At 37.9% G+C, this 71052-nt stretch overlaps 1 protein-coding gene and 1 long non-coding RNA gene across 2 annotated transcripts; both read right to left on the reverse strand.

Annotated features, from left to right (window-relative positions):
* Window positions 1–16548: 16548 nt before the first annotated feature.
* On the reverse strand, window positions 16549–17058 carry LOC148878414 (uncharacterized). The gene is made up of 2 exons (XR_016102136.1): window positions 16907–17058; window positions 16549–16821 (listed from the first exon to the last, which is right to left on the reverse strand). It is a non-coding gene; the product is annotated as an uncharacterized LOC148878414 (long non-coding RNA).
* Window positions 17059–17458: 400 nt separating this feature from the next.
* LOC148878415 (E3 ubiquitin-protein ligase UPL5-like) lies at window positions 17459–31408 on the reverse strand. The gene is made up of 3 exons (XM_088954358.1): window positions 29229–31408; window positions 25656–26245; window positions 17459–18142 (listed from the first exon to the last, which is right to left on the reverse strand). Exons 1-3 carry the CDS (start codon window positions 31066–31068, stop codon window positions 17879–17881), a joined length of 2694 nt encoding a protein of 897 aa, XP_088810484.1. The 5' UTR covers window positions 31069–31408; the 3' UTR covers window positions 17459–17878.
* Window positions 31409–71052: the final 39644 nt, after the last annotated feature.

Consider the following 71052-nt stretch of genomic DNA (forward strand, 5'->3'; position numbering starts at 1 on the left):
AGATTTAAACTTTAAATGAAATTTAAACTTAACAAATTATAGTGGTATTAATAAAATATAAATTAAATAAATAAATTTACAACATAAAATGTTTTAGACCAAGAAATATAGGAATTTTTTCACTTTTTTGTATTAAAAATTATATTTAAAATGTAAAATATTAATATATATCTATGGTCGGGTTGGTTCGGTTTTGGTTGGTTTACAAATGGTGAAACCAAAACTAACCCGACCTAGTCGAGTTGGAGAATTGTTGAATCGAAGTTGACTAAAAATACTAGAAAACCTACCAAGTTAGGTTGAGTTACTTGGTTTGGCCGGTTTCATTGGTTTGATGAACAACCCTAATTGAAATTAATTATTTTTATTTTGTATTATAAAAATTATTTATAATATAAAAATATAAATAATTATTAATTAGGGAAAATTCCTGATTAGTACTTTATACTTTGGGCCTAGTGCCATTTTGGTCCCCGAACTAAATGCGACAATTTTGTACCTGAATTTTCAAAATGTGCCAATCTAGTACATGTCACAAACTAGCCATTAAGTGGCATTTGAAAAGACACAAATGCCCTTTGAGTGTCTTCTAATTTTCTTTATTAACCATCCAAATAATGGCAAAAAATGAACAACCCCAAATCCTTATCTTCTATTCAAGAAAGTTGGTGTCATGTCTTAGTGGGCATTCTAGTGACTCTAACTTTCTTGAATAAAAGAGGCAAAGATTTGGGACTATTCATTTTTTGTCAACATTTGGATGGTTGATAAAGAAAATTAGATGACACTTGAAGGGCATTTGTGTCTTTTCAAATGTCGCTTAACGATTGATTAACAATTGGTTAATGATATGTACTAAGTTAGCACGTTTTGAAAGTTTGGGTGCTGAATTGTCGCGTTTTAAAGTTTAGGGGACCAAAGTGGCACTTGGCCCAAAGTATAGGGTACTAAACGGGAATTTTTCCTATTAATTATTTAAAAAATATATATAAAATAATTGTCTTCTCTTATGTGTTTCTATTTGTTTACCTTTCGCTTAACAAAGTTTGTGATCCAGACTTGGGTTTTTTTTTTTTTAGTTTTTTTTGATAATAAGAAAAGGAGAAACAAAGAGTAGAAGTCTTGTAAAATAAAAACTATATGAAAAAGTGGAAGGAAAGAAGAAGTTTTGTGATAATAATAATAATTAGCGAGACAGCTCCAAGGAGATTTACTTGGTCTTACTAGACCTTTTTCCAATAATTCTTGAATTTTCTTTTTATAAATTTCTAATACTCTATTATTCATTTGAATTGGTCTGGCTTTTGTAGGTATTTTTTATTCACTAAATCCTTCTTCATACGGTAATTCTACTATATGTTTTTTCCTATGCCAAAATGCGCTAGGGGTTTCAGCGCAGATTTCTTTTATTAATTTTGCTTGGAAATTTTCGATTTCTAATTGGTTCTTAGGATCTTCTAACAACTTAATAAGTTGTTTTTCTTTTATTTTTGTTTGTAGTTCAGAAATAAACTTGACTTTGCCTTTTAAACTTTCTTTTAGAGTGTTAATACTGGAGGTTTTTGTCTTTTGGCAAAATTTATAGGTAACTGATATTTCTCCTATAGTTGTAGTTATTCTTGAAGAGTCTGTGTGGCAAGGAACGATGAATAGAAAGAATGGGGTGCCCAGAATTACATCTTGCCTTAAGTCTTTAACCATGAGAAATGTAGACTTTAGGCAGGTTCCTTGGTTACAAATATGGGCAACAGTGATTTTATATTATATCCCTAATTTCCTACCATTTGCAGCATTAACTTGTTGAGAAGTTTTCTCGAAGTACATTGAAAGTGCCACACCTTCTCTGATACAATTTATGTTAATTCCTAAATCTATTAGGGCGACCGTTGAGAAGTTAAAATCCTTAATTCTAATGGTGACCTTTGAGTACCACTTCTGGTACTTGACTTCCTCAATAGAGTATATAAATTCTTCGTCATCTCCAATAAATTTGATGGGTTCTAATTCTGAGGATTTTTTAGATTGTTCTATTAAGAAATTTTCAACTTCTAACTAATCAACCCTGGCATTTAGGGTTTTAATTTCTTTTTTGAGCTCATTAACCTCTTGTCTGAGGTTATTCAGAGAAGGGGGCTTAGAGGTTCCTCCTTGAGCTCTTCTCATAATCTCACTATATGAGATTATATTTTTTACTTCGAATGGCCTTTTAGGTTTTCCTTTACTTTCCTTTTCTTTGTTTTGGAAGGCCATAAGTAGGTGCTTTTTCTTTGATTCTTCATCAGGAATTTCATCCAGAATCTCTAAGAGGTGTTCTTCATCCAAGGTTAATACATCGATTTTCCCTGATCCTTCTTCATCTATACTTGCCTCATTTTTACAAGTACATATTCCATTGCTGCAGCATTCTTCTGAAGAGGTTGACGATTCTCTTTCAGATATATATTCTTCTTCAGATTCTCCTAATTCATTATTTTTTTTGTATTTTTAAGACACTTATTAGCGTATTGTCCCTTTTTGCCACACTTGAAACAAGTGGGGTTTTTGTTTTCTCTTCTTTTAGAGAAATTTGGTTTCTTGTTTTTCTTCTCTTATTTCCTTTTATAAACTTTTAATTTTTTCCTTTTGTATACTAGTTTAGGATGTGATGGCTCAGGGGCCATTCCAAACTGGTAACAAAAGTCTCCTAACTCTCTTTTAGAGTCAGTTCTCTCTTTCTTAATTTTCCTTTTTAAGCGTAAATCATTACACAAGTCTAGTCCAATTTGCTTAACTACTTGGACTAGATATTCATAGGTATAATGAGGATATAGCATTCTACCGCCTCCTATGTTCCGAAGGTGATTTCTAACCTTTTCAGCAAATACCAGAGGAAGGCCAGAGATAAATTGTTCCTTCTAATAATTTTGTCTAGAGTCGGTAAGTCTATGAACTTTGGACAAGAAAAAACATCTTTATTCCATTTAAAATCAGATAGTGTTTTACACTTAAGGTTTATTAATTATTACTTAATCTTTATGCCATATTATCTGGCTCTCCTATAAAATGACTAAGGATATTCAAAATTGGAGTCATAACTGCATCCTGAATGGGTTGGTCTTGACTTAAGACCACTTCTCCATTTTCGTCTCTCTTGACTACATTCAAAATAAAATCATTTTCTACTTCAGTCAAGTAGTGAGTCCACCATCCCTTTAATTGTCTTGTAAAGGATTCGGTAATAATTATGGAAATTACATTTTCATCATTCCTAGCCAATTTGTTGGCACTAGCATACATCGTCATATGATGTATCATTTCATGAATCTGGTATTTAGATTTTTCATCCAAATTCCACTCATAAAAAGTATTCCACTTATAGCCAACTTGGGGCTTAGCTGGTTCTTCAAATAATAGGTCTATAAGGGTGCGCCTAGGATAATAAGGCTTTTTACTTTGATAAGAGAGCTTATTTATCTCCAATGAGTTTTCTAATTCTTTTATTGATTCTTTTTCTTTGTCAGATCCTTCACTCATTTGATTTATTAAGTATGGGCTTTTCTCTTTTAATTATTGTTCTAGGTTTAAAAACTTCTAAGGAACTTAAGAGGGTTTTTATTCTATTGGTTTGTTTGCCTAATATGTTAAGACATATATTTATATAATTATTTTGCTCTATAATTTGAGAACAATGTTCTAGAAAAATATTTTTGGAATTTTTTATTAGACTGCCTATTAGCTCATCCTTTCCTATTTTTGTTGCTTCTAATGATGGGTGAATTGATTTCACAATTTTCCCCGTTGCTGCTGTCTTCTAAGCTTTAGATAGCTTTTCTGTAACATAGAGTTCTAATTCTTCTGTAGGAGGTTTTATATTTTTGAATTGTTTATATTTTGAAAACCAATCCCAAAATGGGATGTTTTCCTTTAATTCTACCATCTCCCCGTACCATAATTCCCTAGTACGATCTCTCTCGGTTTTAGAGAAGGTTTTAAAAAACTATTTTTTCTTTATTGGTTGTGCATTAAAGTCTAACCTGATAAGGTCTTTATCAATTTGGAATTCTTCTTCTAATTCCATCATGTTGATTTCAAAATCTGCCATTGTGGGCTCATAAGATTTTATTGATCAACTTTCATTCCGGGCTGTATGATAGTTTGAAATTGGAGTCTCGTAGGTGGCATCAAGATGCCTGGTATAAAGTTTTCTTGCTGTAAAACTCCGTTTTTAGACATTCATGATTTATCAGATTCTTTGAAGACTTTCAAGGGCCTTATCCCGATTGGGCCTATGTTTGGTGGACCTCGTGGGGAGCCTCAGATGATATTTTCCCTTGTCAAGAATTAGTTGACAAGTATACAAATTTTGGAAAAGGGAGAAGTTATTTGGAATTCAACCACGTTAAGCAGTTAGAAGTCTTTAAGATCTTTCGTCTCCCATGGATTTTATAATGGAGTTATCAGCTAGACGTTTCCTGGATTCCTCCAGTCATTGATCGGGTGATAGAGATAAAGTGGTGGGATAAATTCGATCTCACAGAAACCCTAAAGCCTCCCTCTGATGAAGACGATATCTTTCAATCTATCTTTGAATCATATATGGATAAGCTTCGAACTAAATTCCCTGACCTGGACCCACTCGAGCTTGAGGATATGTCTCTCCAAATGGCCAAGAAGATGAAAGAGAAAAGTAAGGGAATCTCGAAGGACCTCGAGATTGAAAGTGTTCACTTGCTTAGTCCGCACTAAAGTCAAAAGAACTATTGAAAGATGCTTCAACAGTAAAAAGCAAATCAGTAATGTGCCAACTAGTCCTAATAGGACATCAGGAGATAAGAAAGCATCTCAATCATTTAGATGCTCGTAAGAAAAATCCAAAAGGAATCTTAATCACAGAATCCTAGTAGATAAGTTTGAATAAAGTGGTTCCTTTCCAAAAGCTGTGACAACCTCTATATAAGGAGATTCAACCTCAGTTGAAAAGTGAGCATAAGTTTTTGAAGTATAGAAATCTCCAAGTTCTCAGTGCTTTGTAATGGTTTGAGTGTTTTTCTTTCCGACTGATCTTAGAAGTGTGCTATTTGTGAGCTTTGTAATTTTCTAATAGATTGTGTGATGTTATATCATCACTAAGAATTTATTCATCTGATCTATTTCTCTGTAAGTATCAATATTAAGAAATATTTCAATCATTGTTTTCATTATATTAAGAAATATTTTTTATCGTTGTTCTCATTATGTTTTTTGCATAACATACTCATCTCCATGTTGTTATCTCCATCGGCTCCATATCCATCCTAACCCTCTTACCCTTTCATCATACTATTCATACTGTTCATATTGTTTATCTAACTTTGGTATCAGAGCCATTGATCCCAAACCCGCCATCATTGTTTGATAGACCGAATTTGTTAAAATCTTGAACCTATTTCTACCCCATTTAGACCTTTGTCTACTAATAAGCATCCTAGAACCTTTGCCTAGAACCTAAAGACTGTAACTATATCATTGGGCTAGAACCCCAATTGGACAAACTAAACATCTGTTAGTTTTACCAAGGCTAGAACCCTTGAGCTAAGGTCAAAGTCGCATTGTAGGCCAAAGTGTTGAAGGCCGTCTTAGTTGACTGACCATATTTGGTGAAATTAAAGGATAAGATGCAGAAGTTATTTAGGACTCCCTCTAGCTCAGGCAACGATTCTAAAGAAGGTAGTGGTAGTTTATCCTTGACCAAATCCCTGTCAATAAAAGGCATAGAAGAAGTAAATTATGATAATATAGAAAAATATCTGCACAATTGGACTATTCAAAAAATTGCACCATCTGATATCTATAAGAAAGTAATATTTAGTTTAAGAATAGACCTAAATGTTAGGATTGTGGAAAGAACTATAGCACTAGGGAATGAATCAAAAACCTTTTCTCTCATAGAAAAGAAAGCAATAGAAGTCTACAAGAAGAGATATGACTGCAATTTTATACATTTTGGCTTAATACAAGTAGTCATAAAACCATTAACTAGATTGGGATTACAAACAACTACTTTAACCTATTTGACAAATTCCAAACATAATAAATTCAATGACTCCTTATTAGGAGTCATAGAAGGAAGTCTCCACCAATGACCTATCTACTTCAATGCTTTCTCAAACTTTTCCATATCACTAACAGATTCAGTGATACATGAAGCCTTAACCCTTAGGCTTCAGACCCAAGGTTTGGACATGAAACCAGGATTAAAGAATATAGCGCTAGTCTACAGAGTCTACTTTAAGACCATGAATATAGTGTTAGTCACACTACTACTACTACTACTACTACTACTATTACTATTGTAAACACCCCATTTTGCACTCTTTAGTATTTCTGCAATATTTTTAGCTTCAAGCATACTTCGACTAACCTCTTAGCCAACCAGGGGTATTTTTAAAGTTTTATAAAAGTTAGGGACTCAAGAATCCAAGACCATAGGTACGTAGATCCTAAAAATCCAAATCCGATAACACTAAGATCACCCAAATCTGACGCCATTTACCCCTTCATCTTAAGACCCGAAGCCATAATCGATTTCATTCATCTGATTGGGATCATTTTCATCATGAACCTTATCTCGTGTCAAATAAAAAATCCAACACCATTGGTAAGCAGAACACCAAAATCTAAATCCGACAACACCAAGATCACCCAAATCTGACACAATTTATCCCTTCATCTTAAGACCCAAAGCCATAACTAATTCTAATCATCCGATCGGAGTCATTTTGATCATGAACCTCTTTTCATGTCAAATAAAAAATAATAAATAAAAAATCATAGGTATGTAGAGCCCAAAAATCCAACTCCAATGGCACTAAGATCATCCAAATCCAATCCCATTTATCCCTTCATCTCAAGACCTGAAGCCAAAACTAATTTCAATCGTCCGATTGGGATCATTTTTTATTTGGTATCTTATCCCACATGAAATATGAAATCCAACCTTATATATGAATAGAACTCAAAATTTCGAGTCAAACAGTACTATGATCGTTCGATTCTAACATCGTTAAACTTGAATTTGAAAAAAAAAAGTGTTGCAAGAAGCTCACAACCATCCAGCGAGCTTTTCCTAGCAACATGGGCTACATAAACAATTTTTGGGTTTCAAAACAATTAATAATCCTCAACTAAGGACAAAGGAATCAATTGGAAAGTTGTTGAACATAACCAGAAGATGGTCTCTGCACGTTTATGGTGTATTCACAAAAAAAAAGTATTTTCCACTACCTTTTCATTTCAATCAGAATTAAAGTTTGTAGAATTGATTCATTTAAACTGTGTTTGGTTTGAAGGAAAATGTTGGAGAAGGAAGTGGAAGGTAGGGAAACCTATACAAGGTTTGTAAAGGTTTCCCTACGTTTCCCTTCCTTTCCCTACCTTTTCCTTCAAAACAAACATAGCATTGCTTCTTTTTTAAATTGTTTTAGATAGATGTAGTTTGTTATTCGACCTTTTAGTAGTCTAGTATGATTGGACTTTCGAAGATGAATGTTACATTGTTATCATCTCTTCATAGTTTTTTACTGTATGCTATCATGAAATCTCAATCATTAGTTTGTTTAATGCTGATTTAATTGTCATTTTTATTAGTTTGTTAATCATCTAGGATCGTTTATTATCTCCTTTTATTAGAATGGTCCTATTTCATAAGCTTTGAAACTTGACTCCTTGTGTTACAAACCTATTAGAGAACCTACATGTTTGGATTAATCAACTGCGGTCCCATTGGGTTATTAAATATAATTCCTCATCAGAAATCGTCCCTTAGGTAGTTTGCGTTATGAAATTTCTCTTTACCGTTCCTACATTGATATAATAGGCATCCAGTCTCTCCGATTGATCATAACCCACACCTTTTTTAAATTTCAATGCAGCTTCATTTTCTTTTCTTGTTTAATATGACATTTTCAGAATAGTATCATGCATTTGTACCATGAAACTTTATTGCTTTCACATCTCATGTTCCCTTCAAAACTCCACCATTTATTTGCTTTTATTAACAACCCATTTCATTTTCACATTCCTTATTGTCTTAGGAGGTATAATCTTTTTACCTTAACATCTTTAGGTCATTGTCTGTGGCATTGCATCTTAGGATGCACGCATGTAATTTGGAGCTCCTTTAATTTTTGTTTATTTCTTTGAGTTAGTTCTTAGCCTGTTTCTTTAATCTTTTACTCGTCAATTTTAATAGCCATACTTTACATTTCCTAGTTAATTGGTTAATTTTTATCCATTTGTTTAGTGTTCTATTCTTTTATTGATTGTTAGATTATAGATAGACTTTTTTGTTAATTGATTAATATGATATTTATTACTTTTCCAATACCAAAATTATTAAAATCTCCCTTGGAACTTTGGTGAAGTAGAGGCCGATTTAATTGGGCACGTGTGGCGTGCTTAACTCCTTCCCACACTGTACATTGGTCCTCGGACCCCAAGAATCTCTAATCTCCATTGGGCAACAAGTCACCGAGAAAAAAAAAATATTTTTCTTTAAAAATCCCAAGTTTTCCTAAATTCCCATTTCCCAAAAATTTATGTGGCGGTTTTTTTAACATTCCAACCTCCCTCCCAATCGAGTAGCCACAAAGAAGAAGAAGAAGCAATCTAATCTAGATGCCCTCTTCCATTAGTATTTATACTTAAAATAAAAATAGTGTACAATGATTGGCATGCTCTTATAGGGTGATTGATGCAAAAAGAAAAAAAGAAAAATACTCTACTCTAAAAGCTTTCAAATAATGTATTGTGGTCCCTACTCACTAACTAAACAATTAACAAATAAAATCAAGTAAGAAAAACTACAAAATCCTTAAGACTCCCTCTCAAGTTGGAAGTAAATGTCACACATTCCCAACTTGCGTATATCATGTTTAAGCTTACTCCTTACAACCCCTTTGGTGAAGACATTAGCCAATTATAATTTAGAACAAACATAAGCAAGGGAAACTTTTTCAGTTGTCACCCTCCCTCTTATGAAGTTTCTATCAACTTCAATATGTTTCATCTTATCATGCTGAATTGGGTTATAAGCAATGTTGATTGTAGGTTGGTTGTCACAATATAACATCACTGACACTTCTTCTAAAATGTTTTTTAAGTATGCAAGTATCCTATCAATGGCTCCCTAATGCTGAACTCAAAGAGCATTCATTCACAACACTTACAACATAAGTAATGTCTGGGCATGCCATACAAAATATAGCAGCCAGCCTATCATTCTCTTATATCTCCTTACATCCTTAACTAATTCACCATCTAAAACATTAATCTTGTGGTTCTGATCAATAGGAGTATTAGCTAGTTTAACTCCTACTTTTCCAATTTCCTATAGTAGATCTAACACATACTTCCTCTAAGAGATAAAATATCCCATGCTTAAATCTTGTAACCTTAATCTCCAGGAATATTTTATCTCACCTAGGTCCTTAATTTCAAATTCCTGTTGTAGTGACTTCTTGAGTGCTTCAATTTCATTCAAATCATTCTCTATAATAATTAGGGAAATTTCCTTAAACTAACCCTACTATTTAGCTAATTGACTAATTCCACCCTTACGATTTATCTATTGTCTTAAAGTACCATTATGTTTTCTATCAATTATCTAAAACCTCCCTTGCCATTAATTTTCCGTCACACTTTGTTCACATGTGACATCATGTGAGTGGTAATTATTTTAAAATCCCTAAAATGCCCTTATTGTTCAATAACCTTTCAGAAGTCAATTCAATAGAAGCCTCGTCACTTCCTTTAGAAGTCGGTTCAATGACCTCTGGGTGTGGTCGGGAACGAACTTTGGGTCGTGAGCGGTTATGGCACAAAGGAAGAACCAAGGGGTTTTTGAGGTAAGCACTAAATGTTACGAAGTGGAAACAAGTCAATGGTTGACGAGTGGAGGGAATATGGGCAGTAGGTCGGTGCTCAACAACGTGTGTTGGGGTGGGCAAAGATCTCTCTGATCAAAGGGGCACTGCACATCATCCCCTTCCTCTAGAGCATTGTTCACCAATGCTCTCCCATCTCTCTCTCTACTATTCTTTTTTTTTTTTTTGTTCAGATTAAAGGTGATCGGTCAAATGGCTGAAGATAAAATGGGGTGATCCAAGTGCATACCTAAAATGTTTTGATAGTCGCAAAGGTGTCGATTCGAGGCGCGATAGTAGTTTCACGGAGCCAAGGTGTTTCTTCAATGTTCGGTAACCTCCTAAGACCCATTAACAGATTTTAGTGCTTGACAAAAGAAAGTTATCATGATACAAACAAAAACCATAGTTATAAAATGGCGGAAATGACTAAACTCAGGCGGTCTTACCCTACTATAGTGCTACTAACTTGAATGGTTGTGAAAAAAATATTCAAGGAAAATTCTTATAAAGTAATCTAGTTTTGACATGTTGCCTTTGTGTTGGTGCTGAATTCAGTAACAATATAAAGATGTTACAAATGGCAATCATCAAAACAGAGCATCTCCCTACCGATGAAAAAGATTTATTTGGATGGGTCGACAATGGGCTTTAATTTGAGGATGGAATTGGTTTTGGATGTGGATAGGTATTGCAGTTTGAGAGACGATCACTTTCATAGAGAATAATGAGCAAGTGAGGAATGGACGGAGAATAGGGTTGTCGTAACTTTTTAGGAATTAATTAAGAACTAGTCCAAGTTCTGAGCTTCAAGTTACAAAGTCCACATACCTCCTTTTTGTTTCCGATAATCCAAAAGTTAAAAAACCCAAAATTTGGCTTTTCTGCAAGACCTATTTATGCATGGCGGGCTACATCACCTTAGTTTTGACTTCCTAATAGGACGTCTAGTTTGTTTGGTGGGCTACCCCCAAAAAATTATTTGTATGTCATCTTGATGAATTTCTAAGATAAGGAAGAAGTTCGCAAGATTTTAGAGGAGGCATCCCTATGGATCCCGAGAACAGAATAGTAACAGGAACCCGTTGGATCCTCTTTCCCTCTCCATAACTACGACCAAGGTGAAATAAAATCTAGAGATGATTGTTTTTCAGTTTTTGGATAAACTATTCATCATCTTCCAACGAGAACAACGAATCCTTAGCGGCGATCTTCTTTTAGTCTTCCCCATCATCATCACTGACAATGACTTTTCTATTTCTTTTTTCTAATCCTTTTCTCCTCATTATTCTCTCTTCTCCTTCCCTCTCAATTGCATTCTTTCTCTCCCCTCCGCTTTGTTTCATCTCTTGGTGGGATGAAGGAAGGGAAAATTCGATCTATCTCAAAAACATCATCATCATAACTACTCATCGGTTGGGTTTTATTTGAAATTTGAAGAATAGTGAAAGGAAAATTTGACATTTTGTTTCTTTCCATTAGCACTTAACGGTGATGTCAATTTTTAGAAATGGTAAGGGTACTTTAAGACAATATGTAAACAATAAGGGTTTAGTTAGTCAATTTCGCAAACAGTAGGGTTAGTTTAAGGAAATTGCCCTAATAATTATATCATCCACAATGATTAGCATTGACACATGTGATCCATTCCTCTTCACAAAGAGAGTGTGGTTTGACTGGATTTGTGTGTACCCAAAATGGATCAATGCCCCCTAAACCTATCAAACCATATTCTAGGTGATTGCTTCAAACCATATATTGACTTCTTCAAGCTGCAAATATTTTCCTCACAAGCATCCTTATAAAAACCAATTAGAAGGTCTATATACACCTCCTACAAATCACCACTAAGGAAAGAGTTTTTTACATCAAGCTATAAGAGTGGCCATGGGTAAATAGCTATTAAAGACAAAAGGATTCAAACTAAGCTCATCTTAGCCACTAATGCAAAGGTTTCTGGATACTCTATAACATAGGTTTATGTACATCCTTTTCCATCCAATCTTTTCTTGTACCTCTCTATACTGCCATCGGCCTTATATTTTTCAGTAAATACCCAATTGACACCTCCTCTATAGGAAGATTAATTATTTTCCATGTCTAATTCTTAATCAAAGCTTCCATTGTTTTCTTACATAGTTGTTTTCCACTCATGCTTAGAGAGAGCCTCACTAACATTCCTTGGTATAGACACAAATATTAGGGAAGAAAAGAATGCATACTAGGTGGAAGATAATCTACTATAGGAAACATGGTGTAAAATGCAATGGATTGTATACTTTGTCTTACTGTTGCGAAGTGCAATGAGAAGATCAAGATCAACTGTAACATTAGTGTTAGGTACAAAAATAGCATTTATAGGCTTAAAAGCAATAACAAGCTCAAGTGAAATACCTAAAATTGTATTAGTCGAACCTGGAATCTTTGATGACCTAACAAAGAGGTGTGGATTCCTCTATTGGAGCATGACTAGAATCAACCCTCTTGTGTTGGCACTAAAAAATTGTGAGGCAAGTCATAATGGATTAGGTATTGACACTAGAAGAGCTGATGGTGGAGTAACAAATAGAGGAGTTAATGGTGTATTTTGTGGTGGGGCTAGCAGAACAAATGAAAAGGAGCAAGAAGATGAATATTGTGAGTTCTACCCCCTATCCCCTTCAAAAAAAAAAGCACTCCCCCTAAGGAGAACCGTTAGAGAAAAGTATGTAAACTCAAAGAAAGTAACACCTATAGTGACAAACTTGCTACAAAACACTTGATCATAACAACAATGCGTTTTTGTTTTGAGAATGCCCAAGAAAAATACATTTTTTTGCCTTAAGATCCAACTTCTTACGATGGAAACTGAAGGTACATGGTTGATTAAACTAACTACACAGTTGTGAAAACTCCATCACCCCAAAACTAAACAAGAATCGAAACACACTCCATAAGACTTGTCATCACCTCCATAATGTGTATTTTTTCTCTACCACCCCCATTCCGTTGTAATGTATGAGCACAACTATTCTAATGAATCACTCCATACTCCAAAAAGTATGGGGTGGCTTGGTTGATACGTAACCAGGTAAGCCCTAGACGCAATTCGGTTTTGAGCCTTGCTACTAACGGCTTTAAATCCACCTTTGAGAGGAGTGTAATGTTGCTAGGTAAAGTTTGTGGTACTATGCCATGAAAATTAAATTACGGCCCCTATGGGGGCGAAAGATGAGTAATCAATACAAAAAAAATCCTTATCAAAATACTCTTTATCATTATCTGATTTAAAAATCTTAATCCTCACTCCAAATTATGAGGACCATTTAGGTAGAAATGCCATACCAAAATAGGTACTTCATCACGTAATCTCATCAAATATATCCAAAAATGTCAAGTGTAATCATCCATGAACAAAAAAATGTAATGATAATCACTCATGGAAGAAATATGATAAGGCCCCATACATTAGTATGAACGATGTCAAAAGTAGAACTTATTTTCTTATTTGATTTAAAAAAAATGGCTACAATGTTTCCCAATTGACAACTTTCACACTCCATACTTGACAACTGAACAGACTTAAACAATTTTGGAAATAAGCATCTTAATGAACTAAAAGAAAGATTACCTAAACAGTTATGCCACATTATAATTTAACTCATGACTCTGACTCATTACTATTGCTACTAGCATGATGACTTGGATGTCTTGAAAGTGCATCTAGAAAGCAGACTCCATTCACCTCAGACCACTCTTAATCATCCTATTTAACTCTAAATCCTACAAAACATAATTATCAGGAAGAAAGGTCACTGAATAGTTTAGTTTTTTTTTTTGTCAAACTACTCATAGAAAAGATATTAGTGTGAAATTTAGAACATGTAAGGCAGAAGACAAAGTAATACCATTAGTTACCCTAATTGTCCCTCTCTCGAAAATGGGAATGTGAAAACCATCAGTTGTAGAGACTATCTTTGCCAAACCTAGTAAGAAGTAAAAATGTTAGACATATTGTTCATATGGTCAAATGCTCCTAAGCCTATAATCTAGGGGGTCCCTTCTTACCTAAAGTGGATGCATAGTTGGTAGTGGCATATGAATTCCACCTTGCTACCCTCCTATAAAACTAGAACCAATTGAATCATTCTTACTTATAAGCTACCCATATTTCAGCAATTTTGTCCTAACTGTTTCTATTGCAATGGACTCCAAATCAACCTGAGTAAGAGGTCATGCCGGTTCTCTAATAACTACCACATTAGCATTCTCTTTCTTATTATTAACACAGATTGGTATAAGGTGTAGGTGTAGCTTCCAACAAGTGTCTCTAGGTAGTAACCCACAAAAAAAAAATACCAATGTGAAGTAACATTGAATTACATAGCCAATACATCACCATGTAATTTTTCTACACCCATTGGGAGGAATATGTATCAAGTTTATTCTCCTTCCTAGTAATAAACCCTAGTTTCCCACAAGCACCAATAGACATTTTGGATGATAATCCCCATTCTAAATAGTTTATACCACCTAATTTTACTGGGGTAATAATCCTAGATCCAAAAAGATCACTAGTACCCCTGCACCTAGACTTAGGTCTCCAATTGACTACTGCTCAATGCTCTACCCCTCAATTTCAACTCAATCAATTTAAAAACTAACAAGAATTAGATAGAAACACTCCAAAACCATATCAATCTCGCAAGAAAGGGTGGAAAAACTTTTCAAAGGAAGAAAACCCTTTTTGGATGAAGAAACCTTGCCTGGAGAGAAATTTCCCTTCTTGAGAGGTATGGGAGAATAGAGATAAGAGGTATTGATCTCTCCAAGAAACTTAGAAAGGGAGAGCAAGAAATTAAACCACCCCCTATTAAAAACTTAAGGATATCCAAAATAAGTCAAATTGCCCAACACTAGGTAAAAAATAAAGAGTCCAACTTGACTAAGACTCTTCTCCACACTCTAGTTATTCTTGATTTTGATATCAAACAAAAAATCACCTTCTTGATGAATGAAACCCACAAAAATCCAAGAAGTGGGAATCTTAACTAGATCAATCAGCCTTCTATTTCCTCATGTGCTTGACTAAACTAGGACTACATGGATCGGCCTAAAAAAATCCTAACTAGGCTCTAATACCAAGTATAAATTTGTTGAAATAAAAAATGTATGAAAAAAAGGAAAAAAAAAGTTCTTGTAAGAAGAGAAAGAACGAAGAAAAGGAAGAGGAAGCAATCTAATGTGGCTGCTCTCTTCCTTTAGTATTTATACTTAATAAAAAAAAAAGTGTGCAATGATCGATATGCCCTTATAGGGTGGCTAATGTAAAAAAAGCTCAATAAAACATAAAATTTGTACTCTAAAAGCTATCAAATAGTGTGTTGTGGTCCCCACTCACTAATTAAACAAATAACAAATAAAATCAAGTAACAAAAACTGCAAAATCCTCAACAGAAAGAAAGGAAAAAGAAGCCAATGCAAGCTATACAACCCGGGGATATCCCTCCCCAACACATCAGCAAGACAAATTGAATCCTAAATCCTATTGCTAACGATTAAAATATTACTATCTCCTCCATGACCAACGCTTAAACTCTAAAGATGCAAGAATATTGATGTTTAAACTCTAAGTCTCATATAAAGAGTAGCACTCCTTGATGATGGATCTTATTCTCCACAACACCATGTCTTGACCCTTGAGACAATTTATCACCAACTTTGAATCCCCCTTAGTGGTAATGTTTCTCAACTCGAAAGGTTTAACAATGTCATGGGCTTCAAGTGCAACCTAAGCCTCAGCAATATTAATAGAACATTGGCCCACTTATTTACATTTACTAGTCAAGATCTCTATTCGGGTGGTGTCTAAGCTGGTCGAAGTCACCACATGTCAACTTTTGTGGACGACCTCATCAGACCATTGTTTTCAAAACCGGACCGGACTGGACGGTTGGACCGAAAAAACTAGGAACCGATCACCTAATCGATTCTGTTTTCCTCCAAAACTGTTTTTTCCCTCAAAACCGTTGATTTTGATCGTTTTCCAATTTTTTATTATTTTTATTTTTTTGTCAGAACGGGCCGGTTGTTCGGGTCAAACGGTCAAACCGTTCGAACCGGTAATCGGACCTCTGACCAGTTTGATCACCAATTCATTTTTAAAAACCATGCATCAGACCACGTCAGCACAACTCACGCAACCGCGCTGCGAGAAGGTGCACTGAGGAGGTAGAGTTCTACACAAACAAGGAGACATGCCTTGTCGAGGAAAGGGGAAGCTCCTGGGAACCTCAACAAACAACCTAATCTCGACAACCCTGTGAGCCTTATCCAATTACAACATGGATGTTCAGGTATATAAAGGCACCTCACCCTCAAGGTAAATGACTTTTGACTCTCAACTTACTTCAGCGTCAAAACGCCTACCCGAGGAACAACTCCTCGGGCCTCTAATCCTTCTTGTGCTTGCAGATCACTTCGGTGTACGTCTTTGTCCTTCCACCTTGGCCTTGTCCAATTGGTAAGACTATCCAACTGCATCCTTGATTCGGAACACCTCAGATCAGATAGCTTCAATCTCCTTTTTCTTAATTCTCACAGTACACCCAACAACTACTGAAATCATCACTTTTCCTTGATGCCTCAAAATTTATCTTAATAAAGGAATCATTTGGAACAAGCTATCACACCAAAATGATCTGGGTTCTCATATATAGTATTCTTAAACACCTTCCCATTTCTATTCTTCCATAATCTCCATAATAGAAAACTAGGAAATCTATGATCCCCTTAAGAGCTTTGATAGATTCACTCCCACCAAGATTTTACATTTTTTCCATCATTCATTATTCTCAAACCTACCCAATGCAGGAGGTTCCATGGCCTTGCAGTTCCACAATTTGCATGAAATTTCTCGAACCATGCATGTGTCAATCATAAATCATAATTAACTCGGAATCTGGTGGAAATTTTCAGATTATTAGTTTAGGCATTATTATATGCAAAATTGTTGCAAAATATTGGTAAATAGAATCAAACCATACCTTCATAAGATAATTTCTCCCCTTGTAAGTGCCTTTGTGAGTGAATCGATTGGATTATGCAATGTGCATCCACGGTTTCTTTCCAAGTGTTTATCGATGGCTCCCCAACTAGGAGTTTAAGTCTATTAGGGGTATTACACAGGAGAGAACCCCTAGAATGATTTGCACAGAAAAATAAAAATAAAAAAAAAGATGTCAATTTAGGATTTGTAGCATTAAGAAATGGCCCAAGGATACTTTTACAAATTATATAAAAGTATAAAACATTTCATATTTTATATTATATTTTAGAATTAAATAATCGATCAAATTTGGATATTTATCAAATAAAATCGAAGTTATATCCAAATCAAGTCCAATTTTCTTTATTTTGTCCGCCAATTGAATTTCCAAATCAAAACCGCTAACAAGGCAGGGGCAATTTGCTGGCATATGAAGTTCGGGGACCCGGGTGGGTCTTTGTCAATTGTCACAAATGAATGCTCGGGGGGGGGAGGGGGGGGACTAAGTGTTACCACCCTAACTTACCCAAACAAAATACACGCGCATGAATAAAAAATAAAAACAACCAGAATCAATGATTTTCATTTTTCAATTAATTTTCCCTTTGCTCTTCTCAGGGAGAAAGAAGAGGGTAGTAAATTAACAGCTAAAACCGAAATTGACTCCTCCATAACTCTTTACGGTTCAAACTTCAGAGAAAAAATCAGGCGAGAGAAGCTTGTGCAGCAAGGATCTCTTTCTTTCTGCCTTCTTTCTGGTATACCTTATATAACACCTTACATATATCACAATTGACAAAAGGGGCTGAGAAAATGTACTTCGCTAAAGTAAACACGAAGTGATAACCACCACCTTTTAGCTTTTAAGATGCCCTAACAAAAATAGAAATAGGCTATGATCCTAAGAACTGTACACCATTTTACAAGCAAGAAGCAACCAAATCCATCATCATAAATCAGCAGAGTATTCTCACCAAATACCAAAGCTGCAGCTAACATGTTCCTGGGTTATGATACGGAGGCGATCCCGCATAACAGCCAGAGATGGGTAAGGCGGAAGACATAACCGGTAGAAGCATGTGTGGGATGAGGGTAGCCTATCAGGAGAATCTGATGTCTTAAAGATGTAGAGGCGAGAAGCCAAACCGCCAAAGCCCTCTACTGGTAGGTACTTCAATGAAGTCCAAAAGAAGAGAAGAACCCTTAGCTGCTCTGGAGACATTTCATCAACAATCTGCACGAGTTTTTACACACTAGAGTTAAAATATCATGGCAAATCAATTTGGCGGCAGTAAAAAGCTCCTTAATCAAACCATCAAGCTGTATTTTTTTTTATTCATGGAGATTTGTTACTGAAATTTTATGTCAAAGCAGCTAGCATGATTCGCTGCATTTGCAGCACAACCAAGGAACCAACACTTCAAATTATATCTGAAAATGAATTCCAAGCTATTTAGGCTCAGTTTGGAAGGAGTACAAATGCAAATATGTACAGCATAAATATATATAAAATAATACAAAATACAAGGTTTTGCGCTCTACATATTTGTATTTGTACTCCTTCCAAATGGAGCCTTAAGCTTCATTCCGTGACTGCAACAGGGGAGCCACCTAACCACGTAGGCAGTAGCTTCTCAGGATGGTCTAGAAAATCAACTTAGCCCAAGAAGAAAGTAATCTGCGCTAAATTAAATACAAACAAACAAATGGAGGGAGGTAGCAACAAAAGGCAATTTTCAAACCAGACAATGACAAAAAAGAAGCCTCTTCCTTGGATTGGAACCACCATTCTAGCCTGAATTTGTCTTAAAATTGTTTGCCTGGTAGAATTCTTACAATTGAACACATTAATCAGGGAATTTCATGATTTTCTTATGGAGAACAATGATAGCATTTATTCCTGATTCAATGCTAACATCTTTCATCAAAAAGCTCCTTCACAGCACCCAAATAAAAGTAAAACAGTCACATAACAAAATGGCAGATCCATAAACAAATCTGATCTCCAAATATCCCTAGGCTAACATTCATCAACTTATTAAAAAAACTAGCTTCTCTATTCTTTAGATACAGTAATATTATTACATACTTTCAATTCTACAGTCCAAAAGTCATTCTTCTCCATTAAAAATTATTGTGTACTCTAGATTCACAGTAATTTTACTTGGTCATGTACAAACCAGCAAACTGACAATTGATGCAACAGTAAAAGTCCTATAGCTTCAAGATTCAAAGCATCTATATTTCAAAGCCTAAACACATAAAAAGAATCAATTCAATTGTAAACTAGACGCCTGTGGCATAATAAATGCTTAAATCAATTAACCATTTATAAAGTCCCAATAAAACTATAGCTGCCATGCAGAAACAATGCTGCTTTGGATCATCATGTGTCGAGAGACCACACAAAATTATAAACACTCGATCTGTGTATATAAAAATATGGGAAACACATAGCCATAGTTATTTTAATACCAAAAACACATATCAAGGAAGCAAAGTGACACTAGGTAACAGAGCATTGGCCTTGTCAACTTCTTATCCTTTTGAAAATTAGTAAAAGAAAATCAATACTAATGAATTTACATAAGCCACATTAAAACATTAATGCAATACCACTTTTAATCATAAATTTAAATATTAATATATAGGCAAAACCTATGGTTCATATGCTGCACCGTACAGCCAATATTAGTAAATGCACTGTAGTTGAACTCATAATATAATCCATTCCATATTCCCACTAGCAAAGAAGCAAGATGTATAAAATCATGAATTTTCATATAACAATTAGGGATGTCAACGGGTTGGGTTGAATGGTAAACCCTCCTTGATCCGACCCTATAGGTTTGTTCTAGTGTAGGGTTGGGTTAGGGTTTTGATTCTTTAACCCGAGGGTTTTGGTTTAGCTGACCCACTCTGCCGGGTCATGATACCGCCCCCTACATGTATAGGTATTCTAGTAATTTGCTATGACTTCCAACTCCACAGCTTTAGAGTTAAGGATTTCTTTTCATGTTTATTTCAGTTTTTCTTCTTTTACTAATAAAGTGATGACACCTTAGAAACTATAAACCAAATTCCAACTTAAATTAATGGATTTTAGGTTTTCAAAATGTGTTATAAAAATTACAATTGAAAAGGCTGCAGGTTGGGTCTGACTGGTATCAGGTTTGACCCTATATGGTCAGGGCAGATTCAGAAATGGCATATTTCTGAGTCAGTCAGGTTGGTGTTGGGTAGGAATATTAGAGGGCTGGGTTGGGGTTGAGGCAAACTGATGAACCCAACCCTTGGCATCCCTAATAAGAATGAATAAAAAATTTAACAGTACAGTGAATCCAAGTAATGAACAGCAAATGTTATATGATTTACATATCATATATCACCAAAAAAAATGCATGGTATACAACATATGATAATGTGCCTACCTTGCCCAGGAAGGATTCAAGCATGCAAGCAGAAAATATGTGGCATAAAAGTACCCCAAGAAAAATGAGATCACCATGATAACTATGCGCATTAACAGGAAGGAATTATTAGTTGTAGCATGCAATGCAGTTGAGTAGACTCAATTCATTCCCAGGGTTTTAGTCAAGTGCATAAAACACAACATGGCACAAGTAGGAGTAAAACTTGTGCACCCCTAAGCACAACACTGAGTAGACTCAATTCATTCCCAGGGTTTTAGTCAAGTGCATAAAACACAACATGGCACAAGTAGGAGTAAAACTTGTGCACCCCTAAGCACAACACATACAATAAAGTGCCTGCCGTTACCCTTTCCTTCACCTAAGAAGGCAATAAACATGTAGGCAAAATAGGGTAAGCAGCATTTTAAAAGTGCAAGGAGCATTAGGAACGCAAGAAGTGGCACAATTTTTTTTAAAATTAAAAATATTACTTATTCAATAAATGCAAACTTAAATTTTAAAAGAAACTAAATACTTTAAAAAATGCTATTGGCTTAAATTAGTATACATTAACATAACAGACAAAACATATTCAAAGTGAAGATGTAAAAAAAATTAAACATAACATATAGAATTTATTGAACCACTAAACAATTCAAGCATGTGAAACTTTCAACTTGTTTATTTCTCTCCCAATTGCATTACTTCAGGTGGCTAACGTGATATTAAACGTCTTGCATTCCTATTTCTACAGGATCAGCTCTATGCATCTATGCCAAGCTCCTACGCAAAGCCCAAGCAAGCTCATGTAAGCATCCTAAATTCCTGGTCCATATATAAAGAGATTGGTTATGTAATTTTAGTTGCAGTTCATTAAATTTAAGGATTGGGAATCAAATCTTGTTTGATGAAAAATGTCTTGTATTAAGAAGATGAGAGGATACTAGTAGAAAAGGGGCAAAGGGCACGCCTGGGCTCAGGTGGAAGGTGCACCAGGCACACCAAGTGAGCCCCTTTTCAAAGGGGCTGGCTGCTCCTAGGCCTAGGCGAGGCACATGCCTTGAAACACATATCATCTGTCCACCAAGGCACGCCCTTTAAATCACCGAAGGTAAGATACAAAGCATCCCCTTAGAAAACACATTGTCAAGTAGGCATTGTCTTGATAACTATGCACATAATTAGGAGAATGAGAAAATAGCAGATGTAACATCTGTTGCCACCTGGTAGACCCAATCCATTCTCAAGGTTTCATAAAGGCATAGGGAATAATCAGTCAAACTGGGCTGAGAATTTTAGGCCAAAAAGAAGCTCTTGCGGACTAGGATTTGTATGATTTGTGCTCAAGACCACCCAGTTTTAGGCAGAAACATAAAAGGCATAGTGTTATATGAGACTAATTATGGTAACATTATCATATCAACAATGCATAGAATAACTTGGAAAGAAGTACACTATCACTCTACATTATAATTTATTACATTACTACTTACCATTTTTTTTGAAGTGCATTACTACTAACCATTAATTGCCAATCCTAAGTCAAAGGAACCAGACCATGAAGGGGAAAAAGAAAAAAAACATATATGCACTTAAAATGAAAAAAACATACAAATATGTACAGCGTAAATACATATAAAATAATACAAAATACAAGGTTTTGCGCTCTACATATTTGTATTTGTACCCCTTCCAAATGAAGCCTTAAGCTTCTTTCCGTGACTGCAACAGGGGAGCCACCTAACCATGTAGGCAGTAGCTTCTAAGGATGGTCTAGAAAATCAACTTAGCCCAAGAAGAAAGTAATCTGTGCTAAATTAAATACAAGCAAACAAATGGAGGGAGGTAGCAACAAAAGGCAAATTTCAAACCAGACAATGACAAAAAAGAAGCCTCTTCCTTGGATTGGAACCACCATTATAGCCTGAATTTGCCTTAAAATTGTTTGCCTGATAGAATTCTTACAATTGAACACATTAATCAGGGAATTTCATGATTCTCTTACGGAGAACAATGATTGCATTTTATTCCTGATTCAATGCTAACATCTTTCATCAAAAAGCCCCTTCACAGCACCCAAATAAAAGTGAAACAGTCACATAACAAAATGGCAGATCCATAAACAAATCTGATCTCCAAATATCCCTAGGCTAACATTCATCAACTTAATAAAAAAACTAGCTTTTCTATTCTTTAGATTCACAGTAATATTATTACATACTTTCAATTCTACAGTCCAAAAGTCATTCTTCTCCATTAAAAATTATTGTGTACTCTAGATTCACAGTAATTTTACTTGGTCATGTACAAACCAGCAAACTGACAACTGATGCAACAGTAAAAGTCCTATAGCTTCAAGATTCAAAGCATCTATAATTCAAAGCCTAAACAGATACAAAGAATCAATTCAATTGTGAACTAAACGCCTGTGGCATAATAAATGCTTAAATCAATTAACCATTTATAAAGTCCCAATAAAACTATAGCTGCCATGCAGAAACAATGCTGCTTTGGATCATCATGTGTCGAGAGACCACACAAAATTATAAACACTCGATCTGTGTATATAAAATTATGGGAAACACATAGCCATAGTTATTTTAATACCAAAAAAACATATCAAGGAAGCAAGGTGGCGCTATGTAACAGAGCATTGGCCTTGTCAACTTCTTATTCTTTTGAAAATTAGTAAAAGAAAATCAATACTAATGAATTTACATAAGCCACATTAAAAAATTAATGCAATACCACTTTTAATCATAAATTTAAATATTAATATATAGGCAAAATCTATGGTTCATATGCTGCACCATACAGCCAATATTAGTAAATGCACTGTAGTTGAACTCATAATATAATCCATTCCATATTCCCACTAGCAAAGAAGCAAGATGTATAAAATCATGAATTTTCATATAACAATTAGGGATGTCAACAGGTTGGGTTGAATGGTAAACCCTCCTTGATCCGACCCTATAGGGTTGAGTTGGGGATAGGGTCGGGTTAGGGTCAGGTTTGTTCTAGTGTAGGGTTGGGTTAGGGTTTTGATTCTTTAACCCAAGTAGGGTTTGGGTTTAGCTTACCCGCTCTGCCGGGTCATGATACGGCCCCCTACATGTATAGGTATTCTAGTAATTTGCTATGACTTCCAACTCCACAGCTTTAGAGTTAAGGATTTCTTTTCATGTTTATTTCAGTTTTTCTTTTACTAATAAAGTGATGACACCTTAGAAACTATAAACCAAATTCCAACTTAAATTAATGGATTTTAGGTTTTCAAAATGTGTTATAAAAATTACAATTGAAAAGGCTGCAGGTTGGGTCTGACTTGTATCAGGTTTGACCCTATAGTGTCAGGGAAGATTCGGAAATGGCATATTTCTGAGTCAGTCAGGTTGGTGTTGGGTAGGAATATTAGAGGGTTGGGTTGGGGTTGAGGCAAACTGATGAACCCAACCCTTGGCATCCCTAATAAGAATGAATAAAAAATTTAACAGTACAGTGAATCCAAGTAATGAACAGCAAATGTTATATGATTTACATATCATATATCACCAAAAAAAATGCATGGTATACAACATATGATAATGTGCCTACCTTGCCCAGGAAGGATTCAAGCATGCAAGCAGAAAATATGTGACATAAAAGTACCCCAAGAAAAATGAGATCACCATGATAACTATGCGCATTAACAGTAAGGAATTATTAGTTGTAGCATGCAATGCAGCTGAGTAGACTCAATTCATTCCCAGGGTTCTAGTCAAGTGCATAAAACACAACATGGCACAAGTAGGAGTAAAACTTGTGCACCCCTAAGCACAACACATACAATAAAGTGCCTGCCGTTACCCTTTCCTTCACCTAAGAAGGCAATAAACATGTATGCAAAATAGGGTAAGCAGCATTTTAAAAGTGCAAGGAGCATTAGGAACCCAAGAAGTGGCACAATTTTTTTTAAAATTAAAAATATTACTTATTCAATAAATGCAAACTTAAATTTTAAAAGAAACTAAATACTTTAAAAAATCCTATTGGCTTAAATTAGTATACATTAACATAACAGACAAAACATATTCAAAGTGAAGATGTAAAAAAAATTAAACATAACATATAAAATTTATTGAACCACTAAACAATTCAAGCATGTGAAACTTTCAACATGTTTATTTCTCTCTCAATTGCATTACTTCAGGTGGCTAATGTGATATTAAACGTCTTGCATTCCTATTTCTACAGGATCAGCCCTTTGCATCTATACCAAGCTCCTAGGCAAAGCCCAAGCAAGTTCATGTGAGCATCCTAAGTTCCTGGTTCATATATAAAGAGATTGGTTATGTATTTTAGTTGCAGGTCATTAAATTTAAGGATTAGGAATCAAATCTTGTTTGATGAAAAATGTCTTGTATTAAGAAGATGAGAGGATACTAGTAGAAAAGGGGCAAAGAGCACGCCTGGGCTCAGGTGGAAGGTGCACCAGGCACACCAAGTGAGCCCCTTTTCAAAGGGGCTGGCTGCTCCTAGGCCTAGGCGAGGCACATGCCTTGAAACACATCTCATCTGTGCACCAATGCACGCCTTTTAAATCACCGAAGGTAAGATACAAAGCATCCCCCTTAGAAAACACATTGTCAAGTAGGCATTGTCTTGATAACTATGCACATAATTAGGAGAATGAGAAAATAGCAGATGTAACATCTGTTGCCACCTGGTAGACCCAATCCATTCTCAAGGTTTCATAAAGGCATAGGGAATAATCAGTCAAACTGGGCTGAGAATTTTAGGCCAAAAAGAAGCTCTTGCGGACTAGGATTTGTATGATTTGTGCTCAAGACCACCCAGTTTTAGGCAGAAACATAAAAGGCATAGTGTTATATGAGACTAATTATGGTAACATTATCACATCAACAATGCATAGAATAGCTTGGAAAGAAGTACACTATCACTCTACATTATAATTGATTACACTACTACTTACCATTTTTTTTGAAGTGCATTACTACTAACCATTAATTGCCAATCCTAAGTCAAAGGAACCAGACCATGAAGGGGAAAAAGAAAAAAACATACATGCACTTAAAATGAAATAATAAGTGGCTGTTCCCATAACAGCTGAAGTGCATGAACTGAACGACTTTGCTTTGTAGAAAGAAATGATTCAAAGGCCCACAGTTTAACAATGGATATGGCATTGAACAGAATGAATGGTGAAACAGGATTCATCTGGTTATCTGCTAAAAGGCAAAGCAATGAGTCTTTCACTTCAGCCCATTCATCTGGTTATCAAATAGATCCTAAGCTTCTAGAACTGAAGGCTACACTCATACAACAACTTACTTTCCAAAACCAGAAGATTTGGCGTTCTGTTTCTTTATAGCCATTGTAATCAGTATGTGCTTTCCAATCCTCTACACAAATCGCCTTTTCACTTCCATGCAGCATACGATCAAGATCTTCAAGCTCCAAACTTTTGAAAAAGACCTTTTGCAAGCTGGAATTACAAAGAATATCAGAAAATCCTCGAGAAAATTTTGTCACCTGTTCAGAGATTGATGTGACAAAGCGATGCTTAATGAGGAGCTTCACATATTCCTCTCTATTAGTACTATTCACAACAATGCCCTTCCCACCAGGACAAAGCTCCACCACTCTCCTGGATCCTAGCTCTTCAACTTCACTGACAAATGTCAGCCCCAAAGCATCTGAATCCAAAAAATCAGCATCCATCTCCAAAATCTTTTTGCAGCTCATATACAGACATGGATCTGCATCCCGCACATCTTCCAAAGTAACAGATTTACCAGCTAGTTGCAAGAAAAAAACACGATCAAATACAATACCTACTTGCACTTTATGCATCAAAGCTAATGCAATCACCCGACCACAGAAGCCAAAATAATCAAGGTGCATGGGATCCACATTAGATGCTGCAGTTGGAACAAAATGAAATTAGAAAACAGGGATCTGCACCCACTGAGGAAAGAAAGAGACTTGAATTATAGCAATTAAGTAGAGATGTTTTTAATGCCAACAAAAATTCATATTTTGAAAAACTGAGTTTTAATCACAGCATATGAATTCATATAGTGGACCAGCTCATGGGTCAAAATTAGGGAAAGAACAAATGCAATATCACCCAATGGCACGTGGTACCAGAAATTGATGATCTATCCCCCCAAAAAAATCATCCCATAAGTACAAAAAAAAGTCATTACCCAAATGCTCATACTGTGCTTATGTTGAGTGAATCTGATAAACCTGAGCCTGAGATCTTTATTCTTTAATCCTTTGAACAACAACCTGAGTCCAAGATCCTTATTCATTGAACAATAACCATTTTTTTGGTAGTAAATAAGAATATTTTATTAAAAGAAAAAAGAAAAGATAGTACAAAGGAGGGCGTGAATGAGATATCACCCAAACAAAAAACAGAAAATACAATAAAAGAGAATACATCAACCCTAAGCCCAAAACAGACCAGATATCATATCCAAAGGAATTTATACAAACATCAGCAAATTCTGGAAGAATCATAACCCAATCTAAAACTTTTTCCCAATGATTGAGACAAGACAGTCATGAGACTTGAAAATCTTCAAAAACCCTTCTGCATCTCTCCTTCCACAGCTCCAAACAATCTTCGCCAACCTGCTTCCATTTAGAATTGGCCAATGTGTGACTATCTCTTTTGGAGACCTTGGGACCCACATCTTCATCTTGAACAAGAAAAAGAAGTAGCCCCAAATGACGTTCGCATAGCAACAGCCAAACACATAAGTGAAGAACATATTTGTCCTCCATCAAACAAAGGTAACATCGTCCCACCATCTGAACACCCTTGCTTTTAAGGTGACTTTGGGTGAGAATGCTGTCTAGAGACACCAACCATGCAAAAGCCTCAATTCTCAGAGGGATAGGATTGCCCCAAACACCTTTAATGTCTTCCCTTTCAATCTGATTTCTTGCTAATTCTTTGTAGAATGATCTTACAAAAAACACCCCTTTGCTACCCTCCTTCCACCACCTCACATCAGCCCTCTCAACCTGCAATTCCACCATCTGCAACTTAGCAATAACCATGAATTTTATTAAAGGAAAAAAAGAAAGTACATTTACAACAACTGCTTATAAACGGTTAATGGGAGATAAAACCACTTATCTCTCCCTTATTTCTTCTCTTGTTTTCTTACAATTATGCCCAGAAGAATTGATCTCACCCTGCCCCTTGTGTAGCTAGTGTATCAGCCATGTTATTAGCAGTCCTTTTTAACCTATTGAAACCTCACTTTCATATCTTTAGTTAACCATCTGAATTACCTCATCTCATTCTTGTAATTCCACATCTTTGCCTCCCTGCTTTGTAGCCATCCCATCGCCAATTTAGAGTCTCCTTCAATGATTAGCCTTTTTATATTCAAACTCCTCACCCTTCGTACTCCTTCCATCATTGACAATGCCAGGTGAAAAGACTTCTACAGCATTCATTCAACATCCATAAAAGTCTAAAATTAATCTTAGGTTAATTCTTTCATTAGTTCCCCCATATGAAGAATTTCCCATTTCAGTGGTTTTTGACCTCTTGTGACAAACCACCTCCAAATGCACTATTAGATTCCCCCCTCCCATGGGTCATTATATCCTTTAATCCTACCAAATTTCTTCCTAAAACCCCACCTAGGACCTTAGTTCCAGAATCTTCAGGTCGTCTTCACATTTCACAAAGGACATTTGTCTTGTAACCCTTCTAAATTTGGTCACCCCCTATAACTCTCCAGTCTTTATTGAGGAGCCCACAGTATGAAATTTTCGAATGCACAAAGTCTGAGAATATTTTAGCTCATTCCTTGGAAAAGCCCTTCATTTGATCATCATTGGGAAACACTTCTCTGACACTTTAGAATGAGCTTCAATAAAACCCATTTACCTAGGGAATGAGAGGTCTCTCCTTTGGCCTTTCACCCTCTATGGTATTTATCCTTTGGCCAGTCATATAAACAACAAAGACCTTCCAAGAAAACACATTCAGGATAAGAAGTAATTTCCATATCAAAATCAAAGTCCAAAGCATGTCCTGAGAAATTCAATAACCTTTCATAGGTTTATCTTACATCAAGTTTAATGTATATACATGCACCAACCTATGAATTTAGATCACAGCTACCAATCAAGGGCTGGCTCGTTGGTGTGTTAGCTGGGTTATTCCACCATTGACGTGGAATCAAATCCCACAACCAGCACTTTGGGGAAAAAAGGGAGGTAAAGGGGAAAAGTTATTGCTGATTAATAAAAAAAAAATTAGAACACAACTACTGCAACATGTATTGAATCATGGGCTTTATAGGGTGAAAAGGGAGAGAAAGCCCACCCAAAACTTCACTTTGCCCTCCAACACAAATACTGTATCTGGAGTAAGTTAAATGGTGCCAAATAGAGACCATCTACAAAGTGGTCAAAATTTTCTCAACAAAAAATGTCTTTGTTTGGAAAAAAAAAAGTAGAATTAAACATACATCACAGCACTTTTTTAAGAAAGAAGACAACTAGATTTCATTAAAGAGAAACAAAGTACATGAGATATGTACAGGGATTTCTGATTGAAATAATTGGATATAAGCAAGTTTTTTTCTCTGAAGTTTGAAGATAGACACTTCAAATGGAAAATAGTTTCTCATCAAAGGTTTCTCATTATTCATAAAAGAAGTACTCGTTCAGAAATTGATACTGTGGTCAGAAATAAATAAAAAGTACAGTAACTAGAAATTAGAAAAATCTCAGAATCCAGTATGGTTATGTGACATAAGGAAGGCTTAGACATCAAAGATTTTGTCACCAAAATATGAGAGATATAGACACATACAACAGAAAATGCTATGATTAGACAGGGAGAACATGCACACAGAAAAGAATTACCAGGATTAGGGAAGAACCTTCGTCGATCATTTGGGCACGCTAGAAAAAGGGCATTTTGTGGATTGAATATTGCTTGGCATACCAAGCAAAACCACTCCCGCAAGACACCAGGACCAGTAGCTTCCTCATTTTTAAACTCCATAAAAAGCCCACCATGCAGGGCCTCAGCATCTGCACGAGCTATGTACTCAAAGGATTCTGCCAACAATTGTGACCTGTCAATCAGCATCTCATGGAGCTCTTCATAATCATCTTTCATATCCGGGAACATCATCATCACCAAATGCCTCCTAGACTCAAAATCAGTCACATCCTTATGCTGAAGAAGCCAATGATGATCATCACTTCTCTTTGAAAATCTAATAATAGTGTTCAAAGAAAACCGCCTCGCTCTCATAACAAAGCACAGTTTTTCTTCGGCACCAGGATAGAGTTTAGCGATGACATTCAGTTCCTTTAGAATAGCAAGATATTGAGACCATGCAGTGCGGTGGCTTTCACTTTCTCCTGCTCCGTTAGCAACCGAAAACTCCTCCACTTTCTTAAGGCATTGATCAATTTTTCCGAGCAAATCCAAGAAATTACCTTGCAGCAATTCAATCTCATTCCCATCACATGGGCTTGTGAGACAGGCCCCATGCAAATCTCTATGAAGGGGACCCTTTCCATCCCCATCCATCTGGCGCCCAATTGCTACCTGCAGGGGCACTAAGAAAGCACTAAATTCACGGATACCACTTGCAGATATCCCTTCACATGGTAACGAGTTCACACTTGACTCTAAATCATTAGAGAGCCTACCCGCTAATTCATTTACAAATGGGTAAAACTCCCGTATCACAACGGATGGCTCTACGTGATCAAAGTACCTGGACCAATGTGTAACCCCAGCATTCTCCAACAACATAGCGAGGGTACTTCGACATGATGCGTAGAGTGGATCATCATGAGCAGTGCTAGTAAGCAATTTACAGAATTCTAACACTATTGGAGCACACTGGGACTGTACATTTTTGGACAGAATCTCAATATTCGGAACAAGAAAGAGCCGAATGGACTCTTCGGCGCATTCTTTGTTACCTCTGAGGGGGGAGAGGTAAAGCATGACGAGCGCAGTGACCGCACCAGAAGACCTAAGAATCCGAAGATGCCCCGATGCCAACTCAAAGTCATCCCTCGGAGTCATAGTCAAGAATTCTTTCACCCGGCACTTGACAATCTTGGACGAACGGAGGGAGTCCCCCCGATATAGGCGGCATATGGAAGAAACCAAGTCGTCGACAACCTGCCAAGTACGAGGGTACTCCGTGCTCCTCATCCGCCCAACCAACTGGAGCCCCGCGTCGTTCTGGATCGAGCACTCGGCGAGCGTCTGCTCCCACTGGAGCTGCTTCCCTCGGTAAATCAAACGCTGCTCGATGATCGGAATCCCGGTTATCCTTCGAATTTGCTCATGAACAGATTCAACAGAATCCCCGGAGTTGGCGTGTAAGACAATCGTGTTCCCACCAGAAATCATCCTCACGAAAAAATGCAACCTTGAGACTGATCCTTCCATGTCTTCGGCACTCGAACTACTACTGCAAGAAGCCGATCGAGCATCGGAAACCCTAGTTCCAAGACCGGAAGATTCATCATCGACTTTGCCGCTAGGTGATAATCGAGTCTCGTTTTCTACTCCGGAGGAATTGACGACATCGGCTTCGTCTCTCTTCATTCTTACGGAGACTAAGTCGCAAAAATCTTCGTCAGAGGAACCATAGTCGTCGAATTTCCTCTTGGAAGAAATCCGGTCGTGTCGTTGATTGACGCAGTCGATCAGCGCTTCTCCGAGAGACATCCCGGCCGCAGCTTTAAAGGAAGGGGGCGGAGATACCCATTCAGTCCCTAAACCCCAACGCTAACTGTTGCTCCTGTGAAAGTAAACTCTTCCGATAGCGACGAGGAACATACCACAGTCAGTCGGAGTCGGGGGTAACTCGAAAAGATATACCCAAAAAATCCGATTCGAAAATTGTGGGATTTTCTTATTAAATAGGGGGAGAGAGAGAGAGAGAGAGAGAGAGAGAGAGAGAGAGAGATTTCACTCACGCTTCGCGCGTTCTCTCCTCCGTCAGCGGAGGATGTCTTGTCTTGTCTGTTATCTTACGCTACCTTTGGCCGGGGAGAGGAGTGTGTGTGAGACTGAGTTATGTGCTATTGTGGGAGTGTAGTGGGTAGCGCCGCGCGGCTCGTTAACTTGAGAACAGAATGCATCATGGAATTTGGACGGCTCAGATTTAGTGGCTGAACTACTTCAATTATACATGGAAAATACCCAAGTCTTAGTCTACTTCTCCGCGTATATACGAATTCACATCATCGGGAGATGTTTTTCATACACGGCGGGGATGTGCTATGGGGCGGAGATGTGATCTCCGCATATACACTAGCACAATAGATAAGAGAGAAAGGAGGGAGGGGGACAGAGGATGGGGAGGGAACCGTCTCAATCCGACGTACGGCGGCGCCGGCGCGTTACAAGTTGGAGGAGCCTTCGCTGCGAAAAAATTCAATAAATTGCCAAGTTGGAGCTGGAACTAATTTATCCATCAGAAAAGAATTATGATTCTGCCCTAAATGGTTCGGTTGTGATTCCACAATCACAAACAATCTGACTATGATAGGATTTCTGGATTCTAGGAGAATTGTTTGTGAATACGCATGAATAGCCTGTATGTATCTTGCAGAAATTTCAAATGCCTTACTTCAAATTAGAGGGGACCAGGGATTTATCTTAAGAAAGTTTTTAGGAAACCCTTCATTAATTTGGAAAGGGATTTGTCGATTTTAAAAGGGTCTACTTTCCTTTTATGGTTCAGACTTTAATTCCTACAAGTATTAAAAGCATACAAAATCTTGATCCTAATTAATCACAAGTTTTAGAGCTACTAAGCTATGATCTGAGAGTTTTATAATAGAATTTGGTTCAAATATACTCCATACGCATCCATTGTCTTTAAGTAGCTCAGGTTGATAAGGTGATAGATATGTGCCTTAAACTTTCAATTGTAACACTTAAGTACCTTAAAAACTCTCAAAAATGGACACTTGAGTCCATTTGTTAGTATTTTGTCAATTAAACATTACATAATGTTACAAAAATCCTTTTTGTGTATTTTTTTATATCATTCTATGAAGTAAAATCATCACTAGAGAATGTTGTTGAAAAAAATGAACATATTATTTGTTGTGCATGTGAGAACATAATCAAAATGATATAAAAAAAACATGAGAATGGTATTTTTGACATTATGTAATGTTTAATTGACGAAATACTAACAAATTGACCTATGTATCTATCTTTGAAAGTTCAGGGTACACATCTGTCAATACCCCCAAAGTACAGGGTACCTATCTATAATTTACCATAGTTACAAATTAACAAGTTGAGTAATAGTTAGTGGCGCTACAGGGTTTAGATGTAATATTTGCATCCAATTAAGAAAATGCCTAAGGTTGCATTTGGAAACAGTGTGAAAACTAGTTCTAAGCATTTATTGCACCCTAATCCTCAATTGCAAGTATCTGGAAATATTGTAAAAAAAAACCCTAAGATCGAAAGTAAAAATGCAAACATGTCAAGGTTTATTTCAATCTTGGGGTGAAAAACTACAGTTTTTTGAAGTAAAAATTCACATTCAAAGTCCATCGAGAGAAATAGGCGAAGAGTTTACCCTCATCCACCAGAACTCACATTTAAGGGTGATGGACTAACAAGACATATTGGATTGGACCAATCCGGTCCAAAATATTTATTAGATTGGATTAGACCTGGTCTGTCCATAACAAATTTATATTGGATTGGGCTAGATTAAGCCAATATCTAGTCCATTGATATAAGATAAGAATACATGCGCCAATGGACTATGTTTGTGTTGAAACAAGTCTAAATCAAAATGAATTTGAATAGATTGGATGGTCGAGACATTGAATTGGACCACCAGTCCAAATTTGTCTAAAACATTCATTGGATTGGATTGGACTTGGTCCATTTATAATGGACTCACATTGGACTAGATTGGATTGAACCAAATCCAGTTCAATTGACACCCCTACTCACATTGGTATTAGTGAAGATTAACGGCTATTTTCCCATTCTCAATCTGTGCATCATAGCAACATCTAAGATCTGGCATCAAGTTTACAACCACTTCCAAACAATGGAGATCTAAGTGTCCAAGAGTGTCTAAGCATATGAGATCTAACTATCCATCGTCAGAGATTTGAGATATAGGCAATGGAGATCTAAGCATCAAATTATTGGTGAGGCTTTTGTAGTTTCCTCTTGTCCAAAGCGTCTAAGATCTAATCTAGTTTTTTTTTATTTGCATTTTCTTCTTGTTTGAAGCTTCTAAACATCGCTCATTCTCAAATCCCCTTCATCATTCTCCTTTATAAGATATTCTTGGACTGCCTGAAAGTAAAATCATTTCCAGATCTTATTCGTTGGACTTTGTTTTTTTTTCCATTTTGGATTCTCTTTTATGTTCTCATTTTCTCAATATCATATGTATTTTTTTACGAATTTGGGAACTTTTTCCCCATATCTTGTAGTTTAACATTTCCCTATATTTGGAAAATTCATAGATCTATTCACCATTTCCCCTTCAACATTTCCATTTTTACATATTCGTTCAATTACAATAGATCTAAAATTTGTTTACAAATCTATCCATTTTTACATATCTTTTCACCATTTCCCTGAACCCTCTTTATATAGAAAAATACATAACTGAAATAACATCAAAATAGGCACTAATCATGCTAATCATGCTAAGATGCTTCCTAAAAAACAAACCATGTTATGCTGAAACAGAATAACTAGGGTTGTTCATAAGAATGCCCAACCTGACCAAACCAACCAACCCGGTTGGTTTCGGGTTGGGCCAATATATAAACCGATATATCGGGTCGGTTTCAATTTTCTTGTATGAAAACCGAAATCAATCCGACCTGAACCGAACTAGTCTTCTACTAGTTCGATGGTTCCTAGTTTGAATAGTTTCCTACTTAACTATAACTAGTCTTCTACTAGAACTAGAAGGCCCATTAGGCAATTACAATTAGAATAGGCAATGTATCATAGTTTCTAACTTTCGAAAATCTTTTACACCAAATAGGCAACCCATTAGGCAATTACAATTAGAATTCAATTAGGTGTCATTTTGTACAGGAGCGAAACCGAAACTGACCCAAACCGACCAGGTCGGTTTGGCCTATCAGTGGGTCAGTTTCGGTTTCCACCTCAGGTAACCCGACCAAGTCGGATCGGTTGGGAAAACCCCAATAAACTGACCCAACCCGACCTGTGAACACCCCTAAGAATAACCAAACTCCTAAAGACTAGGACAATCTTAGATTGACTCAACAAAAAGCGTGCAAGACACTATTATTCAACAATCCCTCCCTTAAACTGAAAGCTTTTAGACTTCAGTTTAAACTATGCAGCTCTTTTCTTCAAGCAGGATTCTCCAAAGTGCAAATTCCCAACAACCTTCTCAATTTTGGAACAAAAGAGATCTGAGAGGTTTAGTAAATATATCAGCTAGCTGCTCTTCACTTCTACAATACTTCAAATCAATTATTCCATCATTGCTGAGATCTCTTAAAAAATAATACTTCACATCAATATGCTTGCTTTTTCTGTGTAGCACAGGATTTTTAGAGAGTTTGATGGTTGAGCTGCTGTCACAAAAAATTTTAGTAGCTCCCACTTGCTTGAAATGTAGCTCTTCAAGAATTTTCCTTAACCATTGCAGCAACAAATTCAACTCCAGTGGTTGGCAAAGTGACAATTGGTTACTTCTTAGATGACCATGAAACATCCCCCATGCCAAGCATAAAAACATAACCCGATGTGCTCCTTCTATCATCTTGATCTCCTACATAATCACTATCATTAAACCCAACCAAATTTGACCTTTTACCTTTTTTTGTAGAACAACCCAAATTCTTTAGTTCCTTGCATGTAACAGAAGATTCTCTTGGTAGCTAACAGATGCATCTCTATTGGATTCTCCATATATCTGCTGATTAGACTCAGAGAATGCATTATATCTGGTCTTGTTGCAGTCAAATACATCATACTACCTACAATTTGTTTGTAAAGTGTGTTGTCCACCTTCTTTCCTCAATGATCTTTGTTCAGCTTCAAGTTAAACTCAATTGGAGTGCTTACAAGATTGCAGTCCTTCATCTGAAACCTGTCCAAAATTTCTCGTGTATACTTCTTTTGAGAGATAAAAATTCCATTAGCGGACTGCTTTACTTCTATGCCGAGGAAGTAATGTATCATACCAAGACCAGACATTTCAAATTCAATCATCATAGACTTCTTGAATTATTCAAACATGACACTATCATTTCCAGTAAATATAAGATCATCTACATATAATCAGACAATGATTATTTTCTCTCCATCTCCAACTTTAACAAAAAGTGTGTGCTCATATGGACATATCTGAAAACCTTCTTTCAAAAAATAAGCCTCAATGCGACTATACCAAACCTGTGGGGCTTGTTTTAATCCATAAAGGTTTTTCTTTAATCTATATACTTTATGCTTATTTCCAATCTTAATATAACCAGGAGATTGATCAACAAATACCTGGTCCTCCAAGTTTCCATGCAAGAATGCCGATTTGACATCCAACTGGTAGATAGGCCATGAATTCAGTGCTGCCAATGCGACAACCAATCTGATTGTTTCATGCCTTGCAGTTGGAGCAAAAACTTCTATAATGTCAATTCCATACTCTTGCTTGTATCCCTTAGCCACCAATCATACTTTGTACTTGTCAACTTCACCATTCTCCTTTAGTTTTGTTTTGAAAACCCACTTCACTCTAATGGATTTGTGCCCTTTTCGAAGATCAGATAGCTCCCAAGTATCGTTTCTTTCAAAGGCTTTAATTTCATCATCCACCACCTTTAACCATTTTGATTCTTTTACAGCACTTTCGAAAGTTGTAGGATCACAATCTGAAAATAAAGCAAAGTGAGTGATTGGATCTTCAGTTTGGTCAATTCCAGTTACCTCATATCTAACATCCATGCAAGCCTCTTTCGAGCATGACGGATACGTGATTCAGCTGCTACATCAGTTGCTACTGCTACTGTTGGTGAAGTTATAGCGGTTGTTGGAGCCTCATTTGGTGGATTTTTTGGTATAGAAGCCACTGGAATTTGTTGTTGTAGGGGCTGCTGCTTTTCTTCTTCAACTTCACTATCAAAAAATGACTGGAGTGCTTACAGGTCGCTGCCTATTCCAATTCCAAGTGCTCTTCTCATAAAAAATGACATCTCTGCTAGTCACAATCTTCATAGTGAGTGGATTATACAGTTTATATGCTTTGGACACTTCACTTACACCAAGAAAGACACTTTTCACCCTTATCATCAAGCTTCTTCCTTTTCTCATCTAGAACATGTGCATAAGCAATGCAACTGAAAATTCTAAAGTGATCTACAGCTGGTCTCCGCCCACTCCAAGCCTCTCCTGGTGTCATGTTTTGAACAACAAAAGTAGGACTTCTGTTCAAGACATGGATGCTCCAATTCACTGCTTCTGGCAAAAAACTCTTTGGAATGTTCCCTCTTGCCAACAAGCTTCTCACCATGTTGAGGATGGTTCTATTTTTCCTCTCCGATACACCATTCTGTTGCAATGTGTATGCAGCTGTAAGTTCCCTTCAAATACCATGATCATCACAAAAGCTTTCAAATTCTTTTGAGCAGTATTCTCCACCACGATCAGTATAGAGAGTTTTAATGGTTCTTGCTGTTTAATTTTTAACACGTGCCTTGAAGCTTTTAAATGCACTATAAGCTTCTGATTTCTCCTACAAAAAGTAAACCCATGTTTTTCGAGTATGATCATCAATGAAGGTAATAAAGTATCTTTTACCTCCATTAGAAGATGGTTTTATCGGCCCACAAATATCGGAGTGAACCAACTCTAGGACATTTTTTGCTCTCCACGACTTTCCTTAAGGGAATTGAGAACAATGTTGTTTGCCAACAACACATTCTTCATAGACTTAGGAAGGAATGACAATTTGAGGAAGACCGGTCACCATATTTTTCTGTTGGAGAGTCTTTAGTCCACCAAAATCCAAGTGGCCATAGAGATAATGCCAAAGCCATGATGGGTTTTTCACTTCAGCCATCAAGCAACGTTGAGCACTTTCGATCTTCAATGGAAACAACCTGTTTGAACTCATCTGAGCTATTGCAATAGTTCCTCTAGAAGGATCATATATTTCACAAGCACTCTTCTGAATAGTTATCACATAACCCTTTTCTAGCAATTGACTAGCACTTAACAAATTGCTTTTCAAGTCAAGGACATAAAAAACATTGGAAATTGTTTCTATAGAACCATTCTTGTTTCTTATATTAATATCACCCTTTCCCATTACCTCCACAGTAGAACAATCACCATAACTTACTATAGAATGAAAGGCTTCATTCAAGTAAGAGAAAGAAGACTTACTTCCACACATATGGTTGTCGTAGCTTGTATCCACATACCATAAATATGACTAAGGTTCCTCACTGCTGACTTGGACCACCCTTAACAAAATTTCTACTTCATTATTTTCAGCAAATTTTGATTTCTCTCCCTTTTCCTTGTCGCTAGGCAGCTTAGTATAACATTCAAAACGATAATGATTGAATTTATGACATCTAAAGCACTTTACCTTTGATTTGTCAAATTGTTGATCTCATCCTCTACCTTGAAATTGATCACCATCAGCTTTGTAATGCCTGGTGCCATCTCTATTGCCTCGATCTCTCTTTCCTCTACCTCTACCTCTTCCTTTAGAATTTGAGGGGGTAGAAGCCTTTAAAGCTTGCTCCTTTGTAGTTGATCCTCAATTCATCTTCTGTTCATGGACCAACAAGGAGCTATGGAGTTCATCAAGGGAGAGTGCATCTATGTCTTTGGATTCTTCGATTGAGCAGACAACATAATCGAACTTAGGTGCCAAGGAATGCAATATCTTCTCAACAATAGCAACATCTTCCATCTTCTCACCATGGAATCACATGTTGTTGGCTATTCCCATTGTCCTAGCATAATAGCTGGTCACAGATTCACCATCCTTCATTTGTAGAGTTTCAAAATCCTTTCTCAAGGCTTGAAGCTATGCACACTTCACTCTAGAAGAGCCTTGGTATTTTTTCTTCATTGAATCCCAAATATCCTTGGAAGTTTCTTTGCTTAGAATGGTTTCCAAGATAGATCGATCGATAACCTGAAACAAGTAATTCTTTGCCTTAAAATATTTCAACCTCAGTCCCTCCAACTCCTTTTGTTGTGCGTCAATGAGTGCCACTCCATCATCAAGTGTTGCTACACTTGATTCAACAATATGCCAGTACTCCTTAGACCTCAAGAAGTTCTCCATCAGCATGCTCTAATGGTCATAATGACCAACAAAACGTGGAATGGCTGGCTGCTAGGGGTGGATTCGAGCCGAGCCAAGCTGAATAGTATTAGGCTCGAGCTCGGCTCGAGTCAAGAGTTCATAAGCTCGAGCTCGGCTTGGCTTGACTCGTTTTATATTTTATAAAAATAAAAATTATATATAATTTTTTAATTTTATAGTTAAAAAATTAAGAATTATAATAATTAATAAATATAATATTTTTATTATATTATATTATATTATATATATATATATATATATATATATATATATATTTATATTTGAACTGACTCGTGAGCCTCACGAGTTGAGCTTTACTAGGCTTGAGCTCGGCTGAAACCGAGGCGAGCTGAGCTTTTCACGAGCCGAGTTCGAGCAGCTCGTGAAAAGCTAGGCTTGTTGCCACCTATACTGGTTGCACAAAATTTTCAAAAGCCATTTCGTGCACTGTTGTTTTCTCTCTTGCTTTCTATTTTGGAACTCTCACTAAATAAAAACTCCCTCTCTTTTATTTTTAGTGCTTTGATACCAATGATAACTAAAAATAAAAGAGAGAATATGAAAGAAAAATACTTTTTTTCTTGTCATTTATTCATAACATTTGAAGCCTTTATATAGGCAAATACATAACTGAAATAACATAAAAATAGACACTAATCATGCTAATCATGTGAAGATGCTTCCGAAAAAACTTGGTAGCAAACCATGTTCTGCTAAAACAGAATAACCAAACTCCTAAAGGCTAGGACAATCTTAGACTGACTCAACAAAAAATGTGTAGGACACTATTATTCAACAATAATTACTAATATGATTGCTTGAACATGGATCCTAATTTTTATAGTAAAAATGCTAACAATTAAAATAAAATCTAATACATGATTTTAAATACTATAAATGCTAATATTTTTGTTTATTTTTTTTCACTTGATGTTTTATATAATTTTCTTCCTTTAAAAAATGGATTTCGGTTGAGTTGGGCATTACACTTATGATAAGGATTATTTACACATACATAACATTTTATATTAAATAATATATAATATGTATATAACTTTATTTTTATACATAATATATAATATATTATAAGCAGGAATGGCAATGGGGCAGGTTTAGGGCAGGGACCATATTCCGCATCCCTTCCCCACAAGGACCCAAATTCTCAAAATCTTTTAATTAATAGTATTTTTTTGAAAATATATTTACTTAAAATAAAAGAAAATTTTAAAATATATTTGGATATATAAAATATAACATAAATAATATATAATTTAATATAAATTTAATGTAAAAGTATTTAATATATAATTGAGGTCAAGGCCTCACAAGAACTTCACTCCCCATCCTTGTCCCCACCCTACCAAGGCAATCTCCATCCCCAACCCTATGGATCAGGAGGCTAAGTACATAAAAGGGATGGGGAAAATTACCATCCATAATTACAAGTGTCATATTATAATATTTATATAAAATTATAATTTAATAATTTATCATAAAGCAATGCATACACATATGTATACAATATATATAAAATACATATGCTTTAAATATATATCGGGTTGGGATTGGAACTAAAAACAAAACTTAGGCGCAAGCCCGAAATTTTGGGGCTAGGCTTGTGCAAGACAGGCTGAAATGTTCAATCCTAGCATAGTGTCGGGGCAAGTTGGCACTAGGTAGCAAGGTAAGGGAAGTCCACAACGTGCCAGGTGAATGGATTGGGCAGTGGACAAGAGGTGCATGTGCACGCTGGGCACGCAATGGCAGGCATACATCTGGGCATGGTCCCATTTAAGACTTTTGTCAAACACATGCGGCACATTCACATTTGGATGATCATACAGAGATAAAAAAAAACAACCATAAACAAAATAAAAGAAAAAAAAAATAACATAAAAAATTTTAAATTGTATACTTGCACACTTGTACCTTAAATGTAAACCTTTTTTTTCTTCTTCTGGTGTTCCAACTTCTAATGTATTGAACCAATTTCACTTTGCACATGGTGACAAATTGATAATAAAAAATTGAAAAAAATATCTAACAAAATAACTCTTGAATTCATCTAATTAATTAGTTATATAAAAACATTAAATGAAAGAGATTTAAGAATCAATAAAACACTAACAGGTTATTTGTTTGACCATTGGGGGACAAAAGTCCATATGGCCCCCTTCTGTCCTCAGTTTTACATAAAACATAGTATTTTTATCAAACAATGGGTGGGGGCATGACCCCCCTAGGTCCCCCTAGCTCTGCCCCGTGCATATGAAGTATACATGAAGAGGAAGGCTCGTCATCCTTCAGCTCCTACCTTCTTCATAAATGAACAGATTAGAAACAGGGATTTCTTTGTTGAAGTCGGTGAAGCTCAAGTACTGCTAACAAATGCATTGAAAAGTTTTTCATGTTTTGTTATCTTGTGGAATAATTTGGCGTCATCCTCCACCATCTGAAACAGAGTTAACAAGGTTTTGAGGCAATGTCCTACTTTAAGAAGACGTTAATTGGGCCACAAAGAGGTCTATTTTATAACATGGGCATAGTTCATTGGTGAAGCCAACAATCATGGAAAGAGGCTAATTTGTATTGTTAAGAATAACCAAACGTTCAAAATTTAACACCCTTGTTCTGCATCAATAATAGCCAAACAAGAAGTGTGTAAATTAAAGTTAAAATCCGCTCCTCAATTGCATGCATCTGAATTGGAGGTGAGATGTTTTACGACAGGTATTTTTGCATTTACGCTGCAATCAAACACGGCCTAAATGATAAGTTTTATTTTCAATTGATGCGACCGAAGATAAAGTGCAAAAGAATGACACAAGTTTGGAATTGTAGCAATCAAAATTGGGGTTATTGCTAATGGTACAAGTGAAATAGATCTTGATACTCTAAAAAGTTGTCTATAATTGTTGGTATACACTTCGGAGCTTAAGACATGAAGCTGTAGTACTGTTAATTGTATACAAGCTACACTCATGCAATTCATGTCAGGCCTGCAATATTATTGCTCTCGTTCAACCAAAAGTTGTTGCCAAGGTTCATCCAAGAGAATGATTTGTTTGCATTGAGATATTCTTTGAAGTTATATAATCTTAACTTAAAATATCAAATTTGTTAAAATTTTTATGATACATATCATATGAAAATTCATAGTTTTTAATTACTGAAATAATTGTTCCATTATTAATACTTTTATTTCTATATTTTTCTAAAACAAAAAAAAATATATTTTTTGATATAAATATAGATTAGTGGATTTGATAAATTCAATTTAATATTATATTATTGAATATTTCGTAAATAATATTTTTAATTTTTAGATAATAAATATCTTTTTATTTAATATAAATTAAAATAACAATTAATAATTTATAATAATATATAAAAAAATTCGAAAATACGTGTCATGTGCAAACTTATAAATTTTAAGTACTAAAATAATTTTAATCCATGAATTTATAAAATACCAAATTAATTTGAATATTATTATTTTTTATTTTTAATTGAAGTTGTTGAACATAGACATATATTATTTGTTTGGACTTTGGATTCCATGTGAAAACTAAATTAACAAAAACTTAATTTATTTCATTTGTTATCATGATATAGAGGATGGACTAGTGGTTTAAGGTAGTAGTAATAAAGACTTAAGCACTTTGTGGGTTTAAATTCCAGTAACCACATGATTTTTTAATTGAGAGACACGATGCGCAAATGGGTATGTATTGATTTGGAACAATACAAATGCATATTAATAAAATCCCGTGCAAGGTAAAGTAAAATTTAAGTCAATGTTTAACTTGAATTTGTACTCTTGTGTATTTTGCTAATGAAAATCAAATTGCACCACAAACAAATAGAGCCCCGGGGGTTTGGTGGTTACTAGATTTTATAACTTGTGTTGTGTTGAGATTAATGTATATAGTTGAGCTAAAACAATTAATTTTATCTTTTTTTTTTCTTTTTTTCTTTTTTATTTTATTCCATGTAATTTTTACGAACTACCAATAGATAAAAAAAGAGAGTTGATTTTCTAATGTATAGCCATGTGGTATCACTATCCTCTTTACTAGAGTCTCACTCCAATTCCCCTCTTTCTCGTCTATATGTGTCTACATGGTTTAAATTTTGCAAGTGAAGGGATGAGAGATTCATCGTATGGACGCCCAAATCTTGTGGAATAAAGGGGCAAATTTCAAAAATTTTTCTCTCACTTCAACTGGGAATCGCATTCCCTATTTAGAAAATCATATTTTCAATGATCATTCTTGAACCATAAACTGAACCAGATCTGAACCAAAAGGAGTAGAAGAGGATTATACCTGATACGGAGAAATAGTATCCCCCAATGAAGGTGTTCACGCCCAAGGAAGGATCCAAAGACTGCTCCCACTGAAGATGGCGCAGTGCAGGATGGAGCAGAATTAACAGTATTCTTCTCAAAGAATTTTGTCATTCGCAAGAAATAATAGGATGGCAAGCGAGCACAACTTCCTATCAATTCTTTCTCAAAGAACTGATGTCAAGATCAAATCTTGACTTCTCCCACAACTGGAGATCGAACTGGATGTCTGGCGGCTGCAAGAAGGAGGTGGCAAGAAAGATATTTGCAGGGATTGTATAAATCTTTCTTCTGTAATTTCAGCTCTGAAGATGATCTGATTATGTGATTTTTCTAAAGGTTGTCGCCCCTTCCTTCTTTTATAAAACTAAGAGATCAGCTCCTAATCCAATTAGGAGCTACTGATCTAAATCATATTTTGATCAGACCTTTCTTTAGGTGATAAAGATAAGCCCTTATCTTATTTGCAAATTAGATCAGTCTTCTCCTAATTTCATTAGGATGTTTCTAGATCTGAATCATATTCAGATATGGACTCTCTGAGTGGATAGGGTTAAGACCCTATCCTATTTGTTGATCCATCTCAGAATTCGCCCATATTTAACTTATTAAATAAGTCAATTTCGAAATGGGCTTTAGACTCATTAAGCTTATGTGCTCACTTAACCTTCCTAACTACTACCCAGTTGGGCTTCCTTGTATGGTGTGGGACCCAAGCATTGATTTACACATCAGTCACATGGGTTCGGCCCAGCCTTTGTTACAAGGCCTGGCCGAATACACTGTTATGGACAGTGCACCCCCTGAAACCCATCAAATGGGCTCTATGGGCCCAACACTTACCCTAGGTGGTTCCTGGGCCAAGCCACCTTGTAACACCCAGGGACTGTGGGCAGATGCAAGATTAACCCATCAGGTATTATCCTCAATGGTCTTACACTTAACCTCTCAGCCCATAATGATCATACACTGCCCGACAAAAGATGACCTCTCCCTTGACTGCAAGGAACAGTGTTGCACTCGCTGCTTATATGGATCTCGGGAATTAAAACCTTTTTGCAAACCTTTTTAGAAACCATAATATATATACTTTTATATCTCATATAAAATATACTTTGCAAAACAAATCTCAATGATTGAAATCGGCTGCCGGCAGTTTTGGTTTCCATCAGTGAGAGTGCATCCCCGATCATTACCTTTGTCTGACAAAGGGGCTGATCCTGTCACTATGATCACCCACTCAGATGAATTCTCAAACTGTCCCAACATACCCATGTTTTAACCCCCGCTAAGGATCTCACTGATTGGTACATTAAAAACAGCCCAATCCGACACTTAGTGCAGTATCATAATCGAGTCTAGGGGTTGGGTGTAACTTTCCAGTTTTGCCCATTAATCTCCAAGGTCCAGGGCAATACTGGAAATCTGGTCCAGTTCAAAGATTCAATTAATCCTACACTGTATGTGCCTAGGGTCTCACCCTAGCAGCTGAGACAGGCTATCCCAACCGACTTGGTGGCACAATAGTGTCAGCCTTATCAGGATAGGTCCCCCCAGACCGACCCACTAGCTGTGAACACTCTAAACTAATACGAGTCTCATTAAGTGTCCAGTTTAAGGGTATTACACAGAAACATACCAAGGGAACATGAATCAAATATGCACTTTTATTCATTTACATTAAACTCATAAAGTACATCATTCTGATTGAAGCTAAGGGCATACAAAACTATCTAACAACTCCCACTTGCACTTAGGTCCAATCAGGTACAAGCCGGAGTCCCAGACTTTCCATGTGTTTCATAAACACTTTCTATGTTAGTGGCTTAGTCAATGGGTCTACCACATTCTCCGCTGATGCTACCTCTTAACATCATCCTCCCGTAGGTCCAGTGTTGTCATACAACAATGGAATGGATGATTTGCTGAATTCCAAATTTAGGAATGAACACCTTCATTCATAAGGCAGCCTCACTTACGAAAATGCGCTCGACTTGAGTTGTGGACTGTTAATTTGCTACTCAGGACCCCTATTTGCTGACATTCAGAAAACAACACATGATCCTATCGTGAAAACATATTCAGATGTAGACTTTCTATCATCTAGATCTGACTAGAAATCGACATCTGTATACCCTTGGATTTGTAGTGAGCTACCGTCAAATATTAGACAAAACTCTTTTGTCCTTCGAAGGTACTTAAGTATGTTTTTCACACCAGTCCAGTGCTCTTGCCCTGGGTTGGCCTGAAATCTGCTTACTACACTCACTGCCTGAGCAATATCAGGACGAATGCACAGCATGGCATACATGATGCTCTCTACGGCAGAGGCATAGGGAATGTCTTTCATGCCATCAATCTCTTCAGAAGTCTTGGGAAATATCTTTTTAGAGAGAGTGACTTTGTGCCGGAAATGAACATTTCCTTTCTTGGAGTAATTTTAAAATATAAGTAATTTAAAAATTTTAAATATTATTAAAATAATGAAAAACAGATTAAATAATATAGAGGTATTGAATATTCCAAATAACAAGAATAAGTAATAACTTTCAAAAAATAATTTTTAATAGGTATGAAAAAATAGAATGATAATTAAAATTATTTTTTTACTAATAATAAAAATATGATGTCACTTACATTAATTAATCATTCTAGAAAATAATTTTTAGAAAAACTAATAATTAATAATAATGGTTTTAAAATCTTTTATGTATATCTATTATACTAAAATTAATATTTATTGTATTTTTGTCATAAATATATTTTCAATAATTATTTGAAATTAAACTATTTATTCAAATTTTTGAAATTTAATTTATTGAGCGTATTGGATTTGTTGTATTTTTTTGTCATAAGTTTAATTTCAGTAATTTTGTTTTTTTCATTATAATTTATTGATTAATGCTTATTAGAGGTTAAACTATTGAAAATTATACTATTTATTTTTAATATATTTTCAGTATTTTATTATAGTTTTAGTAATGATTTATTGTATTTTTGCTATAAATTTATTTTTGATAATTATTTATTTTTGCTATAAAATTTCAAAATTATTGAAAATTAAACTATTGATATTTATTAGCTAGATATTAGACTACTAATTTAGCTGAAATTAATTATTGGCATTTTTTATATTGTAATATATAAAACATAAATAAATATTAATTATTTAAAAAGTTAAAATATAAAAAATTCTTTATATTTCACTTTTGCTTAATAGATGCACAGGCTCCCGCTAGTTTTGTATAAATAAATTTAGGAAAATATTTGCCGTTTTTGCTCTAACTATACAGAAATCAATAACAACACCCAAACGGTAGAATAAACAAATCAATACCACCTAGCCGATTTGAATTTTAATAAATTAATTGTGCATTACACCTTTCTTGGAGTTTGGGTCAAATATTAATACCACGTCTTAAGTTACTTATTAACTTAGGCTCCATTTGACGCATCTTTCCGCATGATCTTTTGGCTGCTTATAAGTTGGGAAGACTGAAAATCGGTTTATTCCCGTTTGGCACGCGGAAGATCTCACCGCGAAAAGACGGGGTGCCAAAAAGATGCAGGAAGCCCATTTTGGGTTGATTTCGGAAAGCTCCAAATGAAGCTTCCCGTGTCTTTCGCGCTTTAATCTCGTGCGGAAAGACTCAAAATGATGCACGGAAAGATGCGCATCTGCCAAACGGTCTTCGGGCTACCCAGATCTTATGTTAAAAACTCAATGCATCTATTGACTGTTAGAGCTACGAAAAGATCTTTTAAAAAAGATTTACCAAGCGGACCCTTAATCCATTATTCTGCCATGAGCTGTGGTGGGAAGGAAGGTTGATATGGGTTTAAGAAAAATAAAATAAGGTGAAATAAAAATGTGAGATGATTTATACTTGATATTTATAATTGCGAGGCACTTTATTAATTTCAAAATATATGTATTTTCAAGGCGAAATTGACAGTTTTCAGTAAGAGTTTTTCATAAAATATCTATTTTTGTGGTGATTGATTAAGTTTAAATATTGGAAACAATTTTTTTTATATGTATTTTTTTTTTCGTATTCGGTGCCATGTATCATTAATAACTTTTTCCTTTGACTCTTTTTTGTCCAAAGCGCTGGTTGCATATTTCATTCCATGTTAACGCTGAAACAAACCATTTGTTGTATGTAAAAGGAATCCCTCCGCAAACTTGACGTTGGTGAGAGTCTTATGCATTAGGATGCACTTTTTATCTGTTTCTCTATTGATTCTATTCCTTCATCCCCTTTAATAGTTTGGTGGTTAAGAGGGAATATAATTTAACAGGTAAACCTGAGGGGAGAGATAGTATTTCACACTCTACCCTTTCACCTTTTTGGTTACTCTCAAAGTTCCAACAATCTGAACACATAATTTTGGCTGCACTTGATCCTCTAGTCCTTTGAGGGTGGCATGATATTATTAATATTGGTCTAATAGCTGATACTCTAACTCCTCCGAGGCTGATTTTTCTATGCAATTTGCTTGGGATCTAATCTAAAAAATGCTAATAGAGAGTTTCTTAGTTGCACTTTCTATTCGACAATTCTTTATTCATCTGATTACATTTTTCAAGCACCGGACAATAATAAAGAAGCATCGGGATCTATTCACAACAAAGACTGCCCCAATACATCATTTGTGTCCGCACATCTCATGAAACTGGGACCTATAAAAGTATATAAACCTGGTTATATCTCACCATGAAACCAGGACCCCATAAAAAACATTATGAACTTGGTTAATCCCAAAATTGACCCTGCACGCTTTACCATGCCTGGCTTTGGCTTGAACAAAATGCTTGAAGTTTTAATATGTCTGTAATTTGTCCTTTTGAGGACCCGTTTTTTTATATAATTTTTTATCATATGGAGGACCCGTTTGGGAGGGCTGAGACTTTTGATTGAATTGCTTTTGTTGAGCCGCTGCAGAAAACTTCATGGAAAACGAGAAGGTCATTTTTCAGCCGATCTACTCAAATCATCATCATACGACATTTCTTACACCCTTGTCCACGAAGGGGGCCTTGCTTATTTGTTTGGGAAAATTTCTAATTAGTACCTTGCATTTTTTATCCCCGAAACTTTAAAATGTAAAAATTCAGTATCCAAAGTTCTAAATTTTTAAATATGTCAATTTAGCACCTACTGTTAACCGACTGTTAATCAACCATTAAGTGGCATTTGAAAAGACACAAATGTCCTTCAAGTGCCATCTAATTTTCTTTATTAACCATCCAAATGTTGACACAAAATGAACAGTCTCAAATCTTTTTCTCTTCTATTCAAAAAAGTTGGGGTCACGTCTCAATGTGCATTCTGGTGACTCCAACTTTCTTGAATAGAAGAGGCAAGGATTTAGCACTATCCATTTTTTGTCAACATTTAGATGGTTGATAAAGGAAATTATATAATATTTAAAGAAAATTAGGTACTAAATTGGCATGTTTTGAAAGTTTGGATACTGAATTGTTGCACTTTAAAGTTAGGGGGACCAAAGTGGCACTAGGTCCAGATTCTGAGATGCTTTTTTCTGTTTGTTTGTTTGTTTTGTTGTTTTAACGAGATTCTCATTGTTTTTCTAACAATGGTTAGTAAATCAGTTGCTTTTCTTGTGATATTGTATTTTGTTATTATAAGATTGTATATATTTTGTTAAACAGGATTTTGTTTTCTCATGCTATGCTGTGTAAGACAGACCACCCTGATCACATTTTGGTCTAGATTGTAACATTTGGGGCTTTTGGATGACTGAAACTAGTTGATCAATTCGACTATTCATATTGACTTGGTGTGTGATTCTTATTTGTCTTGAATTGTTGAATGTTTTCATTATTTTTTTGTTGTTCTCATTCTCTGTGAAAATCTAATGGTACCGAGATAAAAAAATGAAAGTTCCACATGGTTGATTTAGTGCTTCTTATGGTTGGCATTAACATTCTGAACATTTCATTATACTCCTTTCTTAGTTTGACAATTCAGCGATAGATATGAAATTCATGACATGTAGAATGTGTTGTGTTTAGACTTCATATTCACTGGTGAAGGGAATGGGTTCTTCCCTCCCCCTGAAACTTTTGCAGTTTATACGTGTTATATTTTATATGCCACATGCCATATACAAGGACTAAAGTATCAACATTGAGTATTATATCGGACAACTTGGATATGGATACAGATACAGATATGCTTTGAAAACGCATGGATACAAACGAAAAATATGGATACGCTAGGAAAACATATAAAAATTTCATAATACATTAATAATATTAAATTTAAGTTCAAATAACCATAAATAATGTATAAATACATAGAGAATGTATATTTTAATGGTGTATATGAAAAGCATATATTACAATTAATATAATATGATGTATAGATATCATGCAATTTTATTAATAATGTATCAATCAAGAGTCCAAAATGCAAAACAAATTTTCTTATTATATTTTAATTATTATATCAATTATTTTTTATTTTACTATTTTTACTTTTTTACATTAGCAAAGTGGTCAACCAAATATTAAATTCTCTACGTAAATTAAAATATCCATTAATGATTTATAAAATGTATAATCTCAACTTAAAATATATCAAATCCATTAAAATTTCTAAGATAAATATAATATCCAAAATCATAATTATTAACTTTAAAAATGATTATTCCATTATTATATTTTTATTCCTATAATTTTCTAATTAAAAATCTTTTTTTTGGTATAAATGTAGATTAGTAGATTTGATAGATTCAATTTAAGATTATATTCTTGAATATTTTGTAAACAATTTTTTTTTTATTTTCTATTAATAAATATGATTTTATGTAATGTAAATATATATATATATATATCATGTGCAAATTTATAATTTTAAGTAATAAAATAATTAATATTTTGATATTATTAATATCAAAATAATAATATTCTCTTATTAATATTATATTTTAATAATTTTTTTGATATTCAAATAATATTTTGATATTATTTATTTCTATTGACTACATATGTTTCACTTGCATCCCTATTGTCTTCTATCTTTTGTATAGCAATAGATGTTTTACTTTAGTGGTAAAGGTTGGAAGCTTTCTTTTACTGTAGGCATTTACTTTAGTGGTGAAGGTTGTATAGCAATAGATGTTGCACTAACAATCCTATCTAGTAAAGGAGTGCTGTTCAAACCTATTATCTTTGCTTCAAACATTTTTGTGGTGTTAGTTGATCAGTATGTTTAAGCAAAGATGGCATGCCACTACATATTGTTGATCTGTTCTCTCATTTTTGGATAAAGTAAGAACTTGGATTTGCGGATTTTTGAATTTTAGGCTCAGTTTGGAAGCAGTACAAATGCAAATATGTACAATGTAAATACATACAAAATATAAGGTTTTGCACTCTACATATTTGCATTTGTACTCCTTCGAAACTCAACCTTACAGTTTAAATTGTGCATTGGATTTTGTCATGATTTTGTTGACCTCCAAGTGCATTGCAGAAATCTCAGAAACCTTCAAGCTATTTCTGTCAAATCACACCATGTTAACAATTCAATAGGCTCCCTGTCATAAGATGTTGAATATAATGTCCATGAAAAGTTGTCCTCAGTTGAGGTCCCATAAGCTTCTTTTGTTTATTCTCCAACATTCTGCTATTCAAAGGCCATGTAACAAGGAAATAATATGCATATTGGTGTTTGACATGGTGACTTCTTAAATTTGAGCTTCTGATATATTGACATGACATAGGTATGAAATTACCGAAACTCAGAAACTGTTATGCCATTACAAATGGTCCAGTGGTTGCAAGCTCTCTACTCAATTTTATTAATTCGACTGGGGTTCTGGTATTATCCACCTTTCAATTTGATCAACTCAACTCGGCTAAGCCTTATTCCAACTATTTGGGTTGGCTAACTATGTACGCTGATCCTTCTTTTCCATTCCACTACATCTAATGCCATGTCACTGTTAGACAGTGTATGCCCTTAGCTCCAATTAGATTGATGTACTTATGGCATTTATGGTAAATAAATAAAGTACATATTTGGTTCATGTTATTGTGGTGTGTTTCTGTATAATACCCTTAAAACTGAACACTTAATGAGACTCGTGTTAGTTTAGAATGTTCATAGCCATTGGATAAGTCTGGGGAGATTTATCCTACTAAGGCTGACACTGGTGTGCTGCCAAGTGTTGGGGTGGCCTGTCTCAGCTACTAGGGTGAGACCCAAGGTACATGCAGTGTAGGTTTACTTGAAACCCTGAACCAGACCAGATTTCTAGTATTGCCCTGGACCTTGGTGATTAGTGGGCAAAACTGGAAAATTACACTTGACCCCTAGACTCGATTATGATACTACACTAAGTGTCGGATTGGGTTGTCTTTGATATGCCAATTAGTGAGATCCTTAGAGGGGTCAAAACCTGGGTATGTTGGGACAGTCCGAGAATTCATCTGAGTGGGTGATCATAGTGACAAGATCAGCCCCTTTGTTGGACAAAGGTAATGATCGGGGATGCACTCTCTCTGATGGAAACCAAGACTATCGGCAACCGATTTCAATCATTGAAATTTGTTTTGCAAAATATATTTTATATACGAATATAAATATATATTATGGTTTCAAAATGTTTGCAAAATGTTTTAATTCCTAGGATCCATGTGAGTAGAGAGTGCAACACTGTTCGTTGCAGCCGAGGGAGAGGTCCTCTCTTGTTGGGCAGTGCATGACCATTATGGGCTAAGAGGTTAAGTGTAAGACCATAGAGGGTAATACCTGATGGACTAATCTTGCATCTGCCCATAGTCCCTGGGCTTTTATAAGGTGACTTGGCCCAGGGACCACTTAGTGTAAGTGTTGGGCCCATTAGGAGCCCATGTGATGGGCACAGGGGGTGCACTGTCCATAACAGTGTATTCGGCCAGGCCTTGTAACAGAGGCTGGGCTGAACCCATGTGGCTGATGTGTAGATCAATGTTTGGGTCCCATGCCATACAAAGAAGCCCAACTGGGCAGCAGTTTGGAAGCATACTAAGCACTAAGACTTCATGGGCCTAAAGTTCATTTCGAACTGGGTTGATCTAATCAGTTAAATAAAGGGGCGAATCTGAGATTAGATTAGCAGATAGGATATGATTTTAACCCTATCCACTCAGAGAGTCCAGATTTGACTACAGATTCAGATTTGGAAACCTCCTAATAAGATTAGGAGAGGGCTGATCTATTCTGCATATAAGATAAGGGTCTATCATTATCACTTAAAGGGAATTCAGATCCAAATATGATTTGGATTAGCAGCTCCTAATGGGATTAGGAGCTAATCCCTTTAAGCTTATAAAAGGAGGAGGGGGCGGCAACCTCTAGCATGAACACACCCTCACTCTCAGAGCAAGAGTTATAGAAGAGAGAACATAGCATGAGTACTCTATTTTCTCTCTGCCGCCGCCGCCGCCACATTGCCAGTTCGATCTCCTCTTTCAAGTAGGAACGATCAAGATTGGATCTTGATATCAACCTTTGGAGAAAGGTTGATCTGAAGTTGTGCTCACAACCTCCAACAATTTCTTGTGAAGGATTCGGTTCGTTGGACGAACACTGCTGATTCAGCTCCAACATTCACTGTGTCGTCTTTAGTGGGAACAGTCTTTGGAGTTTTTCTTTGGGCGTGAACACCTTCGTTGGGAGATATTGTTTCTCCATATCAGGTATATCTCTCTCCTGCTTCTGGTTTCAGATCTGGTTCGATTTAGGGTTCAAGATTGATCCTTGAAAATATAGATTTTCTAAAACAGGGAATGTGATTCCCAGATGAGGGGAGAAGAAATTTTTTAAAATTTCGCCCAACCTTCCTGTAGGGTTCGACCATCCATATGATGGATCTCTCATTCCTCCAGTGGTATCAGAGCCAAGTTCAAGTCTTGGACCGAATTAAACCAGATCTGAACCTACGCAAATGGGCAGAAGGCGTTCTACCCGATTTGCACAGATTAGGGTTTTTTTTGGAAAACTGTTTCCCAGATAAAGGACGATTGATCTGAAATTAATTTTTATAAATCTGGAATTTTATTTAGAATTGTTCTTTATAATTTCTTGATTTATGGGATGTACATACAATTGGACATTGAAATCTTTTTCTGGCTCGTGACAATCTGCGATTTGCAGTTTCTTGATTTATTACATTTGGTCTGTAAAATAATTTTTTTTTAATTTTTTAGAATGAATGTATAGGATTCGATCTGATGTAATATTAATAGAAGTTTTAGGGTTTCTATTTTATTATTCTTGGACCGAAGATGGCGGCGCAGGAAGGAGATTTCGTAGATGGGAAAATTGCTATCTGCGGTTTGTAGTTTATGAAACTGCATACTATGATCTAACCTCTGTTTTGCAGGATGGAATGTGCGAACAACCCTCTTTGACTGATTCTTGCTTTTCTTTAACCAGTATTTAATTTTAGATCAGTTTCTTGGATTAAATCTTTAATTAAAGATCAAACCCTAGACTCATTTGAACCAGATTGGTCCAAACTGGTTGGACTAAATCTAGGGTTCGATCAAGGCTGATGTCAGCCTTAGTTTCCCACTGAAGAGCCTAAGGATTGATATTTAATTAAGAGTTTAATTCGGCTCAACCTGTAAGGCCCTGTTTTAAATTGTTAAAACTGCTAAAATCCCACATTTGCAGACAAGCTATATGGGCCGAATTGCTTAACCCTAATTCGGCCCATATACATGATAATGTTAATTGTTATTGCTATGGATCAAAATGGGCTTTAATTATGGTCTTTACAGATATTTAATTGATTGGATCAATTTATCCCTGCATGTGATGTATGGATGTGTGATGTGCTACGTACATGGGCCATAAGTACTTGGTCCATGCAGATACGAAAGTGGCTCTTGCACACACCATGGCTGAATGCACATCATTGCCATGGTGTCCCTAAAGATCATTGGATGATCCCCCTCAGTGGTGGGCCCCACACCTCCTGAAGAGGATACGGGCGGAACCCTAGCCGATTAGGGCCCACCAAAATTTGGCTTTATGAAAGTCAGTGGGAGCCACTTTGGTTTGACCTAAATTAAACTAGGGCATAATTTTGTTCCCTCCTGAACTATGAGTGCATGTGATGGGGGGATTCATATGATGAACACTCTAAAGGCCTTCCATCATTGGCACGAAGACGGGTCATTCAGTAATGAGGAAACGCACCAGAAAATGGGCTATCCATTTGCTGGTGGATCTGTTGGAGTGTTTCATAAGATGATGGGGGCATTGATGAGAGTAGAATTTATCATATTTTTATCCCCAATTATTCTGTCTTTTACACTGAGTTAGCACCTAATTGGAGTCATATTTCTGTTCAGGGCATGAAAGAAAGCATCAGGAGCAAAGAAAGACAAATCGGATAATTTTTCACAGTTTTGGCACCGTTCAGTAATCTAGGCCTAACTCGCGTATCCAAACTCTGATTGGCTGATTCAAGACTCACTGGAAAGATAAGAGAAAAAATCACAACTTTTATGTATTGGGCTTTCACAGATTCGGCATGCATTGAAGTCAAATCCGGGCCCGAAGTCACAGAAAATTCACAAGAAGGCCCAATCCGCAGCTGAAGCCCAACTTGTAGAAAAGCCTAGCAGTAGCCCAATTCGCAGAGGAGGTCTAATACGAATCCAAGAACAAGAAAATGAGAAGAGTCCTTCCAGATCTAAATTCTTGATGTAATCTTAGAAAGATAAAATGATTGAGTTCATTAGATAAAGAGATAAGAGTAGGATTAGAATAGGACTTTCTATTCTTGTAAGATAAACTTCAAGAGGAAGTAGGAAACCACCCCCTCCCCTTAAGCTATATAAAGGAGGGGAAGGACCAGCTTTAGGCATCACTGAATCACTCAATTTCTGATTTGGATCAAGAAGCAAGGAGTAATCAGTCAAGAAGGGTTCAAGAAAGGTTCAAGAATTCAAGAAACTTCAAGAAGAAGGTCGCGGCAAGAAGAGATTTCAGCACCATGGGCGAATTCAAGAGTTCTTTCTTCCCCTTTGTTTGCATTAATTCTTCCATCATGAACTTATTTTGTTTCTTGCTAGGGCTGAGGAAAGCCTAATCATGTTAATTAATATATTTTTATCTTTATGATTTATCCAAGATTGTGATTTTCATATAGTCTATGAATTATTATGCTTAATGCAATTAAGAGCTTGGCCATCTCTTAATTGATTTGAGTTATGTGAATGAATCGAGAGAGGAATTCACATAAACGACTGAATAATTCATAGTGTGAATTGAATGATATATAGAAATATATATATACATGATTCATTTGAATTTCATGGTCTTCTTGGACTTAATGCACTCCCATCTTGAGAGTTCTACTCGAGAGATCGAAGGGCTACCTGATGGGTGTAGGTTTAGTATATCTCGAGAGAGAATATTAAATAAAATTTGAAAGACTTCAGCTTATGAGAATGATAACTAATCTTGGTAAATTGAACCCATAAATATTCATTGCATTGGTTAGGTGGACCAAAAGCCCTAGCGATTCCATCCTTTGTTGATTCGATTAGTGATCACTTTCGCTTTTATTTTCTTATGCTAATTTTTATTCTCAATAGTCCTTGCTCAATTTTGAATTTTGGTTTTCCAGATAATTAGGGAAGACTATGGTTCTAGTACTTATTTTGTTAAATCCCCATGGGAACGATATTTTTATACTACTTGATAACTAGTGCACTTGCTAGGGTTATATTCATAACTATCAAGTTTTTGGCGCCGTTGCCGGGGATTTAATTATAAAATAATATTAGAATTTGTTAACCTTGATTAATTTGGATCTTTTATTTCTGTTTTTATTTTCTTTTTATTTCTGTTATTATTTTTATTTTTGTTTATTTGTTCGAATTCTTGTTGGTTCAGATTTATTAGTGCATGACACACACTAGAAGAGAAGGACTAGAAAGATTCGATCATGAAATAGAAAGAACCCTTCTTTATTTAAAGAGATGCTTAGGGAGTATCCTCACCATGGAATACCAGTTTGGTATCAAAATCAGACCTTTTATAATGGCATTACCCCTCCTAATCAATCTATAATTGATGCAGCCGCAGGTGGCACTATCATGAGAAGAACACCAGAGGAAGCCTATGACCTAATAGAGGAGATGGTGTCAAACAGCTACCAGTGGAGCAATGATCGAACTAATCAGAGGGGAGAACACCACATTGATTCCTTTGCATCCCTATCTGCACAAATTACCAATCTAAATAAGAGACTGGATAATTTTAGTATTGCAGCCATGAATACATCATCTAGCATCTCATGCGATTTATGTGGTCAAATAGGATATACTAATTCTGATTGTCAATTAAATAGTCCTTTTATTTCCCATGAGAATGCTAATTTTATCTCTCCTGCTGGTAGGTCAAACTTCAACCCATACTCCAATACATACAACCCGGGATGGAGGAATCGCCCAAACTTTTCATGGAGTAACAATCAGCAAAAGGCACCCATGGGTTTCCAACCACAGCCGCCCCCACAAGAAAAAAAGAACAATCTGGAGGAAATGATCTCTAAGTTCATTAATGCCACTGAAGCAAGGTTCCAAAGCCATGAAGCATCGATTAAGAACTTAGAAGTTCAAGTGGGGCAGATTGTGCATATCTTGTCGAAAAGAAAAGAGGAACGACTACCTAGCAATACGGAGAAGAATGCAAAAGAGCAAGTAAATGCCATAGCTTTAGGAAGCGGGAAGACAATTGGTGAGACCCAGAAGGCTTTTGCGTCCTGGTATATTGACTCTGGGGCTTCAACTCATGCGTGTAACTCACTGCAGGGGTTCAAGGTAAATAGAAGGCTAAGTGAAGGAGAAGAAACGCTTTACTTGAGGATTTTTGCAAGTGTTGCAGCTACGGCTATAGGAACCGTAGAATTAATTTTTGGAGAAGGATCTATTGTACTCAAAGATTGTCCTTTGTACAAAATTTAAGAAGAAATTTGATTTCTGTCTCAAAATTGTGTGCGGATAGATATTCTGTCTTCTTTAGTAATACGATTACTATCAAAAGAAACAATAAATTCATCGCATACGGGGAACTAGAGAATGGTCTCTATGTTCTACATCCTCTCTAGAAACTAACGTAGCCGAAACTACGTCAACTGATATCCCTAAGAAAAGAATCTGTGATACAGTTAATCCCACATGCTTGTGGCATTACCGACTTGGCCATATCGGTGTTGACCGTATCACAAGCCTGGTAATGTTAGACAGTTTTGTATGCCCTTAGCTTCAATCAAAATGATGTACTTTATGAGTTTATTGTAAATGAATAAAAGTGCATATTTGATTCATGTTCCCTTGGTATGTTTCTATGTAATACCCTTAATCTGAACACATAATGAGACTCATGTTAGTTTAGAATGTTCGCAGCAAGTGGGTAGGTCTAGGGAGACCTATCCTGACAAGGTTGACACTGTGGTGCCACCAAGTCGGTTGGGGTGGCCTGTCTCAACTGCTAGGGTGAGACCCTAGGCACATACAGTGTAGGATTAATTGAATCTTTGAACTGGACCAGATTTCTAGTATTGCTCTAGACCTTGTTGATTGATGGGCAAAACTGGAAAGTTACACCCGACCCCTAGACTCGATTATGATATTGCACTGGGTGTCGGATTATGTTGTCTTTGATGTACCATTCAGTGAGATCCTTAGCGGGGGTCAAAACCTGGGTATGTTGGGACAGTTTGAGAATTCATCTGAGTGGGTGATCATAGTGACAGGATCAACCCCTTTGTCAGACAAAGGTAATGATCGGGGATGCACTCTCACTGATGGAAACCAAGACTGCCGGCAGCCAATTTCAATCGTTGAGATTTAGTTTGCAAAATATATTTTATATGAGATATGAAAGTATATATATTATGGTTTCTAAATGATTTGCAAAAGGTTTTAATTCCCGGGATCCATACAAGAGAGAGTGCAACACTGTTCCTTGCAGCCAAGGGAGAGGTCCTCTCTTGTCGGGCAGTGTATGATCATTATGGGCTGAGAGGTTAAGTGTAAGACCATTGAGGGTAATACCTGATGGGCTAATCTTGCATCTGCCCACAGTCCCTAGGTGTTACAAGGTGGCTTGGCCCAGGGACCACTTAGGGTAAGTGTTGGGCCCATAGAGCTCATGAGATGGATTTTAGGGGGTGCACTGTCCATAACAGTGTATTCGGCTAGGGCTTGTAACAAAGGCTGGGCCGAACCCATGTGGCTAATGTGTAGATCAATGTTAGGGTCCCACACCATATAAGGAAGCCCAACTGGGCAGCAGTTTGGAAGGCTAAATGAATACATAAACTTAAGTGGGCCTTAAGCCCATTTCGAACTGGGCTAATTTGATTAATCACTTAAGGAGCGAATTCTGAGATGGATCAGCTGATAGGATTGGACCCAGACCCTATCCACTTAGAGAGTCCAAGATCTAAATAAGATTTAGATCTGGAAGCCTCCTAATTAGATTAGGAGATGGCTGATCTAATCTGTAGATAAGATAAGGGTTATCCCTTATCACTTAAAGGGACTTTAATCCAAATATGATTTGGGTTAGCAACTCCTAAAGGGATTAGGAGCTGATCCCTTTGAGTCTATAAAAGGAGGAGGGGGTGGCAGCCTCTAGACATGCAATCCAGAGATCCTTGTCTTCAGAGCTGAGATTACTAGAAGAGAGAATTCTGCACCCTACAAATACTCTCTTGCTGCCACCTTCCCACAACCACCGCCTACAGCAGTTCGATCTCCAGTTCTTGGGAGAAATCAAGATTTGATCTTGATAGAAAAGATTGGTGGGAGTTGTATTCACAAGCTGTCCAGTTGATTCTTGCGAAGGGTCAAGTTCTTTTGAAAGAACACTGCTGATTCTGCTCCACCTTGCACTGCGCCATTTTCAGTGGGCGCAGATTTTGGATCCTTCCTTGGGCGTGAACACCTCCATTGGGAGATACTGCTTCTCTGTATCAGGTATTATCCCTCCCTACTCCTTTTGGTTCAGATCTGGTTCAGATCTGGTTCAGTTTATGGTTCAAGAATGATCCTTGAAAATATGATTTTTTAAATAGGAAATTCGAATCCCAGTTGAAGGGAGAGAATTTTTTTTGAAATTCGCCCCCTTATTCTGCAATCTTTGGGCGTCCATGTGATGGATTTCCTATCCCTTCAGGTAAAGGATGGTCCTTTGGATTTTCTAACTGTAGAAGATCTTTCCACTTGTGAGCCTTGCCTCTTGGGTAAGATGACGAAACGGCCCTGAGTGTTAGGACTTATAACCAGCATGTGTATTTCATTACATTCACCGATGATTATTCTCAGTATGGTTACGTGTACCTAATGAGACACAAGTCCAAATCCTTTGAAAAGTTCAAAGAGTTCAGACAATAGGTCGATAAACAGTTAGGGAGAGAATTTAAGGCCTTTCGATCAGATCGATGAGGTGAATATCTCTCTAACGAATTTAGGGACTACTTGAAGGTCAACGGGATAGTATTACAGTTAGCTCCTCCTACTACACCACAGCTTAACAATGTTTCAGAGATGAGGAATATGACCTTATTGGATATGGTCCGGTCACTTTTCATACACTCAGAGTTACCCACATCCTTTTGGGGATACGCGTTAGAGACTACGATATACGTGTTGAATCGGGTTCCAAACAAATCGGTTCCAAACACTCCATACAAACATTGGACCGGAAAGAAACCAAGTGCCAAACACTTGAAGATTTGGGGTTGTCCAGCGCACGTTAAAAGAACTAGTGTGGACAAATTGGAATCCAAGACCAGCTGTTGCATATTCGTAGGCTACCCCAAAGTCTTTGTGGGTTACCTTTTCTATGACTCAAGTAAGCAGAAGGTGTTCTGTAGTTGAAATGCACAGTTCTTGGAAAATAACTATATCTTAGACAATCATCATCAGGAAGTTGTTCTTGATGAGGAGAGCTCAGGGTCAGTGGGAGGTGTCCCACAGGTTCCAGGTATTGACTAACCTTGAAGATCTACTCGGGTATCCAAGCCACCAGTCCGTTTTGGCTATGACCAGGATAGTTACCTGGTGGAAGCCTTGACTAGTGAGGAGGATCCCGTGACTTATGCGGAAGCTATGTTGGACATAGATTCCCTAAAGTGGGTAGATGCCATGAGAGCTGAGATGGACTCAATGGAGACCAGTGGAGTCTGGACTCTAGTAGATCCACCCCCCAGGGTAAAAGCAATTGGTTGCAAATGGATCTATAAGAGAAACAAGGACCCTGATGGTAAGGTTGAGATCTACAAAGCTCGTTTGGTGGTGAAAGGGTATACTCAAAAAGAGGACATCGATTATGAGGAAACCTTTTCTCCCATGGCCATGCTTAAATCCATTCGGGTCCTGCTAGCTGTAGCAGCATACCGTGACTACGAGTTTGGCAGATGGATGTCAAAACTGCATTCCTGAATGATCTTATTGAAGATATCTATCTATATGCAGCAACCGTAAGGTTTCATAGCTGCGGGTCAGGAACACATGATATGTAAGTTAAATAGATCCATATATGGACTTAAGCAAGTTTCTAGGAGTTGGAACATCCGGTTTGACTCTACCGTCAAAAAGTTTGACTTTGAGTAGAATCCGGATGAGCCCTATGTTTACAAGAAGTCCACTGGGGATAAGGTTTTCTTGGTTTTTTATGTAGACGACATTCTACTCATTGGAATGACGTAGGAATGTTGACTACGGTGAAAGTATGGCTTTCATAGCAATTCTCCATGAAAGATCTTGGAGAAGCCTCCTATATACTGGGCCTTCGACTCTATAAAGATAGATCGAAGCAAATAATAGGATTTTCCCAATCTGCTTACATTGACAAAATTGTCAAGAGATACAACATGGAAAACTCCAAGAAAGGAAATGTTTCTTTTAGGCACGGAGTCACTCTCTCCAAGAAGATGTCTCCCAAGACTTCTGAGGAGATTGAGGGCATGAAGGACGTTCCCTATGCTTCAGCCGTAGGGAGCATCATGTATGCCATGTTGTGCACTCATCTTGACATCGCTCAAGCAGTGAGTGTGGTAAGCAGATTCTAAGCCAACTCAGGGCAGGAGTATTGGACTGCTGTGAAAAATATACTTAAGTACCTTCGAAGGACAAAAGAGTTTTGTCTGGCATTCGGTGGTAGCTCACTACAGATCCAGGGGTATACTGATGCCGATTTGTAGTCGGATCCAGATGATAGAAAGTCTACATCTGGGTATATTTTCACGATAGGATCGTGTGCTATTTGGTAAAAAAGCAGCAAACAAGGGTCCACGGCAGATTCCACAACCGAAGTCGAACACATTGCCGTAAGTGAGGTTGCCTTATGAATGAAGGTGTTCATTTTGGAATTTGGAATTCTGCACATCACCCATTCCACTGTTGTGTGACAACACTGAATCTATGGGAGATTGATGTTAAAAGGTAGCATAAGTGGAGAAAGTGTTTGAGAAACACGTGGAAAGTCTGAGACTCCGGCTTATACCAGATTGGACCTAAGTGCAAGTGGGAGCTGTTAGACAGTGTATGCCCTTAGCTCCAATTAGATTGATGTACTTATGACATTTATTGTAAATGAATAAAGTACATATTTGATTCATGTTATTGTGGTGTGTTTCTATGTAATACCCTTAAAGTGGACACTTTAAGGTTATAAAAGGAGGAGGGGCGGAAGCCTCTAGCATGAACACATCCTCACTCTCAGAGCAAGAGTTACATAAGAGAGAACATAGCATCACTGCTATATTTTCTCTCTGCCGCCTCCCTCAGGCCGCCACCGCCACACTGCCAGTTTGATCTCCTCTTTCAAGTAGGAACGATCTAGATTGGATCTTGATATCAGCCTTTGGAGAAAGACTGATCTAAAGTCGTGCTCACAGCCTCCAGCAAATTCTTGTGAAGGATTCGGTTCGTTGGATGAACACTGCTGATTCTGCTCCAACATTCACTGTGTCATCTTCAAAAGGAGAGGTCTTTGGAGTCTTTCTTTGGGCGTGAACACTTTCATTGGGAGATATTGTTTCTCCGTATCAGGTATATCTCTATACTGCTTCTGGTTTCAGATCTAGTTCGATTTAGGGTTTAAGATTGATCCTTGAAAATACAAATTTTCTAAAATAGGGAATGTGATTCCCAGATGAGGGAGAGGATTTTTTTTGAAAATTTTCCCAACCTTCCTGCAAGGTTCGGCCATCTATATGATGAATCTCTCATTCCTTCAGTTACAGTGAATGCTTAGTATGAGCTTGAAGAACCTATGTTGGAATTGTAAACTATAAATATTAAATCACTTGGCACTTTTGATGGAATTATGTATTGTCAAAAGTAGACAAAATTTTCTCGTAATTGACCTCGGGCTCAAGCTCTTTATTCCCTATAGAGAATTATTTGATAATAGCTGAAGTTAATGTTTTATTGCTTTCTCTTTTAGTGAATGGAATATTGGGTTCCGAGCTCCTTATTCCTTAATGGATGGATCTCGTGTTGGGTTGATTACTATACCCTAATATTTTATTATATTTATATTTTATCTACTAAAAGTCAACACAATAAGTAATTGAACTCAGGTACTTAGCTGTTAGAAGACGATCCGTAACTCATGTAGGATTAGAACTCCCCTCTTTATTAAAGGATGTGAAATACTTCTCGTATACTCAGTGAGAGGTAGTTTATGTGAATTAGAGATGAACTTTTTCTTCTTATGATATCTAATCTGTTTGATTTTCCTGGCAATGGTGATATGTGACACATTTTCCGATTTTCATCCCACTATCCTAACTTGAAACATTATGAAAGATCTTTATTTCATACTATTTTTCTGGCTTTAATTATGTTTTGTTATTATAATCGATATGGTAACTGATGGAGGAAGATTTGGCCCGACCTCTTGGCCACCCAACACGTGGAATCAACTAAGGGTGACCTAACAGGAGTGACAGCTCGGCACGGCAGTGTGCTCAAGGCGCGAGCTCCGAGAGGAGGAACCAGCGGTCCGAGCTCCCCAAAAGGAGCCTGAACTCTCCCTTTGACCCTGAGCCTTACGAGGAGTGCAAAGGGCAACAACCCGAATTGGCCCACCCCAGGGTAGTTCGGGCCACACTTCTATCCAAACTCAAGACTTCACCTCGCACACCACTCCGGCACTTTGTCTCCAGGCCGCCGAACTGAACAACCTTACCTGACACCAAAGGAGTCCATATCATGAGGCGGCGCGCCTGACTGACTTAGGATCTGACACTTGATAGCCGCACTTCAACGACCACCTGCCACAGTCACCTCCAGTTACAGAGACAACTCTGACAAAGAGAGTAGTGGCAGTTGTCTGCCCCATCAGAGGTGATGACACCCGAACTGGAAGAAGTGCAGAGGTAATGATACCCGACCTGACAGGAGCTTGGGAGTGAGTGTGTGAAGTGGTTATAAAAAGGCCCTCTTCCCCCCAAGAATGGAGGTACATTATAATTTTGTGCCATTTGGTTTTTTATCTTGCCTTTGAGAAAATACTAACTTGAGCTTCGGAGCACTCTCACCAGGTTCCTCCCCGAAGACTACTCGCATTCTTCCTCATTTCAGGCATCTTTTTCTCTAGTAAGAGGCAAGATCGTTGACAGCTAGGACCGACCGGATTGCGCTCCATCAATTGGTGCCGTCTGTGGGAATGCTTCTAAAAGCTTCCCTCTAAAACTTTCATAGCACATTTTTTCTAAGAAACCCCAACACCCATGGCTTCTTCCAGCAATGCTGGACGTAGCACGGAGATGAACGCCACCAGGGAATAACTTCAAGTCCCCGTGGTGTGCATCGGACAGTTCACCATCCCCCTTCCGGTGGATGGAATCCCCAGCCTGAATGCGCCACGAACAATGGCGCCCATGAATCTTCCTGCCATGAACGTCCCCCTTCCTCCCTCTGTTGGAACCACCTTTGCTGAACCAACCATTGTTCCCCCGACAACTAGCCAGAACCAGCTTGATGACCTGGTGTATGGCATGCGGGCCATCCAAGCCCAAATGCAGCAGTTTCAACAACATCAAATCTACCAGCAATAGATGATGCACCATGTATCCCAATACCACTAGCAGCAACAATTCCCCCAATTGCCTCAAAGTCAGCCACAACTCCCACCTCGACACCCCGCCGATAGACGAGCCAAGCCCTCCCCTCAAGGCGGGCTCCCCCACCTGGCTTCCCAAGCTTGGGCCTCCCAGGCTCGGAGCCCCTCTAGAAGCCAAGCCTTATCCCCTGGCAGGGGAGAGAGAGTGGCTGCCCCTGCCTCGCCACGTGCCGGTGGACTAGGAACCCGATCCAACAAGTTAGCATCACCTTGGCGCTCTCAGGACGGGCCCCTGCACACTGAAAACCGGTTCAGCGCCTTAGCCACGGACACCCTCCAGTAGTCCAGGCCCATCAAGCTCGGAAACACCGAGGCAAGCAATGCCAACGCCGGGCCTTCCAGGCAGCAGAGGCGCCACCGGCGAAGCCGCCGAATTGCAACTCGCGTCCTGCCCGAGCTCCGAGGTAAAGAAGCGATCTCGGACGAGGTAAAGGCTGCCCCTATCCTCTCAGTTCCTTCCCCCCTATCATCAGAACTCCTTGTAGTTCCTATGCCCGGGGACTTCAAACTGCCGCCACTCGACAAGTATGATGGGTCCTTTGACCTCAGTGACCATGTTGATGCCTTCCAGTCCCAGATGCACCTGGCTAGGGCCAGCGAGTCCTGTATGTGCGTAGCCTTCACTACCACCTTTAGAGGAGTGGCTCGCACCTGGTACAGGAACCTGGCCCCTGGGTCAATAAGGAGCTTCGCCAAGTTCGTGCAGGATTCACTGCGCACTTCATCACCAGCAAGCGGTGCCCCCGAACCAAGGAGAGCCTCCTCGGCATGGTCCAGAAGGAAGGGGAGCCCATCTGCAATTACATTAAGCAGTTTAACAATGCATGCCTACAGATCCCATGCCTAGACCCCGCAGTTCAGCTCGTGGTGGCCAAGATGGGGGTGACACACAAGGAGTTCAAGTGGCACATAGTGGCCAACCAGCCTGCGACCATTGTTGGGTTCCTTAAGCTCGCGGACAAGTTCATGCGAACAGAGGAGGAGATCAACCAAAGGATTGGGGGCGGATTTGAAAAAAGAAAGAGAGAAGAACTCCCCAATCAAGGAGACAGCCGAAAGGATCCAGCTCGAGCGCCGAAACCAAGCTAGCCGTTTCGAGCTCCCGTGGCAGGTTGGACAGGCTACACGCCCTTGAATACGAAGCAGACTAAGATCTTGATGACGATCAAAGATGCCCCATACGTAAAGTGGCCACCTCGCCTAAAAGGGAACCCAAATGAGAGGAACAAAAACTTGTACAGCAGTTTCCATAGAGACCATGGTCATAGTACTGAACATTGTAATAATCTCTACGACGAGATATAGGAACTCATTCGTCACGGGTACTTAAGAAATTTTGTATAGCATAATAATAACAATAATAATAATAAGATAGGTCGGCAAGGGGAGCACGGCAAGGATGCTCCCGAGTCCAGTAGCAGGCCAGCCGAATAGTCACAAAGACAGCCTCCGGAAGAGAGGCCAGTTCGGGGAACCATCCACATGATAGTGGGAGGTTCGGTAGTAGTGGGTTGTACTTCGACAGTAGCCCATGCGTCAGTTCGTGAAGCTGCCCGAGAAGAGCAGAACCCTCCGAAGAGGCCGAAGACGGAGGAACCGATTTTCTTCACGAAAGACGATGCGCAAGGGGTCCACTACCCCCATGATGATGCGCTTGTCATAAAACTAAGGATCAACGACTTCGAAGTCAGGCGCATGCTTGTTGATTCATGCAGCTCGGCGGACATTCTCTTCAAGTCAGCGTTTGACCAACTTCAGTTACAGGGAAGCGAGTTGAAACCCGCAAACACTCCTCTAGTGGGCTTCAACGGAGAGGAAGTCAGGCCCCTCGGGAAAGTGACAGTACCTGTGGAAGTCGGCACATGGCCCTGTGCGGTCAGACTCAACCACAATTTCCTGGTGGTCGCGACCCCCTCCCCATACAATGCCATAATAGGGTGGCCAATCACTCATGTCCTATGGTCAGTGGTCTCCACCTACTACTTGGAAATGAAGTTTCCTACAGACTTCGGTGTGGGAGTAGCGCGAGGCGACCAGCTCGAGTCCCGCATGTGCTATGTTGTCACCCTGAAGGAAAAAACCAAGGTGGCCGACGACCTCGAGCTAGAGCGGCCTACGGAGCAAAGCGAAGAACGAGCTGTGCCCACAGAAGAAATGGTCGCGATCCCAACTTCAGCTGTGGACCCAGCTCAGATGCTATAGATCAGTGCTTTCATCCAAGAACCTCTACGATCCGAACTGGTAAGTTTCTTACTTCAAAATTTAGATATTTTTTGCATGGTCCGCTACCGATATGCTCGGTATTGACCCCAACCTTATAACTCACAAACTTAATACTGATCTTGAAGTTAGGCCCATTCGACAGAGGAAACGCAACCTAGCCCCAGAGCAATGGAAAGTAGTCAACGAGGAGGTCGCGAAGCTTCTCGCAGCCAACTTCGTGAGAGAAGTCCATTACCCGAGCTGGGTAGCCAACCTCATTCTGGTAAAGAAAGCCAACGGCAAGTGGCGCATGTGCGTTGACTACACCGACCTGAACCGGGCCTTCCCAAAAGTTTGCTTCCCACTGCCCAGAATCGACCGCTTGGTAGACGCGACCTTGGGGCACGAGTTGCTGAGCTTCTTAGATGCCTATTCGGGCAACAACCAAATCAGAATTGATTCGGCCAATGAGGAAAAGACCTCATTCATCACAAAGTTCGGCCTATACTGTTACAAGGTTATGCCCTTTGGATTAAAAAATGCTAGGGCAACCTTTCAAAGGCTTGTGAATAAGCTATTTCAACCCTTAATTGGCACAAAGATAGAGTGCTATGTAGACGACATGGTCGTCAAGACACAGTTCTTGCACAAATTAATACACGATTTGTGTTCTGTATTTCAAATCCTGAGACAATTCAACATGAGACTAAATCTGAACAAATGTATCTTTGGTGTCACCTCGGGCAAGTTCCTAGGGCACATCGTTAACCGGCACGGCATTGAGGCCAACCCAGACAAGATTAAGGCAATCATAGACATGAGACCACCCCGGAAGTTGAAGGAGGTCCAAAGGTTAAATGGCCGCATAGCCGCCCTGGGCCGCTTTGTGTCCAAGTCGGCAAACTGATGCCTGCTTTCTTTAAAGCAGTTAAAGGCAAAGGGTTCGAATGGACCCCCGACTGCCAGCTCGCGTTCGACGAGCTCATGAAATACCTCGCTAGTGTGCCGGTCTTGACCAGGCCTGAGGAGGGCGATGTCTTAGAATTGTACCTCTCGGAAAGCGACGAGGTGGTCAGTTCGGTACTAATAAAAGAAGTAGATCGGGTCCAACGACCCATCTATTATGTTAGTAAAATTTTGCAGGGAGCAGAGACGAGATACCCGTAGATATAAAAGTTGGCATACACACTGATAACTGCAGCTCGAAAACTTTGCCCATATTTCCAGGCTCACACTGTCATCGTCTTGACCGACAAACCTCTGAGGAAAGTCTTACTCAAGCTCGAGGTCTTCGGTCGGTTGATGAAATGGGCCATCGAGCTTAGCGAGTACGACCTCCAGTATAAGTCGCGAACTGCTATTAAGGCCCAAGCCTTAGCAGATTTCATCGCTGAGTGCATGTTCAGCTCTGAAGTTCCCAGGCCGGTTGAGCCCGAGATCCCCAGTTCGGGTGAGCCCGGAGCTCCCAAGCCAATAGAGTCTAAACCCCGTGAGGCAGCAGCCAGGGTGGCATCTCTCCTAGTTAGGCCAAATGCGAACTGGGATGAGGAGCCCTGGATCCTTCACGTAGATGGCTCCTCGAATCAACGGGGCAGCGAGGTTGGAATAGTCCTGCGCGGCCCGGGTGGCACGAAGTTGGAATACGCGCTACGCTTTGAGTTTGCGGCATCCAACAACAAGGCGGAGTATAAGGCATTGATAGCCGGGCTGGCCCTAACGCAAGAGGTAAGAGTGAAACACATAATTATCTGCAGCGATTCCCAGCTTGTGGTCAACCAGGTTACGAGCGAATATGAAGCACGCGAGCTAACTATGATCACCTACTTGGCAAAGGTAAAGGAGGCTCTACTCAACTTCCAGTCACACTTCATCGAGCAAATCCTGAGGTCAGAGAACACTGAGGCCGATGCCTTGTCCCGGTTAGCCAGCACCAGTAACAACGCCATGAGAACTATGTACATAGAGGACTTACCTCGGCCTAGTGTTCTCGGGGGGGCAAAGGAGGTCGCTCCCATCCTTGAAGCAGAGCCGAGCTGGATCGACCCACACGCGAGCTTCTTGCTAGATGGGACCCTCCCTGCAGATCGCAATGCAGCCAGAAGGGTGCAGCGCCAGGTAGCCAAATATGTCATAATAGACGAACGGCTGTACCGACGTGAAAGAATGGTAGGATCCATCTAATGGACGCCAAGAAAGGTGCGGAATGGGGGCGAATTTCAAAAAAAATTTCCTACCTTCTTCCAATTGGGAATCATATTCCCTAAATTTAGAATACATTATTCAAGAATCCTACTTGAACCATAAACAAACCAGATCTGAACCAAAAGGACACAGAAAGGATTATACCTGATTTGGAGAAATAATATCACCCAAAGTTGGTGTTCACGCCCAAAGAAGTAACCAAGATCCGCTCCTGCTGAAGATGACACAGCTGTGGATGGAACAGAACCAGCCGGGTGCGTCCTACACACTAGATTCTTCACAAGAACCCTTTGGAAATCTTGAACACCGAATCCTACCAAACAACATGAATCAAACATGCACTTTAATTTATTTCCACTAAATAACAAAAGTACATCAAATCCGATTGAAGCTAAGGGCATACAAGATTGTCTAATAGCTCCCACTTGCACTTAGGTCCAATCTGGTACAAGCCGGAGTCCCATACTTTCCACGTGTTTCTCAAACACCTTCTGTGTTAGTGGCTTAGTCAATGGGTTTGCCACATTATCCGCTAATGCTACCTTCTGAATTAGGACATCCCCTCTACCAACGATCTCCCGCATACAAGATTGTCTAATAGCTCCCACTTGCACTTAGGTCCAATCTGGTACAAGCCGGAGTCCCATACTTTCCACGTGTTTCTCAAACACCTTCTGTGTTAGTGGCTTAGTCAATGGGTTTGCCACATTATCCGCTAATGCTACCTTCTGAATTAGGACATCCCCTCTACCAACGATCTCCCGCAGTACATGGTACTTCCTCTCGATGTGCTTTGACTTTGAGTGGGTCCGAGGCTCTTTAGCCTGGGCGATCGCTCCATTGTTGTCACACAACAACGGGATGGGTGATGTGCTGAATGGAATCACTCCCAATTCGTGTATGAATTTCTTCATCCACACGGCTTCCTTGGCAGCTTCACTTGCGGCAATGTACTCGGCCTTGGTTGTGGAGTCTGCAGTGGACCCCTGTTTGCTGCTTTTCCAGCAAACAGCACACGAACCTATCGTGAAAACATACCCAGATGTAGACTTTCTATCATCTGGATCCGACTAGAAATCGGCATCAGTATACCCCAGAACTTGTAGTGAACTACCATCGAATACCAGACAAAACTCTTTTGTCCTTCGAAGGTATTTAAGTATGTTCTTCACAGTAGTCCAATGCTCCTACCCTGGGTTTACCTGGAATCTGCTTACCACACTCACCGCCTGAGCTATGTCCGGGCGAGTGCACAGCATGGCATACATGATGCTCCCTACGGCTGAGGCATAGGGAACGTCTCTCATGCCCTCAATCTCCTCAGAAATCTTGGGAGACATCTTCTTGGAGAGAGTTACTCCATGTCTGAAAGGAACATTTCCTTTCTTGGAGTTTTCCATGTTGTACCTTTTGACAATTTTGTCAATGTAAGCAGCCTGGGATAATCCAATTATCTGCTTCGATCTATCTCTATAGAGTCGAAGACCCAGTAAGTATGAAGCTTCTCCAAGATCTTTCATGGAGAACTGCTGTGACATCCATACCTTGACCGAAGTCAACATTCCTACATCATTCACAATGAGTGGATATCGTCCACGTACAATACTAAAAAAGTAATCTTATCCCCACTGGACTTCCTGTAAACACAGGGCTCATCCAGATTCTACTCAAAGTCAAACGTTTTGATGGCAGAATCAAAACGGATGTTCCAACTCCTAGAAGCCTGCTTAAGTCCATATATGGATCTGTTGAGTTTACATACCATGTGTTCCTGACCAGCAGCAATAAAGCCTTGCGGCTGCTGCATGTAGATATCTTCACTAAGATCTCCATTCAGGAACGCGGTTTTGACATCCATTTGCCAAATCTCGTAGTTATGGTATGCTGCTACAGCTAGCAGGATCCTAATGGATTTAAGCATGGCCACGGGTGAAAATGTTTCCTCATAATCGATGCCTTCTTTCTGAGTATACCCTTTCGCCACCAAGCGAGCTTTGTAGGTCTCAATCCTGCCATCGGGGCCCTTCTTCCTCTTATAGATCCATTTGCAACCAATTGCTTTTACCCTGGAGGGCGGATCTACTAGGGTCCAGACTCCATTGGTCTCCATCGAGTCCATCTCAGCTCTCATGGCCTCCACCCACTTCTGGGAATCTATGTCTAACATAGCTTTCGCGTAAGTCACGGGATCCTCTTCACTAGTCAAGGCTTCCACCAGGTAGGTATCCTGGTCATAACCATATCGAACTGGTGGTCTGGATACCCGGGTGGACCTTCTAGGTTGGTCATTACCTGGAACTTGTGGGACATCTCCCACTACTCCTGAGCTCTTCTCATCAAGAACTATTTCCTGACGGTGAGTGTCCATGATGTATTCAGATTCTAAGAATTGGGCGTTTCGACTGCAGAACACTTTC

This window comes from Nelumbo lutea, chromosome 1, assembly GCF_056320005.1.
Source record: "Nelumbo lutea isolate HS-2025 chromosome 1, American lotus-T2T, whole genome shotgun sequence".
Classification (NCBI taxonomy): Eukaryota; Viridiplantae; Streptophyta; class Magnoliopsida; order Proteales; family Nelumbonaceae; genus Nelumbo; species Nelumbo lutea.

Bases quoted from the DNA above. Each gene is read 5' to 3' on its own strand.
- LOC148878415 (XM_088954358.1), bottom strand. From the start codon at position 31,068: ATGTCTCTCGGAGAAGCGCTGATCGACTGCGTCAATCAACGACACGAC. The intron at 26,246-29,228 runs GTAATTCTTTTC...TTCCAACTGCAG, and splicing joins AAGGTTCTTCCCTAATCCTG to CATCTAATGTGGATCCCATG. The intron at 18,143-25,655 runs GTAAGTTGTTGT...AAACTCGTGCAG, and splicing joins AAATCTTCTGGTTTTGGAAA to ATTGTTGATGAAATGTCTCC.